Genomic DNA, 72,089 nt, shown 5'->3' on the forward strand with positions numbered 1-72,089 from the left:
ACATCCCACATCCCAACATCGGCTGACAAACTTTAAACGAAAATTTGTTTTGAATTGTGGAATAATTAAGCTAATCTGTCATTCGGTATGTTAAATAACTAATAATATAATTAATTAACGATCGCTCTTCTTGTTCTAATCAATTAATAATGGTAATAGGACTGAGTGGAGTCCAATTCGGTCTGTAATCATACGAGTGATTAACAAAATCGGACGACCGCGAAGCGGGAGTCCGATTTGTTAATCACGAGTATGATTACAGACTGAATTGGACGACGCGATGTCCTGTTACCAATTAATCAAAACTATGACAAAATTCGAGAAACGAACAAACCATCGATTGAGCGCTGAACGATTAAACGTCGTTATGAATGCTGAAAAACACAGCAGTTTACTCAACAAAGTGCACCGCAACAGCGCGCGCAAAATGGCGCGTACTGTCCAATAACAAGCATGACGCGTCCACTGTCCAATTAATGCTCAAATCGGGCTGCTGATAGCCAATCACGTTCGAGAATTTTGTTATAGTTTTGATTAATTAAGTAAGAGAGCACTTTTCCAACAACAACAACAACAACAACAACATCCTCTTTATTACCCTTTTTTCATTAATTAATACAGAAATATATAAAATATTGCGAAGAATCAGGGTTCTGGCAGCCCGAAATAACCACTAAACACGAGGAGGGTTGGGAGAATTTGAGACAGTTATGCAAACCCTCCACTTCGTCTCGGGTTTGCATAACTTTCGAGAATTCTCCCAAGCCTCCGAGTGTTTAGATGATGCTAAATGCGTGTACCTTAGTACCAACCGTTTTCCTACGACATAGGAAAATGAAATTCGAACTTCCAGTTTCGTTTTTCGTTTACCCGCGCCATCGGAAAAGGGAATTCGAACTTTTATTTTCGTTTTTCGTTTTTCGCTTTCTCATGACCTCATTTCCGTTTTTCATCTTCTATTTCCGTAAGACATTGAAAAACGGAATTTGAACTTCGATTTTCGTTTTTCGTTTTCGTGTTCTATTATATTATCTCAAGACAGTAACCTATTTAAGCAGACAAATGCGTGTACCTTAGTGCCAACTGTTTTCCTACGATGTGGGAAAACGGAATTCGGACTTCCAGTTTCGTTTTTCGTTTACCCACCCCATCGAAAAAGGGAATTCGAGATTCCATTTTCTTTTTCCGTTTTCCTACAGCATTGAAAATGGAATTCCAAGTTCTATTTTCGTTTTTCGTATTTCCACAACTTTGGACAACAGAATTCTAATTGTCATTTCCTTTTTTCGCCTTTCGTTTTTGAAAGATATTGATCATGACAAGCCTTTTTGACTTTATAGTGGGACCTAAATAGCCATTTCATTCCGTGATTTGTGATAGTAGAGGGAGGCAATAATACCAACCGAAAGATCGCTAGCGTCTGCTTAATAGGTTACTGTCTTGAGATAATATAATAGACCACGAAAACGAAAAACGAAAATCGAAGTTCAAACTCGATTTTCCAATGTCTTATGGAAATAGTAGTTGTAAAACGGAAATGAGGTCATGAGAAAACGAAAAACGAAAATAAAAGTTCCAATTTCGCTTTCAATGTAGTAGGAAAACGAAAAACGAAAAAAAAAACAAAACAATTATACGCAAGATGACTGATCATCTCGCAGCTGAAGCTTGAGCCTGTGTCCTTTTTAAAGAACAAAAACCTCAATAATCTGCCACTAGGCGCTGTTACACTCGGATTCAGCAGCTTTTTCTTATCGCTACTGTCGGATTGTTTAACCTACATGAGTCCTACACGTACTGACCACAGCATTGGGCCACTGGATCCAAAATAGACATACAGTCGAACCTGTATTAAGCGGCCCTGTATTAAGCAGTCACCCTCTATTAAATGGTCAGTTGTCAAAGTCCCGAAAAGTACTTCCCCTAATTACTGTAATTTTGACCTCTATTAAGCGGTCGCGGTCACCCTTTACTAATTGTAACAGAAATGTTTTCTATTTGGCGGAGCGAAGCGAAATAGAATAGAATAAATAACAATATTTTTTTACCTTTTTTTCTTTTATCAGGTGGTCTGCCTAGTATAGGGACTTTGTCTCTTTTGCTGACCATCCTTATTGCCATTTTATTCTTTTATTGCTTGTACTTTCCCTGTTGTCTTCGCCATTAAATTATAATGAATAAACAACAGACTCATCGAAACCGACCAGTGACTGCTGGCAAACTTTACACGAGTCTTCAGCCAAAAAACTGAGCAATCACTTTCCACGGACCAAACTTATAACACCATCGACTGACAAACAGTATTCACTTGACTCTGAAGATGACTTCCGCTCAGGTTGTGGATACGTCATCAGTCACCAACAACAGTTCTTTTCAGAACTCCCCTCACCCGGACGATCGACGATCACTTAATACGAACTAAAGAAGGTTTTGAAAGCTACACCTGTAAAAAAAATCAAATTCTATTTTTGTTTTTTCGCTCTGTACATCGTAACCAAAGAGACTTGTTGGATTAACCTTATCATAACTGTTTAGAGTCCAGTGAATGCTGCTTCCTCCAGGGGCTTTTCAGACACACACAAAAATAATAATTCAAACACGCCTTGCGTGCCTATGTTTCAGGTACTCAGCCTCGTCCCTGGGGAGAAGAGCCGCCATTTTGAAAATCATCGAGGAGAATGCCCTGGGGACGAGTTAGACACTTTCTAGCACGTGGAAATGAAGAGAAATTTGAATTTCGTTCCGTAGTTTCTGCTGGAAATAAATCGGTTAAACCAAAGATCTTAGCTTCAAAATATCATCTATGTTGCCCAGAATATCTATGTTCATGTACTGTAAGCATTAACCCGCTGATTAACCAGAGTTTTACCACAAGTGGAACTTGACGAACTTTGTGGCTATTATCTGTCGTTGAATGAAGAGTGTATCGCTGGAAGCCTTCTCTGAAGAGGTAATTAACCAACCTGTGATGATTTATTACTTTTATTCGGTTACGTTAATTGCTTTTACATATGGATTGTTTCGTCTGACTAATACTCGGAGCTGTTAACTTTTAAGTTAAACCCGGGGAAAGAAGCTTAATTAAGCTGGCTCGATCCCTAGGGTATTTGCGAACACCCTCCCTATAGAACGCGTGTTAGAAAAGGAAACTTAGTTAATTTCTCTTAAAGTTTTCCCTGTAGAGATTTATCAGTATGGGTACTGTTGAAATATAAAGGCTTATTTTTTGGTTGTCAATTTTTGGATTAAGGCCGTTACCATGGCAACATCTCATCTAATGACAGGCAGATATATTCCTCATTTTAATAATAATAATAATAATAATAATAATAATAATAATAATAATAATAATAATAATAATAATAATAATAAAAGGTTCTTATTGCGCATTTAGAATTTTGGCCTAAACTCCTTAGTATTTATACTTTCCATTGGTGAAATTTTTTCATACTCTGCCACATCATGGAAATGATATTGCCTGACATTTTGAATTGGTAAAAAGTCAAGGTTGTTCAGACGGTTCTTCCAACATTTTGTAATTTGTCATTCTTCTAAATATATTAGATTAGCTCTTACAGATTTTAACAAAAATAGGGTATTTTATAGGAATTGTATGTGGTTACAACTGAGTCAAATTTAAAAAAAGTTCACCCTAGGAAAGGCAAGAAAATTCACTCTCGGTTTTGCTTTTTGTGCTCACGTTGATGTCATAAAAATCGAAAAACACTTATGTTTTCCTTTGAGTGCACGTAGATTACTTGAGCTTTCGTCCTATTCGCACATGCAATCATAAAACTATAGGGAGCCACCTTAAGGTTATTAATTTTATGATGCATCAAAGTTGCTTTGGCTAAATCCCCAAAATCGTGTGTATCATTAAGTTCTCTTCACTGATTTTCCCTTTCTGTAAACTGAGAAGATTTATTTTCTGTTGGCTTCTATGAATGTGGCTACTGGAAACATCCTCAGGTCTAAAACAGGGGTGGGGGTGAGAAGTAGGGGGTGTGGGGCTAGGGGTGTTGTCATTTCTATTATTGAGAGCTGACTGTAAATGGCAACTGGTCTAGAAGGGGGGAGGGGAGGGGGATGAGGTGTGAGGGTTGTCATCACCACCATTGACAACTTATCATGCCTTAAGACAGACTTACCTGTGAGCAATTTATTATACTAACTGGAAGGTTCCTCAGGCTCACCATGTCACTAATCCCTCACCCATGTTTGAGACCTGTGGCAACATTGTATCTGTCTCAAGGACCTTTAAGAGTAAATTAATTATTTTGGGACCAGAAGTTTGGAAACCAGCTGAATCTTACTGTTTTCAGAAGCAATATGAATCTCTGATAAGCTTCTGTAGTGCACAGCTAGAGGAGGCAAGTAAAAGAAGAAAGCAGTCTTTATCATTTCCCAATTCTCCCCAATATTGACTGGTAAATGTATGAATGTGTGTGGAATAAGGACTTACCCTATGAGTGATACCTGTGAGAGCACTGAGTGTTTTTCTTGATCATTTGTTATGTGAATGAGAAAATTACAAATACACGTGCATTCAGTACGTTTCACTGCAGTGTAAATTATCCATTTTATATGCTAAATTTGCCTGCTCTCAGCAAATCACTTGGAAGCAACTTCCTTAGTTCAAAAAATAGAACAAGAGAAATTAATATTACAAAGGTTATACATGTAGTAAAGGAAAAACATATATCGCTGTATATTGTAATCAAATACTGATATAAACCATAGGTAATAGAGGGGAATGGTTTTGAAACCCAACAAAGTTCTTTGTTGTATGCTTTTGTTCACTTTTTTGGCCTCGACCATGCACAAAACACAATAGTTGTTTACTCCATATTGAGGAACTAACCAATAGAAACGTGATGGTTACATAATATTGATGCATAGTGTATGAGCACAAAACAAAAAATTGTGCAAGGTGGTGGACCTTCCAACATAAATCTTGGCATCTTTGTTTGCTCCTTTGATGTTTGCTGGGCTTCATAACCAGTCCCTTCTATTAACTATATATAAACTATGTATCAACCTTATGTCACCATCCCATTGATGTATTTTTTTGTACTTCAGCTAAGCTAAGCGGCTCATTTTACAATGTCAAGTTCTCACGATAAGCATGGACAGACAAACAGACAGACTGACAGGAGGTTAACTGTACTTGTTACTCAGAAGGTTAGTATTAGCTTGTTAACCTGTACTGTTCTCATGAATGTAAATTTGCAAGCTAGTAGATGGCCATGTTACTGTAGCAGTGTGGTGACCAGTCTAATGGATCAAGCAGTTTGGATTTGAACCCAGGCTGTGGTCATTGCATTGTTTTCTTAATAGGAATCACCAACACTTTTCTCTCACAATGCCCCTCTCCTTCCAGAAATTTAACTGAGTACCAATGAACTGTTATCAATGGCAACTTGACTCCTATCTAACTGATCGTCAGCAAAAGTGTCTAGTTAATGGTGAGCTGTCTGTTGCATGTGCTGTCACCTGTGGTGTCCCACAGGGAAGCCTTATTGGTCCCTCGTTTTCCTGATTTATATTAATGACTTGCCAAGCTGCCTGAGTAAAGCTTTGCCACAAATGTATACCAACAATACAAGCATTGGCATCATTGCCAGTAGCTTACCAGAGCTTGAATCAGCACTAAACACTGAAGTAGCTAACCTTCATGAATGGCTTAATGTAAATAAACTTAGCCTGAATATTGTAAAAACTGAACTAATGTTAATATATGTCAGTGACTTGCTAGTACCATTGGCGATTCACTTAATATACAAACTGAAGGTCACAAAATTGATAGAGTGCTCCACACCAACTCCTCAGGAGTCTGTATCGATCAAAATTTGATGTGGTCTTAACAAGGGCCAAGGTTACCTCCTCTGGTATGGGTGTACTTAAAAGGTTGAAGCTGTTTTGTTTAGACATAGCTATATTGCTCTATAGAGCTATTATCAAACCATATTTTGATTATTGCTGTCCTGTGTGGGACAGTCTCAACAACAAGTTGGCCAACAAATGACAAAAACTACAAAATCGTGCTATTAGGGTTATCACTGAGTCTGATTACCATTCTAGCACTACCACCCTAAAGCCAGTATAGGATAATCTGTATATCAGAAGGAACAAGAACATCTGTTAGATCTTATAACTGCACTTTTAAAATTTAACTGTTTTGTTAATACTTTAGTCACAACGCAGTGCACATTCCAAAGCAGTCCTTGATGACTCATTGATTACTGTAAACACATCACTTGATCAATACAAACTGTGTTATAAGTTATTGCACCATCACTCTTAGCCTTTGTGAAATCTATGATGATGTAATGGTCTTAATCTGGAAGTTCACTTGGGATATGCCCATGAATGATCCAAAAGGAAACAAGTGTCACGCTATTAATAACGCTTTTAATAAGCAGCTTTTTTCCTGAAAAGTCAAAATTTAATTTGTTTGTGCTTTGAAGTAGTCAGTGCCGCAAGTCACACAATCAGAGGGTTCACGCTATCCACGGCTAATTATTGTAGAATGGTTGTGTTTTTTCCCCTGGCACTGACCTAAACGATGCAAGTTCTGGCAAGCCCTTGTTTACCTCGGCAAATATTTAATTTTTCTTCAAATCTCTTAAGGTCATTCCCCAGTATTGCATTGCGCATCCCTACTGTGCATAATTTCACGCGTGATTAGCGCGCGCACATTAAAAAAATGGCGGCTTTTTCTTTACAGCTGGACTTCACCATAGAGGTAAATCGTCATTTTCTCGCAAACGAGTAATTGGTGACCTATCATTTTTTTTCTGTTGTTTTGAATTGAGTGATAAATTTCTCTGTGTATAATAAATATGGACCAATTCTCAGTGTCGAACAAAAAGCAATCGCAGGAAACGTGAATTTAGCAAGCAATCGTGACTACAGTCATGGTGCTATTATAAGGATTTATTGGGTATAAACAAGGTGCTGTTGCTCCTATACAAACATGGGGATCCTTCGTTTTTATTTCAAAATTTAAGTTCCTACAATATTAACAATTAATAGGCAAAGTTTCACAAAAATCTCAATGCAGGTTCTATTTCAGTGGAATGACCTTAACTCGCTGCGATGAAACAGCCAAAGAATTCGCGTCATTTGCCGAAACGCACAAGAAATACTCACAAAATTCCAAATAATGACCGTCGCTTCTGGTGAAATAAATAATCATAATAATAACACTTATAATGCACAAATTTCATAAAATGTTCAAATGCGCATGACAAGATTAAAAACAAAATAAAAAGGCTAAAAAGCTAAAATTACAATTAAAAGTAAACTTACAATGATTTTAAAAAGCAAAAATTACAATTAAAAATAAACTTACAATAATAAAAACAACCATGATAAAAATGCATAACGGAAAAGGTGAGTTTTAAGCTTGGCTTTAAAAATACTAACAGTGCTGGCACTTCTTATGTCAAATGGTAGCGCATTCCAAAGTTTTGGTGCAGCACAGGTAAAAGAACGGTCACCTGGTGTAGCTTTTGATTTAAAGGGCGGATAACTAAGTAAAAGTTTATCACTAGAATTCCTTAGATTATATTTGGATGGGAGCCTAAGAGAAATAAGAGATGATAAATAAGTAGACGATAAATAAGTAAGCTAAAAAGCAATTGAAATTAATGTTTAAAACTACAGGCGAACCTCTCCATATGGAACCTCTAATATGGATACCTCTCTAATACGGAGAGTTTAATGTACCAACAAAAATCTCATACATTTCCTCTAAAAAAACCTCTATAATACAGACCTTCTCTAAATGGACCACGGACACTAAATCTCGTAGTAGGCGATAATAAACTTGCAAAGTAAACACGATCTTATTTGTCACGTAGCAAAAATGAAAGCTGCAACGTCAGTGCATTCCGTGGCTGACCTAATGCCCTTTTTTAGTGTTTTTAGCATATTTATTATTTCCCTTTAAATCCAATGCTTCGATAAAACCAAAAGAAAATATATTTTAAACACGAATAAAGAAAACAATAAATTATCTGTAACATTGTCCTTGTATTAATGTTGCGACAGCTTTTGGCGAATAAACATCACAGGTTGCATGATTCAAAATTTGGCCGAGAGGAAGTTTGGGTCTGGTCAGTGACAAAAAACAAAAAACAAAAAGCCACGGGTAGAACATGAATTGTGCTCAGCGCATGGCTGCATGTTTAAAAAGCAAAAATTGAAATTAATGTTTAAAACTACAGGCGAACCTCTCCATACAGAACCTCTAATATGGCAGGGCTCGAAATTAACTTTTTCGTTCGGGAGCCAGCTGGCGACTAACGGAAAAATTTTGGTCGCCAGATCGTAAATTTTGGTCGCCAACTTATTTTATATATAACTTACTCAAGAACACAATTTTATACGTTACTTTGCATGCAAGAAAAGTCACATTATTAGAAACAACATGAGTAACACTTAGTTATAAAGCTACTGTTGTGTGAAGGTGAATTAATCAACATGACATGAGCGTGGGACAAAGTCCCCGACCGGAATCGAACCCATGACCTCCCAAACACCGGGCGGGCACTCTATCCACTGAGCTACGAGAACTCATGGAGAGCGAGGTCATTTAACTGAGTTCATATATGACAGGTGTCCTGCATACTGCTAGGATCAACGCTATCGAAGTCATCGTGAATAGTGATAAATTAATAAAGATGATAAATTTAAGCTCGGTAATGAAATGTGAAGGTGAATTAATCAACATGACACGAGCGGGGGACAAAGAAAAATTCTGAGACCCCGACAGGAATCGAACCCATGACCTCCCAAACACCGGGCGGGCGCTCTATCCACTGAGCTATGAGAACTCATGGAGAGTGAGGTCATTTAACTGAGTTCATATATGACAGGTGTCCTGCATACTACTAGGATCAACGCTATCGAAGTCATCGTGAGTAGTGATAAATTAATAAAGATGGTAGATTTTTTTTACCATGAGTTATGAGTTCTCGTAGCTCAGTGGATAGAGCGCCTGCCCGGTGTTTGGGAGGTCATGGGTTCGATTCCTGTCGGGGACTCAGAATTTTTCTTTGTTCCACGCTCGTGTCATGTTGATTAATTCACCTTCCCATTTCATTACTGAGCTTAAAATTTACCATCTTTATTAATTTATCAAAGCTACTGTTGTTCTCAGGTGATATGTCTCTGGTCCCAAGGTGATGGTTGTCTCCATAGTCGTTTTAAATGAAGTGAAGCATAAGACGTTTTAAGTCCATGGTTTTCATTGTGAGACAAACACGGGTCCTTGCGTATTTTCCCTTTGCTACTTCTTCGAAATGTCGTTCTTTATTTTCGACTTGCTTTCCTTGACGCCTTTCGCTGTCGGCAGTTTGGTGAAATCCACCTTCCCTACATCAACAACTGATGAAGGAGTCAAAGTTTGGATTAACCTTTTGGCTGAATCTTCATTCCCTGCACGTAAAAACTCACATAGTTCCTTCAACTGATTGGTATCTGCCGTCATTTTCGTGGTAAATGAAAAGCACATGGTGTTGAAGTGCACCTGCGATCCCAGTTTCGGAAGAAGCTGCTGATACAATATGGCGTGCTGTGAATGCAGTATCAACGTGTCGAAATACGTTCAATTTTTTTGATTATCTTGTAATATTCAGACATTATTTTACTGGGGACAGAAAGGTGAGTTGTACACTAGCTACCATATCTGACTGATTTCCTAATATAAAGATTTAAAAACAAAAGTTGTGTTGGGGTTTTCTTTAGTTATCGGACAAAACGCGAGTCGCCAGCTGGCGACCAGTTCTGAAAATTAAGTTGCCAGTGCTCAAATTTTGGTCGCATTGGCGACCAGTGAGTCGCAATTTCGAGCCCTGTATGGACAACTTTCTAATACGGATAGTTTCCTATGCACTGACAAAATTCTCATACATTTCCTCTAAAAAAACCTCTATAATACAGACCCTCTCTAAAAGGTTTATCTTGGCCCTTGGGACTGGGAGTAAATTCATACAAATTTAACCTCTTTATTACGGACACTCCATGGACCAGGTGTCGATAATTTGCGGTATAAACAATTTCCTGTCGGCGGTTACAATAACATTGACACTTAATCATTTAGATTCAGAAATTTGCAAGACACTCACTTTTAGGCCTGATTTTAGTTCACTTACTAAACACTCTAAACTGTCAGTGGAGAACTAAAAGTGACATCATCGTATAGTGACCTCTCCAATATGGACGCCTCTTTAATATGGACACTTCACTCTGTCCCTTTGATGTCCGTTTTAGAAAGGTTCGACTTTATGAGTATTGAATGATCAGACTCCAGAGTACCTGGAAGGCTTATTTAAACCCTTCAGCATGGACTATGAACTCGAAAATATTGAAAACAACTTAGCTCTGCCCAAGCCCTGTACCGATTTTTTAAAGCGTAGTTTCTGCTACAGTGGAGCACATTTGTGGAATACATGTAGCCTTCCATCTAACATTAGAGCCATTAGATCTTTTTTAATAATAAAGTGTATTATCATTTGTCTCACGATGTAGTCACTTGAGATGTAGATCGCGACGTTTCGATTGCTTACTACTAGTCTTCTTCAGGTGATAAGGTCGACTGATTGCACAGTATCATTTATATCACAAATGTCGGCTGTGATTGGTGCATTTCGATCCTCCTATTGTTCCATTGTTCCGGCGAGTAGCTGTTCCCTCAGTGGTCCGCTGTTGTACCGTTCTCCTGTTGTTGTGTTTCTTGATCGTGGGTATCCATGCTTCAGGAATTTCAATTCCACTATCCCTGTTGATGTTATTAGGGTGAAGTCTTATGTGAATAGCTTCCTTGACCCTACATGTGTACCAGTGAGGATCTCGATCAATAAACTTGACATCATTCCAGATAGGATAGTGGCCAGTCTCGTGGGTGTGTTCAGAAACGGCGGAGGTCTGGGTACGGGCAAGTCGTATATCCCTGTCGTGTTCTTTGATCCTCTCCTGCATAGATCTCCCTGTTTCCCCGATGTAGACTTTTCCACACTCACAGGGAATCCTGTAGACAACACCATCTTGTTTAGCCGGGTTGACAGTGTCCTTTGGTCGCACTAAGTGTGACCGAAGTGTCGTGTCGGACTTAAAGACGGTGCGAATGCCTTGTTGTTCTAGGCAGCGGTGGACTGAGACTCCGAAACTCCTTGGACATAAGGTAAAACGGCGGTGGATTTAAATTCCGTGACAGGCTCTCTTCTTGGGGTTGTTCGCGTCTTTGTGATCTTCTGTACAAAAGAGGGACTTACTAAACACTCTAAACTGTCAGTGGAGAACTAAAAGTGATGTCAAAAAGAAATCCCTCCTCATTTGTACAGAAGATCACAAAGGCGCAAACAACCCTAAGAAGAGAGCCTGTCGCGGAATTTAAATCCACCGCCGTTTTACCTTATGTCCAAGGAGTTTCGGAGTCTCTCCGCCGCTGCCTAGAACAACAAGGCATTCACACCGTCTTTAAGTCTGACACGACACTTCGGTCACACTTAGTGCGACCAAAGGACACTGTCAACCTGGCTAAACAAGATGGTGTTGTCTACAGGATTCCCTGTGAGTGCGGAAAAGTCTACATCGGGGAAACAGGGAGATCTATGCAGGAGAGGATCAAAGAACACGACAGGGATATACGACTCGCCCGTACCCAGACCTCCGCTGTTTCTGAACACACCCACGAGACCGGCCACTATCCTATCTGGAATGATGTCAAGTTTATTGATCGAGATCCTCACTGGTACACATGTAGGGTCAAGGAAGCTATTCACATAAGACTTCACCCTAATAACATCAACAGGGATAGTGGAATTGAAATTCCTGAAGCATGGATACCCACGATCAAGAAACACAACAACAGGAGAACGGTACAACAGCGGACCGCTGAGGGAACAGCTACTCACCGGAACAATGGAACAATAGGAGGATCGGAATGCACCAATCACAGCCGACCTTTGTGATATAAATGATACCGTGCAATCAGCGACCTTATCGCCTGAAGAAGACTAGCAGTAAGCAGTCAAAACGTCGTGATCTACATCTCCAGTGACTACATCGTGAGACAAACGATAATACACTTTATTATTGCATCTACCACGATGAATAACAACAATCTTTTCCTAGATCTTTTTTACTTAAAAAATGAAATCAGTCATTTGATGTCCTCGTACTCCCACGTGGCAAACATGTAAATCAGTTTTTTTTTATCTCAATCTTTTAACATAACTGATGTTTCTACCATATTTAATAAAGTGTAATTCTATGTATCTATGTAACTATGTATGTAATACTGAGAGAAACAATCAATACAATAGACTAGCACCCCTTTCAGGGGGATGGGGGGAGGCAGTACTCTTGGCTACTCGATGCTACGAAAACTGGAGTTCATTAAGCACCAGGTTTTACTAGGACTAGATGTGAACTTAAAGCATGAGTAGCCTCCTCTACAAGAGGCAATGAAACAGTATTGCAATAAAGCTGTTCTTGGCCATGAGGTCTTACACATGAATGCTTCAATCTCTAGTAGTAATGTTAGGTTTGGGGGGAGGGGCTAATACTTGAACCTCATCCTTTAACACTTGATGAATTTGATATCCTATTCATGACCATTGTGGCTGGTACAGTTGCCCTAAACGTAATTTATGAAGGGCTTTTGTTGATGGTCTTGTTGATGGTCTTGTTGATAGTGATGAAAAAGTAGCTCCTTCTACCCAGTTCAAGACAAGAGTGCAAAAACCATACCCTATTTATGACCAAAATGGCCAAAATCGATACCCTATTTACATGTATGACCAATATAGCTGAAAAAGCATACCCTTTGGGGCCGCACATACCTATATAGCCCATAAAAGGGAGCCCACCACCCCCCATCCCCTCGCGGGGGTATCACGTACTATCTCTGTGTGGCATTTAAGGGTTAATCAATGATTACTAACTTTATTTTTTCTACAATTAAAGGTAAACATTACAAGATCATGATGACATCATTGGTCAAGCTGGAATGCATACCTTGAAAATCATGATGGATGATAGAAAATTGTGTTCTAAAATCACAGGTTAGAGTAAAGTTCTGTTTAATGAACATTCCTACATTTGTTAGGAAACCACAATAATTACATAAGGCAGCCTTGATTTGCACCTGGAAGACCTGACAAAAATCTTCCCAGTTTGCGAGCTTTACAATGAGGATGACATTGGATTGAGCTCTCTGGATATTCCATCCTCTTACCAAAGGAACAAATTCACAAGGTTGGACCTGCACCACCAAATCTCATTTTAATGGTAACTTTTTATTGAATGTGTTACTGAATATAGAAAGAAACAAACATCCAATGGTCTCCACTAGATCCATTTTAATATGTCCTAGGATATTTTCATTGTAAAATAGGTACCCCCACCCCTTTCTCCTGCCTCTCTTGTAAGTCTCTCTTCATTAATCCCTCCAAACCCAGCAAAAGGTATTCCTCTGGGCTGATTCACGCATTTGTTTGATACCATTGTTGTAGCATCAATTCTATCTGGTAGTTTACATTGACAATCTACAATGTAGTTACAAAAGGTTCTTCACTGCAGGATCTTGTGCCCAATTGCATTCTACTCTCCGTTCTGTTGGAGTCCAACTGTGATAGTATTCCAAACTTATGGTGGATCTGACAGACCAGCAGCAAGAACTGCTGTAAGTGCTGCTACGTTAATACTCCTCAATTGAGTGTTGAAGGCTAGTTTTCTGGGATGCTTTGGTTTAACAGTTATGTGCTCTGTGATTGGTTTTAAAAAACTTTCACGGCTTACTCAACCAATCAGAATGCAAAGGAAAACTAATGCAACTTGGTCAGGTGATTTTGCTTTGGTGCCTTGCTCCAGTTTCACTTTTGTTTGTTCTTTTACTTGGCTGAATTGAAAGCACTGTGATTGAAAAGGTTTTTACTTGAATGAAAAGCAATGCTAGCCTTATCGCCCTCTCAGTAATCATGACCTTTCTCTGTTTAATCTATCTTAGTCTCTGAGGGGGGCGGGGGTACTCCCTTATATGGACTATGTAGGTAAGTGCGGCCCCAAGGGGTATGGTTTTTCCACTGTTTTGGTCATAAATAGGGTATCAATTTTGGCCATTTTGGGCTTAAATAGGGTATGGTTTTAGCACTCTAGTCTTGAATTGGGTATGTTTTTGGAAGAAGCTACTTTTTCATCATTATCAATAGCACTGTCAACAAAAGCCCTTCACAACTTATGTTTAGGGCAAGTGTGCCAGCTAAGAATTGCAAATTTTGGTCATAGGGTAAGGGCTTTGGGAAGTGGGCCACATACCCCCACTCAACTTTTCTGGGAGTACCCTCCCCGGGTCTTAGTCAAACGAATTCAGTCATAAGGGACTACAGGAAACTAGACACTCCAAAAGTGTTTACTCACGCTTCGTACAAAAATATCAAATCCTACTTTACAAGTAAGGTTATTGAACACAGTAAGAACAATGTAAAAGAATCAGGATATTTTAACACAGTATTTACGCTTAGACAGCTTAGATATTTACTATTCAAGTTGCTTCATTGCAAGTATCCTCTTTATTCAATTACATGCTGTTTGCCACATCTTTAAAGTTCTGTTTGTGATGATTGTTTTTTTTCAACATCTGAGGTGTTCATCTTTGTACATGGCTCATATGTTATCTCATGAGAACGAGCATGAACTTTGCTTAGTTGGCAGGCTTTCAAGCAATATAATTTGTGTACCGACCCGTTCCAAAAATGACTGACATCTTTGTATGTGAGATGAATGTGTAAGGTGTGATTCTTTCCAAAACACAGCTTTCTGCATATTATGTTGTTCACGAAGAGCGAGCTGTAAAGCAGTCTGTCACATTCTCATCCCCAGTTTTCATGCTCTATGCTAGGAACGTCTATGACCATGTATTTGACCCCTCCTTTTTGCGACCAAGACAAAATGGCTTGCATTAATATTTTTGTGACTCAGGCTTTCCTACAGAAGTCCGAGTGCAAGTAATAACTCCAGAACAAACCAGTTAATAATCAAATCACATGATTCTAATACAGGAAAGCTTTCAACCTGTACAGATGATTTAATTAGGTCATTCACAGGGAAGGCGAAAAAACAGTGAGCAATAATATTATTTTGCTCAACAGTGTCCATAATTTGTCATGGTCAACATGCAAACTCTGTCCTCCTCTGTCTTATAAACAGCCAGCTACCATATAACTGCATTCACGTTGTGAAACTAACAGGAGTGCGTTGTTCTCTTGTTGCAGGTGTACATTGTGTCTCCCTCAACAAGTCAGGAGGCCTTGGGTACAAGATCTTCCATCATCTGTGGAAGGCAGCGCATGTGAAGAACTATACACTGGCTTAGTTATACATGGACAGATGGCATGCGTCCACAGTCAGAACACCTCTGGAGCTTGGAAATCAAGAAAAAGGTAAGGGTTGAATTTGATATTAAAGGATAACTTCATCTTCAAACAAAAGCCTTTTCAATGATTGTACAATTGTTTTGTAATGAAAAGTTGAAAAATATCTTCCACACAAAGTGGTCCATCAATGTCATCAGCTAGCTCATAGTTTACAAGGGCATTTGCAGCAAATTGGAAGCTGTAAAAACTGTAAGTTATCTTTAAATTGAAGTGAAAAGGCTCTCATTTTCAATTACATATCAATGTGTGCATGATATTTATGAGGGTTTCTATGATTGCATGCTCAAAAAGAACGACTGGATTCTGGACTGGAACATCGACTAATGTTTTTTCAATTATGTAACAAAGTTGCTAATTTAAGACTAAGGTGGCTGGCAACAGATTTCAGCACTTTGCATCATTTATTCTTTGAAAGATCAATATTACCACTCTTTATCGAAAAATTTTACAATATCTGTATCACACAATGCACAATCATTGGTGATTACAAGTTGTGCTTATCTTCATGACGTAAAAAGTTACCGTAGGAAGATGAACACCTTTTAAAAAAAAACACTTAGTTTTTAGTGCATGGTTTGGGGGTTGATGTCTGCTAAAGCCCTTTGGCAATAAGGCACTATTGCTTTACAGCAATAATGTGTAAATTTTAATGTTTGGTTAATTAATTAATTTCAATTGATTAATTATGCTCACAGGATGAGGGGTAGGATGGGGTAGCTACTTGTGAGCACTACATTAAATGAGTGGTACATGTACCTACACTACTTCTTTGATCGCTTCAAAAAGCTTTATATTTGTTTCAGAAAACCCTTTGTTCTCCTTGTGGTACTTTTCTCTTTAGAACAAAACTACTACTTGCTCTAAACATATACGCAGGTTAATAGGCGTTAGTCTCAGCTACATACCAGGTGGAAGATACATTTCACACAAGTCACATACTAACGTTGAGCACTTTTCCTTGTGGTACATGTAGAACCCAGACAAGTCATATGGAAGTGTTCTAGTATCATTGGCGCGATACAAGAATGCTACTGAGACTGCGTTTCTTTTGGAATTATGCCTCACTTGGTTCAAGAAATGTCACCTGTTGTTTCATCCTTTAATTGTCTCTATCAAACAGATTAAAATGTTCATACCCGCAACCGAAACTTTCCCAAGTAAGTGGCATTAAAACTTGTCAAATTGTACAAAAAATACCCCCCAAAACAACAGGAAACTGCTCAAATATTGTTTCAGACTCCGTGGCACCTACTGAAAGCATAAATTTTATCAGTCTCTGAGGGGGACTCGTTCACCGATGAAGGATATATTCTCAGTCAAGTAGCTCTGTTTCCTTTCAATTCTTCGCATTGAAATGCTTCTCAATTGTATTAATCAATATCAGTGTGTATTTTAAATTTAAGTGGTTTTATTGTTAATGTTAAAGGTGGCAACAGAACGTTCTGTTCCGTGACAATTTGATTATTAGATTAGTTCTTGTGGTCAAAAGAAAATTTGCGTGTGAAATAAAGCAAATCGTTCCTCTTTGATTTCTTCATCCGACATTTAACTTTCTTCTATTTATCTCCAGCTTTGAAAAGAATACAAGCACAACTTCTGCATTTATAGTTTATAGTTTATAGTGTTCGAAGTCAAAATCAAATCCTGCAGTATCAGTTAGCTGTCTTCCTTGTAAGTCGGAGAACAGCATGAGAATCTGAAAAGCATTATTTACATTCAATTTGGTTACTGTGACGTGGAACACATGTACGAAATCGATCAGGCGTCAAAGGAAATACCATCAAACAGAAAAGAGATGCGATGCTTTAGAGCTCTGTCGACTAACAATTGAAGCTTTCTTTTAAAGTACGTAACTTGCATGCCTGCCTGCCTGGTGGTTGAAAGGCATAATAAAGCCTTGATAAACCCATCAGTCATCAGCACGATTTAACCCATTGACTCCTGTGCTGCTGGTAACCTGCCATGACGAGCCTTGGCGTTTGTTCCACTTCTGACGTCATCACTCTTGACCAAAATTGGCATCATCTATACTCAACTTCTGCCGGAGGAAAAGATCTTTCCAATGATACCCAGATCAGAGTGATCGGCTAAATTTGAGCCTGAAATAATTATGCACAAAAATGCTCAGAAATTTGAGTGAAAAACTCAGAGCAAAATTTCCCCTGACTACATGCGGCTACTCCATGATAAAAATTGCCCGTCTTGGTGATGCTTTCTCAGAATTTTTTGAACTGGAAGCAACCCCAGTAGAAGGTCAATCACTGCAGCAAAAAGAAAAGAAAAGGAGAAAAAGGAAAGGCGAAAAAAATGAAAAAAAAACAAAAAGCCTAAAGACGTAGGTCACTTTCTCTCAAAATAATGATTTCTGCGCATGCCCAAGCAAAAATGTCATAAAACCCTATTCTAGAAAGGCATGCTGTCATGTTTCAAATGGCTTTTTGAGTAGATTGGAGTAATTTGGTCCATATCCAGCCTGAAAATTAAAGTTAAAGAACCAAAATGTGCTCTCTGATGTTCGAACAATCTGATACAATTGAGGTAACAGCATATTGGGGTTTAAAGTCAGATTGATCCAGGCAGCAAAGTGTAAGAGCAGTTCTTGCCTAAGAAAACAATCCTCTCGTGTTCAAAGTGTGGCCCATTTGCCAAGCATTGCCGTCATCAAAGTTTGGATAGCGAGTACTGATTTTAGACTTACAAAATATGTCTTGCATCGACTGCCATGTTTTCCGCACGTGCATTGTGATTAAGCGCAGTGGGCGTTTTGTGGCTTTAGAAGCAATATAAGTAAGAAGAAGTGGATTTTACGTAGTTTTGGACACAGGGAGTACCGCAGACAATGGCTAACAAGTAGCAACCGATTATAACAGCAATTTTATTTCAAATCGGCATGATTTGGTGTTTCGAACTTATGGGATCAGGGGACAGAACTCTTACCTCAGAAGCCTCATAAAATCAACATTTCGCTCTGTCATACGGCAAATGAGCTTCTCTGTGGTCATGCATTCCCTTGAAATCTACATTTGACTGTTTCTTAGGGGTAAAAACTGTCTTTTAGGTTGGCTGTTGACATGAAAACAACATGTATGTTTTTTTTTAAGTGAAATCAACATCTCTGAGCTTTCGTCCGTCTGCATTCAACTGTCTTCTTTAAGTGAAATGAGCATCTCCGTGGTCACGCATTTCATGAAATCAGCATTTAACTGTTTCTTAAGTGGAAAATGTCTTTGAGGTTGCCTTTTGACGTGAAATCAACTTGTATGTGTATTTTTTTAAAGTGAAATTAATGTTTCTGAGCTTTCCCATTGACCTGAAATCAACATATAAATGTTTTTTTTAAGTGAAATGAGCATCTCTACAGTCACGCATTATTGTGAAATCAACATTTTATTGTTTTCTTTAAGTGAAATGAGCATCTCTTTGTGGTCACTCATTCTCTTAAAATCAACATTTAAGTGTTTTTTAAGTGATATCAACATTTTTGAACTTGCATGTTCTCGTGAAAATATCAACATTTTAGTGTTTTTAAGTGAAATCAACACCTTTGAGCTTACGCGTACTCGTGAAATCCACATCTTTGAGGTTACGCATTCTCGTGAAATCAACATCTTTGAGTTTACATGTTCTCATGAAATCAACATTTCGCTGTGTTAAAATGAAATCAACATGATGAATCATCTTTGAGCTTATGCGTTCTTGTGAAATCAACATCTTTGAGTTTACGCGTTCTCGTGAAATCAACATCTTTGAGTTTACTTGTTCTCGTGAAATCAACATTGCACTGTGTTTGAAGGGAAATCGACATCTTTGAGCTCATGCGTTCTCATGAAATCAACATTTCACTGGTTTTGAAGTGAAATCAATATCTGTGCAGTCACAAGTTGACGTGAAATGAACATTTCACTGTTCGCTAAGTGGGAAAAAAATATCTTTGTGGTTGGATGCTGACTTTCTAACATGTGAAGACCTGAAGTCAGGCCACCAGAGAAAATCTAGTATTTTTGCATACATTATATCTTGAAAACGAAGCAAAAACCAGCTGCAAGAATACAGGACCATGTTTATGTTTTTTTACATTGAAGACCATATGCAAAAATTCAGGTACTTTTGAGAAAAAAATAATTTCACTCAAAATCGTCACTTAGCATGGTTTTACATTCACCCCTTCAATTGTTATGATTTTTGCTAGTTTTTTTTCATGATGTTAAACAAAATCCTGCAAACAATTGTTGCTACAAACATATTTCCAGCAAATAGCTCCTGAAAATACGTGCATGTAATCCATATTGATCACCATCAATATTAGAAACATGCCTTTTATTTAGGGACTTCAATATTGAATTATACTATTATACATTGTCAAAGAACCATATGATACAAAGCTAGTAGATTCCATGTTCATACAATTATGTTGAACATAATTATTAGCCATTTGAACAACACATTTGACAGTACCCTTCCTTGGTGAAAATCTTTCGAGGATCTTCTCAAACTCATTAATGATTCATCAAGTTTAAACAAAGGAAGTCATGACCATGACAGTGTTTGATAAATGATCTTAATTAGCATAGATTTTTAGGATTTTATTTCTCCGTTTTCTCCTTAGTTTTGGTTTCGATTGAGAAGATATATCAAACGCTCAAGACAGTTTTTGACCACATTTCCAAACACCTCGAAGTTCGTCAAAAATATTCTGTTGCTCCTTGTGTTTTCAACTCTCTTCTCGGTGATTGGAAATGTGGTCAAACACAGTCTCTCCTGTTTGATATATCACTTCAACGATCCTTGAGGATCTTTGCGAGGATCTTTGCGAGGTTGTTCATCAAAATCTTCAAAGATCCTGGTCAAGATCTTTAAGGATCATCAAGGATCTTCAAGGATCTTCAAAATTCTTGCCAGGATCTTCAGAGATCTTGCCAAGATCGTGAAGGATCTGTAAGGATCTTCAAAGTTCTTGTTAATCCTTGAAAGATTTTCAGTTCTTTTCAAGATCTTTAAAGACTTTTGCAAGATCTTTAAAGATCCTTGCAAGAACTTTGAAGATCCTTGATGATCCTTAAGGATTCTTCAAGATCTTGGCAAGAACTTTAAAGATCCTGGCAAGAATTTTGAAGATCCTTGAAGATCCTTGAAGATCCTTAAAGAACCTTGAATATCTTGACCAGGATCTCTGAGGATTTTGATAAAGAATTGTTCAAGATGCACAGGGACATTGGCAAGGATCTTGCTAAGATTTTCAAGGACCTTGTCAAAATCTTGCAATACCCTCAAAGATCTTTGTCCAAATTATTCAGTTCTTAATTACATGCATGATTTTCTATCAGATTAGGACGTCGCACAACAGGTTTCTCAATATGATCTCCAGATTTTAGGGGACTGGCCCTAACATTAAGTGTTTTAATGAAGGATTACTCCAAATCACACATGAAAAAATTTTACTTGTAAAAATATATTTTATTTGTGTAATAATTCTTACAAACCTTTTAGAAGTTGTGAACCTAAATTCTCTGCATATTATTTGTGTTTTTCATCGAGAACATACATAGCACTAAAACAGAAAAATAGCCTTAAAATAGTAAATAATGTCTATGCTACTTGATGAGAACATACATGTAGAATTAAAATAGCATGAATGAGACAAGTTGAAAATTAAATAGCTCGAAAATAGTCTGAAAATAGCCATAAAGCAGGCATAAAATGAAGGCAAATAGGAAAAAACCTTGTAACATGGGCTTAAAATAGCTTTAGAATAGACATAAAACAGGTATAAATAGCTTTAACATACAGTCAACCTGTATTAAGTGGACCCCATATTAAGCGGGCACCCTCTATTAAGCAGACATCAGTGCAAGTCCCATTTTTTTCTTTTCCCACATTTACTGTAAAAAATACCTGTAATCAACGGACACCTCTATAAAGTGGATGCAGACAGCTCAAACTTGACTTTTATCGTCATTTCTATTGTTAGAAACCTGTATTAGACAGACACTGCAAAAGGACGCAAGTTTTTTTTTCCACATTTTAAAAGATCAGTCATTTAAGTCTGCAGACAAAGAGCTATCACAGAAATGCGATATATTATTATTTGGTTTTGTTTTTACGAAACTTTTGGTATTGTTTGATTTTGTGAACCTTCTCATAATTCGATCAATATAGAAACTGATGCTGCATACTTAAATCACTTTACCTCACATACTTGTCATTGCTTATGGAAATACAGTATTTCAGGGTTATCAGCTGTGCACGAGAATGCTATTTGACCCTTTTCAATATTGATGTATATTAATATGACCCTTTTAAAGCTTTTCAAGACGAATTCTGAAGGAAGCTGTTTTCAACGGACACCCTGTATTAAGTGGACACTAGCATGGGTCCCGAGGGTGTCTGCCTAATACAGGTTTGACTTTAGGTGCCCTTTTTTAAACCTACATGTATTTTACCTAGGCTGTCCAGAAAGATCATGAAAACTATGACAAAAGCAGGTTTAAAATAGCTTTAAATTCTGTGAATTGTGTAGTGGTTGGTAGTTAGTTAACTTGGCTCTGAAGGAAAGTATTAAATCTTTCTTTTCCAGATCAGATGCCATCAGTGACAAAGTGGACCAAGGCATGAAGCAGTTATCTTAAGAAGGGCTGCATGATTTGTTTTGCAATCCAGCTTTTGGGTGAACCAGGTAAAGAAAGCTCTTGAATAAGCCAAGTTCAACATTGATAAATTGAATTCAGTGATGCAATCTATTCTGCCATGGTTGATTTTTGCAATGAATAGACTGAAGAGCTCTCAAATAAAACATTTTTTTAACAATACTGTTTTGAATTAATTGTCCATCAAATCATTGTTAAAATATTCTCTAGCCATATTCAAAAGTCCTACACTGCCATCAGACTAGTTAACTAACTGACTGATCAATTGCCTGATTGATTGACTGACTGATTGACAGACTGATGGATGGTCTAATTGACTGACTGAGTGACGGGCTGATGGACAGAGGAACGGACGGACAGACTGACTAACGGACTGGCAGATGGACGGAAGAACAGATGGATGGACTGATAAACCGACTAACTGACTGACTGACTGATTGACTTGAAAATGGACTGACTGGTCAATTGCCTTATTGATTAACTGACCGATGGATTGTCTAATTTACTGACTGGCTAACTGACCGTCAGACAGGCTGACTGACTGGCCGACTGATGAACTAAACAAACTGACTGACTGGTGGATGGTCTAATTGTCTGTCTGACTGCCTGACTAACTGACTGACAGGCAGATGAACTGACTAAAGGATTGACTGCCAGGGACTGCCAGACTGACTGGCCAACTGTCTGTCGGACTGACAGACAGACAGACAGATCAACTGATTGGATGACAGACTGACAGACGTACTGACGGCCTGCCTGTCTGCCTGGGACTAGTGATCAATTGTCTGATTATTTATTTGATTGACTGCCTGACTGCCACACTGGCTGGTTAATTTTTGGTTGATTGATTGACTGACTGACTGACTGACTGACTGACTGATTGACTGGACTGTCTGACCGATTGACTGACTGACTGACTGACTGATTTGATTCTCCAATTGATTGACTGATTGACTGACTGGCTGACTGACTGATTGATTGGATTGTCTGACTGATTGACTGACTGACTGGGTGATTTGATTCTCCAATTGATCGACTCATTGACTGGCTGGCTGATTGACTGAGATACTGACTGATAGACGGACGGACGGATTGACTGAGTGAGTGACTGATCAAATGCTGAAGGCCAAATGTTGAACATTTCGTTATACTGATTGACTGATGTATTGGCAGAAAGAGCAATGGATAACCTGCTAACAGACAACTTAACAAACGGGCTAACAGACAACCATGTTAGTCAGAAAGAGACAGACAGACAGACACCAATTTAGACAAACAGCCTGATTGGCAAACTAAGTTACGTACTTGATTTTAAGGACGTTCGCGCGAAAATGTTCTACTTGATACATTTTCTTCAAAATTCTACTGCGGACAGATAATGAATTACTTGTTTCAGAAAGGAAAAAAAATTGGGGATGACGGACTTCGTTTCAGAGATAAGCGCGTGGAAAACTAGTGTGATTTTGAAAAATTGGCGCTCGTAAATCAGCTTGATCTCCACGGTTTTTAGCTTAAAATATCAAAGATGAATCAACGGAGACAAACTATTCTAGTAATATTTTGTATAATTGAATCCGTTGCGTTGATAATTCCAAATGTTGCCAACGCTTTCACGAAACTTAACCCTTCAAGAGGCATTTGAAACCGCCGCACTGATAAACGAAGAGCTAAAAAGAACAGAACTCGATGATGCATTTTGCAAAAAGTTCAAGCTTTTAATCGATAGATTTTCTTCATTTTTTTCGCTAAACGTAGAAAAGCGGTAGAGAAAATGATCCATGAAACGAAAACTAGGGGGTCACCGAATGTCCAAGGTTGTTAAATCCAGGCAAAGCTATAGCAATGGCCATCTGCCCTGTCATTGTTCATTTTATTACTTAGTACGCGCTCGATGCATGAGGTGGCGTGTGAATTTGCATGCGCAGAAACAATTAGCGCGAACGTCCTTAAGTTCAGTTTTATAAAGAGCCTCTGTTTATTCATGTGATCTTGGTACAGTACATTGCATGTCTGGGGTATGGAACACAGTCAAACCTCTCTAAGCGACCAGACCACTTTGTGAAAAGTGACCAGCTCGCGAGTCTGATATACAAGTTTCAGAATTGTCTTGCACAGCCAAATTGCTAAACGTTCTTTTGCAGTTCATTGGTTTTGCAAAATTCATAGGAGGTCGCCTGTGGGTGGTTTGACTGTATTTCATTTAACTGTAAACCTTGATGGGTACGTTTTTCAAAACATTTTCCTTGTTTTTCACCACTGTTTGATCGGGTTTCGTTAAATTCGGCAACAGATGCTTGTTCAATCAAAAAGAACAAGGTCATTACATCTCATTTCCTAAAGACGTGACTGATTTAGCTTTTGTTACTAAAAGAAAGTAATGTTATGCAAGGCAAGAAGCACATGTTTCTAACTATTTCGAAACTTCAGCTAAAGCAGATTTCTTTCAGCTACAATTTTTCCAAGCAACAGCAAAGTTAGAAGAAAAACAGTTCTTTCAAATCTATTTTTTTTCCAGCAGATTGAGAATTGTTTTGAAGCCATAGAGAAAATGAAAATTTAAGGAGCAACTGATTGCAGAAATTAAGTTCAAAATATTGTTTTGATCTTTCAAAAATATTGATGTAGATATTTAATATGATGCATGCAAACAGCGTACAGAAATTTGCATATTTTTGTTTTTCGGATTTCGAGCCCAAGTTGTTTTCACAAATTAAAATTGTAACTTTGACAACAACTTTGCTGCAATCTCAAATGAAGTTCTTGATGTTTCCCAGTTTGGAAATTATGGAATTAAAGTTACGCGCAGAAATTTTGGCGTTAAATTGAATGCTGTCGCTAGAGTTGATGTATTTTGGTTGTTCATTTGACATGCTTTCGGAACCTTTTCGCTTTTTGTTGACAGCAAATTTAAGCACGACAAGCACCAAAAATATCCATTTTGTACTCGGTTTCTAATTTTCCTCGAGTTTACCAGCGATTTATTTAGAAATGAGCGCCACAGTGGAATTTTAGTTGAGGGTTTTGAAAAACGTACTCTGACCCAGTCCCAAGAGTAATGGACACATTATTTCTCCTTACAATATTAATACATTTCCAAGCAGACAGGTGACGGGAATAAAGAAAATTAACAGCTTGGGATATTGTCTTGATATAACACCAAATTCTCAAAACTAGAATGAAAACACATTGGGCAATTAGTAAGGAGAATTGATATGTCCAGCTTGGGACTGATACGGTTACGTTTACAGTAATCATGAGGTCTCAATAAAACTAAGCGGTACGATTCCAGACTGGTTTTAGTCAACGGTTTGTTTCTGTTACAATGTGCGCCACAGATACGCTCATAATTTAATAGGAAAACAACCTGGCACATAGGATTGTCACGCAACTGGACGTGACATCTTGTCACGCTTGTCCCTTTGCGTGACGACCCTTACGTGAGGGTTTGCATGCTCGGTAACAAAATATATTTTGTGCAGTTTGAAATGCTGAAAAGACGTATTTGTGGCGTACATTGACATGAAAAACGAGCTGTTTACTAAAACTAAGTGTTAATCGTACTGCAAAGTTTTCTTAAGACTTCTCCAGAACTTGGCTTATTTTAGAGAGTTTATCTGGTTCACTCAAACGGTTGGATTGCAAAATAAAACAACACGGGAGGAAAGATAACAATATTTTATTGAAATAAAAATTGTCTCTCTTGTCCATTACTTTAATGAAAAAAAAAAAATAAAAAAAAAATAATCAAGCCAATCGTGTCCCTGCCTTATGGGTTGCTTCCACTCTGCTTCTCCCAGTCGGTGTTGTTTCTTTAGTCCTCATTTAATATTCCAACTTTGAAATCCTGGTCTGTTTTATCTGATCCTTTCATCCAAGCTGCGGACAGTTGAACACTTGGGAGAGCTGACCGTTTCCTCTCAAGTGGGGTGGACAACGTAAAGGAAAGTGAGAGTTTGCTTCCCATGCCTCCGGGGTCTCAGTCTTTCGTCACAATGCCACACGTGAGTAATTTTGGAATTAATGAGGTGAAAAATAATTAATATGCCAAATTCGTAATTTGGTTCAAGATGCTAATCCGCAAGTCAATGTATCGGAAAAAAATAATTTGCCGATAAGCTCGCCCTCCCGGAATATTTTCGATGAAAACCCATTTAAGTTGGAAATGTCCGCACCCAGGACAAGAAAAACTGAAACGCTAAAGTATGGCGGTCAATTTCAGTGCATCACCGTTGAAATCAAAGAAAGATTTGAAAACAGAATCCGCCAGTCTGACCTCCGACCAAACCTCCGACCGACCGTCATTCCACAAACTTCACCAAAGAGCACAAGCTGCTAAAAGTCTCTCATCTGTGAAGCTACCGATGTCGGGTATCTCTCTTTAATTTGGATGAAAGAAATTAGCCGATTTAATATAGCGAAAAAAGGTTAATTTTTGTTTTAAAAATAAAAATATTGCAAAAGGTTTCAGTTAATTATGCTTAATCAGCTTGTTTGTTTGTTGTCCTATTTCATTTCACGTGACGTTACTCTGGAGAGTTGTTTATTCAAATGCAAATCAAATTCCCGTGCGAATGAATGAATAATTAGAAAGACAATTCTCCAGAGAACATCTGTGATCCGAAATGAGCAATTAACATACGAAGCTGAGCGGGTCTTGTTATATGAAAACTAAAGTAAGCTAGAGGTCCGAATCGCTGCTAAGAGTATTAAAAAATTTGGAGTCAGTATGTGCTAAAGCTATGTTGTGTTTAAATTAAATATTTATTCGCGCGAAGACTTAAAACTACAAAATTATTGTGTAATAAATTTGGTTGCGATAGTTTTTTTTTTTTTTAATTTGGCCGAGTTTGAACTGAAATGGTTTGAAAGTCCAACTTAATTAACTCGATAAGTTACATCGTAGAAGTTTAAAATATTTTTGTTTGTTAATCAAAAATTCCCGTTAAAGAGATTGCAGCCTTCGCACCCGTGACTTCTCTGCTCACGCAATTTCTGCTCACTTTGTGGAGGAGCATTGCGTGACCATCCGTGGAACTCTGAATTTTAGTGGGTATGATTGGAAAAAGGAAAAAACCCATAAATTGTGAACCTACCTAGAAAAGTATCACCCCCTCAATATATATATATGATTATAAATTTATATTATTATTACAAAAAAAGTAAATTTCAGAATATAGAAATACTACATTGATTTTAATTTATATCTTTATAAATTGGCGGTCAAAAGTATTAAATTCCTGTTTGATTACTTAGGTTAGTTAGAAATTGTATTAACTTAAGTACTTAAGATAATGATCAATGTAAGATGTTTCAGAATTACCCTTCATCGACAGACTAATTTACTGTTAAATGGAATGTCGCCGATTTACTTAACAGTTAACCAGTCTACCGGTGAAGAATTATTACTTAAACCCCTATTATATAATTTAGCTTCTAATGAATTTATAGCCAATTGACAAATGAGAATAATAACTATCAAACACTTCAGAATCAATGTAAGATGTTTCAGAGTTACCCTTCATCGACAGACTAATTAACTGTTAAATGGAATGTCACCGATTTACTTAACAGTTAACCAGCCTACCAGTGAAGAATTACTCCTCAAACCCCTATTATATATTTTAGCTTCTAATAAATAGCCAATTGACAAATAGGAATAACTATCAAACACTCCAGAAACCTCAGGAAGACTAGGCACAAGCTGTCAGCACAGGGATTCCTGGGAGTGTTTTGGTAACTAGCATGAGCTATAATTGTTTGATGGTTACCGAGGCAACAGCTGACCCAATCACAGCTCATGTTGGTTTCCAAGGCAGTCCCAGAGACCCAGGTGCCAAAAGTTGGTGCTTAGCCTCCCTAAAGTTTGTGGAGTGTCAAACTAATGAGAGATTTTTGTTAAAATATAAAATTATGTTATATGAAAATGAAAACAGAGAATGAAAATAATTTAGTCATTTGAAATTCCTTAAAAGAGAAAATGAAAATGAATTAAGAAAATGCTTAGTAATAAATTTTTTCAAAATGATGTGTTTTGTTTACAATAAGGCCTATAGGACTTAATTTTAGTATTTTAAAGTTTAAGTTTATTTAATGAAAACCTAGAAAAGAGAGAAAACCTGACCCAGTAGCAACTCAATCAGAGAGACCCCCAGTAACTCAGCTCAATTTAATGTCATTTGTGAAAATCCAATCAGGTCAGACCGATGAAATTCAGTGATCTCCTCTGTCTATGCTTCCTCTAGAGATGCACCTTCCTTGAGCCCCACAATTCAGCACTCCTGTTTTACGTCTTCGGTTGTGGAACATTTCCTGATACATTGACTGCAAACAAGCATCTTGCTGGGCCGAAATTGATGGTGTGGTATTGTGACAAATTAAGTGAAACCCTAAAGACATGAAAAGCAAACTCTCACCTTCCTTCACACTGTCCACCCCACTTGAGAGCAAACGGCCAACTCTTCCAAGTGCCCAACTGTCCCCAGCTTGAATTACAGGATCAGATAAAGTTTCCCAGGATTTCTCAGTTGGAATATTTCAGAGGACATCAGAAACACACACCTTCTCAGAGGCAGAGTTTCCACAACCCAGCAGGGACGTGATTGGCTAGATTTGAATATGAACAATCTTTGGTCTTGATGTGTGTGCCACCTTCTGTCCTGGAATTAAATAAGAACTTACCAACTTAATTAGTAGATACATGCAAGCTCATTAGCATTATCACTAAATTATTAAAGAAAAAAAGGCTGTTTCTTGGTGATACATGTCAAGGAAAAAATAACACCAGATTGAAACCTTAAGCTAGTTTGTGAGCGTGTTGTGTGTGTTTAGGGTGCAAAGCAAAAAAATGCCTACAAGCATAACAAAGAAAACAGTACAAAAAATTCCCTACAACTTGTGAAGGATATAAATTGAAAAAAAGTTTAAAGGAGGCCTAAAGGAGCCTTAAAATATGACGACTTGCAACACCAAGAAAGAACCAAGCAATCTGTGCAAATCAAATGAAAATAAATTGATGTTCATCAACAGTCTGCATTATGAATCAAAGTTGTGTAATTAATGCTGGGATCATTTTTTATGAGGCTTAGCAAAAATGTTTTTTATACTTACATGTACGTGAAAACATCAAGATGCTGTTTGTAAATTACTAAAATTACAGGAAAACATGAGAAAAAGCAATAACTTAAGTTAAAAATGCAGACTGTTGATCTTACTTTGTCTAATCTTAATATTAAATATTACCATTAGCCAGGATAATTGAATCAAAAAATGAGAAATTGAAAATGAAATGAAAGAAAAATTTAAAGACTTTGGAACACAAAAAGTAGCCTAATTCTATAAAAACTCCTAAGTGAAAAAAAATGGTTGATTCTCTTTCAGTGAGATGCCACCAATCCTTTTCTGCAATCGACTAGTGTCGTATTTTTTTGGCTTAAGGCATATAACATTTGCAAATTAATGAACATTTTGGTAAGTCTTGAAAGTAATAAATTCAGTCAAGAAGGTAAATATGATGGAGTGGCAACAATAAGACTCTCATTGCACCTAGTTAGTCGCGACAACCTAATTTGTTCTTCTTGAAAATAAGTGCTAATTCTATGCATGTGTAATTTCATTTTGGGCTAATGAGCTTGCAGATCTACTTATAATATGTACAAAGTAAACTAATATAAACAAAGGAAGCATTTATAATTACCAGTATAACAATAGTGTCATTAAAATAGGAAAATTGCCAATACAAAGCTGCTGAATTTTGTAGCAGCCTAATAATTAATTATCAGATGTCATTTTGCACCCCTCTTCCTGTCCTTATGACAACTGAACATGGAATGCAAAAGACGTCTGTTTACCCAGGCCAAGTTTTGGAGATGAAATCATTCTTATCCAAACTGATATAAATTGAAAAATGAAAAATATTTGTCTGACTATCTTAAGATTATCATATTTATAATATTAAATGCTTCCCTTGTTTATGAATTAAATAACCACCATCAAGTTGCCAAGCACTTAAAATAGAAAAAGCAATTGAAAAAAGGAAATTATTTTTGAATTACTGCCTGCATATTCAAAATCAACAAATCAATGGCTTAAACTAATAAACAAGTTTCGACAAAACATTTCAAAATACAAACATTAGTTTAAGATTTATCAAAGCTACAGTAGGTAATAAGTTTGCATGGCAGCATGATGTTGATTGTTTTTAGAGGTCATCAGTTAAATTAATTGATTCTAAAAAAACACACGTAAATGACAATCAATGAATTAGCAAGTTTCCCTTTGAGCGGTGAAGAATGTGTTAGCTAAATTCTAAGAGTTTTTATCTTAGCCCGTAATGAAGCAAACTTCATGGTAAGCTGAACAGTGGAAAGCTGGGTGTCCTGTACATGTGCTGACTGTGCTGAAACCCTCTAATCTTAAAGTTTAGGCTAAGAATGAAACCTTAGTATGTGCTCAAAAGACAAAAGTTGCTTAGTAGTTACTATAACTGGCTTCCTGTTTGTTTCTTTAACTGAACATCATATGTGTATCTATAGTGTTTTGTAAAGAGTATGCATTTTAAATCAAACAAATAAACTGTACTGAAATTTAGTTGAACATGATCTGTTGTTGTCAATCTTTGTTTAATCCAATTAAGCCCCCAAAATGATCAGCAACTAGTTTCTCCTCACAAAGTGAAGCAGGCACATCGTGAGAATTGAGCAAATGATCATGCATCACAAAACATTTTGTCTTCAAATGTTCTTAAAAATTAATGATCAATCAGTACCTATAAGAAAGGTGTAGAGATGAGATAAGAGAATTTCTAGGTTGATATTATGGTTTAAATTGATATGCGCTATACTGGTTTGTTTCTTCATGATTAATTTTTCAGATTGTGTGACAACTTTTAGTCAACTTTTGTAAACAATTAATTCTTGAGATTTTGTCTCAGAGAAACTCACTACAGTACTTCACACAACTAAGTAAAGGGAAAATAAAAAAAACACTGCTCAAGGGACTCTTATGCTGGAAACTTCAACCCTACCTCAAATGGAACAAACAAGTGCAAAAGTAAAAATTAATTTACTGAGCAATGGATTCAAATCAGCCAAATGGAATGGGTTTCTTGACTAACTGGTTCATTAAATGGAGTCAGAGATCTTTGCTGCTGCATGTAGTTCTCTCAAGAATATGCATCCAAAAAAAAATGTAAAATTTACTGTGAAAGAGATGGTGGCTGGTCAATGTAAAGCGAGTTATTGTCTGTCCCACAATGTATTCCCATAGGATGCAGATGGTGGTGTTTAACTACTTCCTGCTAGCCCTCATTGTCAGGTGAAGATGATGAAGACCAGCAGTAAGCAGTCATAACATTGTAATCTACATCCTAAGGGACTACATCATGAAACAAACAACAACATCTTGAATAATTTATTTCAAATAAAAATAATTTTCTAAAGCATACCAGAGTGAAAACTACATACAGTAACAGAGATCTCTGAGCTCAGTCAATGACCTAGTTAATCGCATGCAGTAGTATACAGCTAGGGTGGTTTGCTCAAAAAAGGCACTTGTTTGAACAATGGTGGCACACACATCTACATATAATAATAACATTATCTGACTCAATGCTGATCCTTGCATTGGTATGCAGCTTGTGCAGTTTCTGTAGTTTTGGTGATCGTGGTACATGGCAGCAGTCAGTAGTAGTCTGCAGTATCAATGACAGTCTCTTCATTTTACAATGAAGTGCTAGAGTCATGCAGGTGCAGTTTTTAGGTTCGTTGAGGTCCTGATAATTAAGTCAGTTGTCACATGTAAGTAGTTGCTGGTCTCAATCTATCTACAGTATTATGTTCATCAAGTAAATGTGTTTGTTCTGTCTGAAGTTAATAAAAGTTTGTTTGGCAGTTTGTGGAGGTTGTAAATAGGTCATCTTTTTTTGTGTGAATAAGTCATCTTCAAGATGTAAGTAATTGTTGGCTTCAGATGTCAGTGTCAATCCATCTGCTGTTAGGGAGAAGGTCAATGTCAATTTTATGTTGGTTCTGTTTGAAGTTAAAGTTTGTTGTTTGGTTTGTTGAGGTCTTCAATAAGTCATCTGTAAGGTGTAAAGTTGTTAGTGTTAGATGTTGTGTAGTTTCACTCTATCTGTTGTTAGTCAAGTTTGTGTTGGTTCTGTTTGAAGTGTAAGTTTGTTGTGTGTTTTGTTGAGGTCTTCAATAAGTCATCTGTAAGGTGTAAAGTTGTCAGTGTTAGATATTGTGAAGTCTCACTCCATCTGTTGTTAGTCAAGTTTGTGATGGTTCTGTCTAAAACTAAAGTTTGGTTAGTCATCTGTAGTGTGTAAAGTTACAGGTCAGATGTTTTGTAGTCTCAATCCATCTGTTGTTAGTCAAGTTTGTGTTGGTTCTGTTTAACATTAAAGTTTGTTGGTTGGTTTGCTCAGGTCTCCAATAAATTATCTGTAAGGTGTAAAGTTGTCAGTGTTAGATGTTGTGTTGTCTCAATCCATCTGCTGTTAGTCAAGTTTGTGTTGGTTCTGTTTGAAGTTAAAGTTTGTTGAGGTCACGAAAAAGCAACTTGTTGGGTGAAAGAAAAGTAGTTGTTGGTATCGGTTGAGAGTTACTTGTTCTTGTGAGTTTGTGATGTCTGAGTTCATCAGATTGACTTGCTCCAACCAATGCAAGCAGTTTGCCAAGAGTCTATTATGAAAATCTAGTTTAAGACTATGTTTGTATCAAGCTAAACAAATAACCAACTAACCTGAACGGGGGTTGTGGAACAACAGCTGGGTGAAAAACCTCCCCGTACGTCCACTTGCCCCTAGGAGGAAAACCCCAGGCCAGCTGTACCCCACGTTCAAAGGCCTCCCGGGCTGGGCCAAAATAGGAAATACTCAATTAAATAGACAAACTACTTTAGTTAATAAACCATCTTGTTGTCTTGTCTTGGTAGCCAATCTTTAAGCATCCTCCTTTGTGTCTGGCCTGTTGCCCATTTTCTTGTCTTTCCAAGTCCATGCCGTCTGGTGATGATCTCTGCTGTCTAGCATCCTGTGACAAAACAAGCAAAAGGATAAGTTATGGTGGAATCCCACATTAAGCATTAATTACCAAAAAAAGATAAATATTTTTACCAGTTGTTTGGATTGTCATGTTGTTTAACAACAACATTGTAATTACAAGTCATTTATTATAAAATAAAAATTACTTATTAATAATTTAATTTCATCCACTAATTACATGTACCTAGTTTTAATGACTGCCTACTGGTAAGACTGTGCATTGCTTAGTTCAACTTATAACTCATTTGTAGACCTTGCTAACCCATGCTACACAAACTCTATCCTGTTTTGGACTCTTGCAAAGCTGTTTGTTTTAAGGGCTCATTATATCGTCTAATCATTAGCCTCCAATGTAGGCATATTATAGCAGAGCTCTGGCACGAGCGGAGCCCTATAAATGTACATGTACCTGCCATGACTAACTATAGCATGTGATTACTAAACTACATCTGAGTGGGTTTTTAAAGCAATAACACTGATAAGAAGTGAACAAAAGTATATTAATTTAGAGACATGCGCTGAACCGTGAAACACTCCCTTTAAAGGCAGTAAAAAGATAAGTCTAGCTAGCCCATATAAAGACTGCGAAGTTCAATATAATTCTAAAATTTACATGCAAATTGATGTAAAATAAATACAAATGAGATTTCAGGTGTTTAAATTTAAGAGACCTAAAAATTTACAAAGTCTTGAGTTCCCAAAATTAAATCCCGAGCAAAGAAGTAAATTAAATCCTTAAAAAGATTTCCCTATCCTTCCCCATCTTTCAACCAGCGTTTGGTAAGGTTTGACAGCAGTGTAATGCAATGGGGCAAAATGACATCATCAATATCTACACTAGTGAGGATATGGAAAATACAGTACGCCACTACAGTCTCGGATGTAAATTTATAATGAATTTTACGAGGGGTGTATTCTCCAGTAAAATACTCATGTCTATATAATAAATATTGTTCTTGATTTTCAGAGCTCCACTTGAATGGAAAGCCTCGAATTCTTGTCAGTTTTTTTACTCAGTTGGTAGTATAACATGATTGTATTTAAGAGTCAGTAGTAAGGTTTTCCAAAGTAATGAGCTATGAGTATTTGACCAGGCTGACATTACTTTGCCTGAAATTTGATCAGGATAACTGGCAAAAAGAGTTACAAGCAATTACCTCAGGCTGGTGAAGGTCTGAATGTTTTTGGTTTGTCCACTGTCCATCCAGGTTTGTCCACTGTCTTTCCAGCCTTCTCCACTGTCCATCCATTGTTGACTGTGTAATAAAACATTCAGAAAAGATTCTTGATTATGACCTGACACATGATCCACAGTAACTGTGTACATTTACAGATGTCGAAAGAACTTAACTTATTTAAGAGTTGATTGATCAATTCAGGGCTCGAAAAAAGTGCTGTTCGGTCGTCAGGACAAGTAGTTTCTCCTTCTGGGTAAGTAACTTTTCACTCTCACTTGCCTAATGGTGAAGGAATCAGACAAGTTGTGCGCCAACTTAATCATTAAAAGAGTAAACTGAGACTTGTCCAGGGCAAGCAAAATTTGAGAGCTGCTTGTCCCAAGGGCAAGCTGGAATTCAAGTTTTTTTCGAGCCCTGATCATTCTTTGGATCAAAGCCCCTCTTAAAACGTTTGTGGGTAAATTTGTCAAAATGTTTCTCTACACACAGTCTATTTAGATGCCACGGATCTCTTAGCCTGCATAGCAGGTACAAAATGGGAGGAGGGAGTGAAGAGATGGGGTGGGGGAAAAAGACAGGAAGTGAGAGGAGAAGGGGTGGGGGGGAGAGGAGGAAGCGGTTGGAGACACTGTTCTGAGGAGTCCGGCCTTAAACCTTAAGAACTTTCTTTTGTTCTCTTCTGCAGCTACTGGTGGCCACAGAATTCTAAGTTGTGACCGTGCACGGAAAAACATACATTAACGCTTATCCGTTAGACAGGCAAAAACATTAAGCATCAGTTAGTCATCCGTTAGAAAGTTTTCTTAAAAATGTTAGAGGCGTTAGCCCAACCGTTAGATGTTAGCATCAGGCCGTTAGAACAGAGAGTGCAACTGTTAGCAAGAGACACATATCCATTAGCTGTTAGCATCAGACTTTTAGACAGGACAGCATAACCATTAGCAAAAACTCTGTATCCATTAGCGAGGGTAGAGAAGCCATTAGGATCCGTTAGACACATTTGCTGCTTTTGAAAACAGAAATGACATGTAAAATCATAACAATGATCATCATTATATGAACTGGTTTATTTATTCGGCAAAGTCCGGTTGTTTTAAGAGCTTGTAATTTGTTACTGTAATTCGTGACCAAACGAAAGTTAAAAATACCTTACAAGTGCCATAAATGGACGAAACAAACATGGAGAAAACTCAACCAAAATGGCCATGCGATGAATAAAGATGTTCTGCAAAGTAAACACTGATCACGTGTCAAGAACTTGTGCTCCTGTGTCAATTCACAAAGTGCGGGTTCAAAAATTTGCATAAAGTTGTTTACATCTTCCAAGATGTGAGAAATGGCCATATTCCGGTGGAAAGTAAGAAGAATATTTTGACAGACTGTTGTCCGACTCTGAATCAGAAGAAACCAATTTCAAACTACATGTATGTGACAAAAACAACTTTATCTAATGAAACCAGTGCCAACAAATTAACAAATTGACGTCAGTTTTTTGTGCATCTATCCTCTTATTGATGATAAATTGCGTCATAACATTGTCAAAGTGGCTGGGAACCACGAGCCGCATGCAAGTGGTTCCACAGTAGACTTTGATGATGTTATGATGCAATTTATCATCAATAAGAGGACAGATGCATAAAAAACTGATGCCAATTTGTTTTTTACAATAACAAGACCCCAAAATGGTCAAATGCCAGGAATAAATGAGGAGAAAGGACACCGTAAACTTGCCATAAACAAAGATAAGTGAATTTTATTCAAAATGACGTGAGCATTGTCAATAGCTTTTCTTGCTTTTTGATTGGCTACTTGAAAAAGTCCATAAAACCTCATTGGTTAAAAAGTTGACAGTTTGACAGCTGAAAGTTGAACTTGAAAGCTTGAATAAATTAAAATTTTATCTGTCTGTACTGTTCGTGGCTAGTCTGACGCGGCGTTTCGTCTCGGCCAAGAGACTCTTCAGAGACCTTTAGAATTCAAAGGCAAACTCGTTGAGCATCACGCCCAAAGTCCCGTTCGCAAATTCTTGATGTTGACAGTCTGGCCCTCTATCGCAGAAGGATTCCCAACCGTACGTTCACGAGTTAAATTTATACAGAAGCAAACAATTGTCAAATACTTGTGAAATGTTCGTGGCTAGTCTGACGCGGCATTTCGTCTCGGCCAAGAGACTCTTCAGAGACCTTTAGACTGTCAACATCAAGAATTTGCGAACGGGACTTTGGGCGTGATGCTCAACGAGTTTGCCTTTGAATTCTAAAGGTCTCTGAAGAGTCTCTTGGCCGAGACGAAACGCCGCGTCAGACTAGCCACGAACATTTCACAAGTATTTGACAATTGTTTGCTTCTGTATAAATCTGTCTGTACTCTTATTGATAATAAAAATGACCCAATCAGTGCGCGAGAAATTAGACAGTTATTGTAAAAATGCCCGTCACTTCGATACTAACTTCGTGACTTCACAAGGTACCACTTTTCGCACGCTCTGTCAAGAAAGTGTAATCTTTTGCGAATCCACAGCCGGATAAAACAGTTACTTTTAAAAAACTCTCGACAAAGTCATTGTGTAAAAATAAGTACAAGCGACAAATCCATTTGAGTAAAACAATACAAAATGTTCACCCTGACTGGCGAGTTAAATTGTTTACACGCGGCTTTAGCAATGCTAGGTTCGCGTCCCACACGATGGGCTCGAATTCTGAGTTTGTCTGTCTCGATGAGGAAGTGATAGTTTATATCACTGAGTTTTGCTTTCAATGCTCACCGTGGAAGTATTTTTTTGAATGTTTGTCTCATCGACGACTGATGAAATTGGCACTTTGTGATTCATTTTTTTAAAAATCATAAGTGTAAGACTAATGATGGTTTGGCAGGATTATGTGCCTATAAGATCGGACTGAAACCTACGCTATTTGTTCATTAAAAGTCCTTAGATGAAAACTGTTAGACAACCCTTAAACGTCCTTAGATGTAAACCATTAGACAATCGTTAAATGTCCTTAGATGTAGACCGTTAGACAACCGTTACAGGGCTCCAGTCATCTGTTAGAACAAATTGCGCAACCGTTAGAACGTTTTCTTCATCCGTTAGGCATAATTAGTTAGCCATCAGAACATTAAGAGAAAGCATTAGAACACTTTGATCAAATTGGCAGCAGACAAAGACTTAATAGCAACTTTGGGCTCTGAGAGAGTTACATGTAAAGCTCACCAGCAATGATGAGCGAATTTACGCAAGAATCAGGCATGATGGTTCTTTCAGTTGGAAAAGATAAACATTCTGGCAATTTTGCCCACAGGATACGGCTTAAGTCTAATTTGTCAGTTGCTTGTCTGTGCCAAGAACAGGAATGTGTTGATTCTCATTATTTCACCTTTAGTTAATGAAAAGTCTCTTAAGAGGACAAGCTGAAGGAGAAATAATCAATTGGCTATCCTACTGATTATTTGGCTATCCTGCAAATTATTTGTTGGCCAGGGTGATATTCACCAATGTGAATTTAAAACTCTGGTTCTTTTCCACACCCTTGCAGTTCATAGTCACAGCAGTTCTGGCATTGCTTGGAGTTACAGCAGGATGACTCTGCAGTCATTTGCAGTATTTACCTGATCAGTCAAGGTAACTGGTTTGGTTTCTTCCAGTTGCACCTGTTGCCATGCATCAGTCCATTGTTTTTCTTTTTTGGTCTGTCTCTTTGCCATTTCAGTCTTTAGCAACCTTCCTTCTTTCCTTATCTTCTCTACGTAATGTCTTGTTAATCTGGTACGTACTGTACATCAATCCAGCTCTTCCTCAAGTAGCCTGACAAAAAAGAAAATAGTACACATTAATGTAACATTTAAGTCAGAGAATTACTGTTAAAAATAGTACTGTCCTCTCATGTTCAGCCATGATTTCACAACAACAAACAATAGCCTTAATGATTCCATAAAATATCCAAAACTTTCATTTGAAACCCCTCACTCTATCTGTGACAGTAAGGGAGAAGGGTTAAAACTGATAAACCTCCCAGTGCTTCAATTTGGAGATCTGAATTCAGAGGAGATAATCAAATCTCTTAGCCACTTCATCATTTTTAGATCCAAATCAAAATGTTATTTTATTTTAAAACAGTCGGAAGTGATCCACTCTAAACTTTTAAATTGAAGGCTTTTGTGCAAAAAGGGCGTATATAGTTTTTGCAGGATCAAGCTATTTTTGGCAGACTGACTTGTTTTGACATGAAAAGCATCATTGTGTAATTGTTTCTGTTGATTTGCACTTTGTTTTAAAAAAATAACGTATGCAAAAGACTTGGTTTTCCAATGGTATCTCTTTTTTTCTCTACTTCTTTCAAAAATCAAAACATCTATTTTAAAAAAACTGTGCTGTCGAAGCTGCTAAAAGGAACCATTTAAGTTTGCGTCGCATCAAAATCCACCTTCGAAGGATTCGCTCCAAAAGATGCTGCTCAGAAAACTGAGGTTTTTTGCATATGTAATTTCTCAAAAACGAAGGGCAAATCAACAAAAACAATTACGCAACGATGCTCTTCATGTCAAAACAAGTCAGTCTGCCAAAAAATAGCTCAACCCTGCAAAAAAATAAAAATCGACCCAAAATGCTATTTTTGCCCTTTTTGCACGCAAGCCTTCAATTATCTGGGGTGAGTAAACCACAAGTGGTATAAGCAAGGCCCTGTTTGGGGGGGGGGGGGAAGGGGGGGTTAAATGCACGTCCCATGTCTAAAGTTGAATTCCTTAGTTTTCATCAAGGCTTGAAAAAAAAGGAATTTCAGCTTGCTTGGTATACCAAGTGGTACCAAATTGATAACATCTATATCCCACACGTGACAATAATTATCATTTCATTCAAAGCATGTGATATCATGTTTGATAAAATTTTTCCCCTTTAAATGCACTTAAATTTGTTGGTATATGATCGAAACATCTACGGAACTTCCTTGGAAGTCTTCAGTAATCTTTGGTTATCTAGCCTGCATAGCAGGCCTCTCTAAAAAAGTAACACAGGGAACAAAACTGCGAGCAAATGCACAAAATAAGGAGCAGGGGGAGGGAGTGAGGTGAGCAAAGGAATCACCTGCAATCAATCCCAGACATTTTACCGAACGCCCCCAAATATGCCACGCTCCCTTGAGGCGGCAACAGTCACATGAGAACCAATGATCATTAACGTCCAGTGAATAATTTTTGACAAGTGCCCAGCATGAGCTTGATAGAGTCTGCTAAAAGCAAATAGTGCACGTAAATATGCTTCCATTCTATAATGATAAGGCTTCACGCCTTTCATTGTTCATTTAAAAACAAAACAAAGTTTGGAAAATGGAGATACATAAGCTGGATCGAATTGATGCAAGAAACATAAGAACTTCTCTATGCAAATGTATAGCTTTCTCAAAGTAAAGAAACGGCAGTCTCTGAAGAAAAACTGGATGAAGATGATACATGTATCTGTGATATCATGATATAATCTACAAGAAACGTACTGTACTTGTGAACAGTTCTACTGAATCGACCTAAGCCAGGCGGCACAACAGATGTGCACAATTACAGGTATGTCAAACTTTTTCTCTCGAAAGCCAATACTTACAGACTTTAACACATATCTTGTAATAGAAATGAGCCAATAGAAAGTGTAAGCACATGGCAAATTTTCAAGAGAGGTGTCAAACTCTGTGAAGCGACATGCAGATAACAGCAGTACCCAAGTAGACATAGGGCCTCTAAAAATGAGCAAAAACACTGTCTGACGGCTCCACTCTACTTAAAATTCCTACTAATAACACAACATAAAGTGCCTTTTATAAACACATGTGAAGCAAAGAAAGGTTGAGAGACAGAAAAGAGAACAGCAAATATACAAAATGTCATGAGCCGTAGGAGTTGTGTAGGCCAGTAAACCCTATTTAACACTGGACAGACCAGAAGCTTCTGAAATTTTCTCCTTCACTCCCACGAGTATTTGATAAATGGATTGCAAGGACATCCTGTCCACCAACTAGACTCTTGCTCTGGTTTTAGATCAATGTGTTTGCCATTTTGTGAAAGATCTTTCAACATTTCTTGAACAGAAAATTTGAACGTTTCCTCACACTTGGCGATATGTATTTTGATCTCGTCCAGTCCCGGATGTCAACATATGCATGAATGTCAAATTTCTGATGCCACTTTTTGATTGACAGGCTACTAACCAATCAAATTGCACTATTACTCCCTGCTCGTGAGCCAACGGAGTTCGGTAAAATGTTTGGGATTGAATGCAGGCGATTCTTTTTCTTCCCATCTGCACCCCTCCCCCTTCTCGCTCACCCCCTCCCCATTTTTTTCTCATCCCAGGCACACTCCTTCGTTCACCCGCTTGCTTGATTGCTTGTTCAATCTCTCTGCATGGAAAAGGAAAGGAAACAGCTGCTATGCAGGCTATCGGTTATCTTGAGTTCAGAAATTCAGAAATCTTCAGAAAATGTTTGGAAACTTTCGTCTGACCTTCAGACAAATTTTTGAAAATCTTCGGAAATCTTTGGAAAGTGGTCGGAAATCGTTAGAAAATTGCCAAAAACGTTGCTATGTAATGTGAGAATTTTATACAATAAAAAGAGATTTGAAATTTCTCTTCTTGTGTTGAAAAATGTATTATCCTCTATATACATAATATTGGAGCAGTCCAGGTTTGAGCCCTGGCCGGGGACATTGTGTTGTGTTCTTGGGCAAGACACTTTACTCTCACAGTGCCTCTCTCCACCCAGATATATAAATGGGTACCGGCAAACTTAAAGCTGGGGGTAAGGTCCCCTGTGATGGACTGGCATCCCATCCAGGGGGGAGTAGAAATACTCCTAGTCACTTCATGCTACAGAAACTGGGATAAGCTCCAGCCTGATGGGCGACTTGGCTCTTATAATAAAATAGAACATAGAACAATAAACCTCTTGGAATAATTAACTGACTCTGGGCTGTCATTAGTAGCCGGCAGCCAGCAATTATCACCAGGTACTCTGATGAAAATCACCGGCTACATGTACTTCAGTCGAAATGACACCAAAAGTTTAGATACCGAACAAGTCTGACCAGCATATTCATTTCCTTGATAGAAATGTGAAAAGTAAAGCATCTTATTTCCGAATTGTCGGCTTTTCTTCCAAGAAAAGTAATGACAAGGTAGGTTTCTCAATATATCACAAAGTCTGCGTTGCGTACTGAGTAGTTACCAGGACTCCTTTCTGCTGTTACATAACATTTCAGTGTGACCTTGCCCGTGACTGAAAAGCCTTATGCGTTTATAATATGGCTGCGAAGAGAAGACAAGCTTCGCTGGATAATTTTTTCACTGTTGTTTCTAAGACCCCAAAAGATAAGTGTTTAACATTTTAAAACTTCAACCACAAGGTTTTTTAAAATTGTCGTATTTTTTTGCAAAAAGTTCAAGTGCTTACTTAGGTAATAGCAACAGAAAAACACCAGTAGAAAAATTATTCAGTAAACAGCAGCTTTTGTTTTTAAACTTACCTTTAGAATAATTTGCCAGGCTGTTGTCAGTGAGCTGGTGAGCGGCATCACACGCGTACGTACGTGGTCTTCATTTGAGTGTTCTGCACCCGTCACAGCCATTTTCCTTGCCCCCAAATCCAACCAAACGAGGAAAATATGCTTCAAAGGAAAATGATACCATAGATGCCATATTAATCGTGGTTTTGGCACCAAAATAAGTTTATAATCCTCTCAAATCTGCAAAACTCCCGTCGCCATGTTTGCTCTTTACCAGTGTCTTCCGCGTCACGGGAAAACGCATAACGTCACGAAAATTTTTCACGGTTTACGCGGGAACCAGGAAATCACGCGGGATCACGTTATTTATTGCTGCACTGGGAAGTTGTGTGCGTCATAACAGGCTTTAATGCCTGCAGGCTGGTTCCAAACTTACTTTAACACCATGCGGCATCCAGACACCAAATATATTCGAAAACAGAAATGTCATACGCTATAATCTAAGAATATTCACAAGATTATTTCATCCTAAAATCGGCAAAAAATATGAATATTCAGCCTCGGCTGGAAAAACAATGTTCCTATATAAATGCTAAATGTTACAGTCAAACCTCTCCACATGGAGAAGCAGGGTTGTAATATGACACCAATTTTATTAGGGAGGGGAGGGTAAAAAGTTTTCAGTTTTGAAAAAATATATATGAAACAGAAACAAAATGTTCAGTTTCTAATTAATAAACCGCAAGCTTTTTTAAATACTACAGACAGTTAATGTTCCCTTTCGTCAAATGGTACCGTACAACCCGACGATGCACGGTACGGAACAGGTTTCGAGAACTTTTATTGCTGTACGCCCAGTCAAAAATGGGGTTTTGTATACTCTGTTTGTCAGTCGTTGTGAAGAGGTCATTTTGGCCGGTTTGAACACGCTTAAATTGTGTCTTAAGTGGCCGTTGTAGAGAGGTCAAAACAAGAGTGAATGTATGGTACAAAAAAAGTTGCCGTTGTGGAGAGGTGGCCGTTACAGGTTCGAATTTACAGACGTCCCTGTTTTCAGCTCGAATCCCAAATATCACCTCAAAGAAAAGCCAAATCCCGCATCCCGCCAAACCTATTAGGGACCCTCTTTACATAGCTACGACTCGCACCTAATATTACGCGGTATCTGAGGTGCCTGGCTAACTCTACTGTAGACCTAAATTCTCTAATTTCAGAACTCTATCCCAGACTGAACTGCTTGACTATGACCGTACCCTAGTGTACATTTACTTTCGGAGTTTGCTCGAATAAGCACCGCAGCCCTTTTGAAATCAGTTTTCGCGTCTCAAAACTCAAAATGCAGCGCTCATGATTTGAGGGTGGTGCTCATTTCTTGACGAGATTTTGCAGGGCGATGAAAAAGAAGACAAAACCCGGTTGTAAGGAAATTTCACCGTAGGGAGGATCATTTGTATCAACAATAATACAATTAACAATAAAACATAAAGTAATCCGCTATCTAACTTGTTTCTAAAGGAGCTCAGTCACGCTATCTTGAGTTATTTTGGCCATATACAAAATTACCTTTAAAGTGAAGGAAACCTGAAAATCGTAGTTTACTAAGATAGAAAAACACCAAAGAGATAATAATAAACCATAAAGAAACAAGGACGGTTAAGGATGGAGAAGATTAACACGGATTACAAACGACAAACTTGAAAAATTTAGGCTAAACTTTTCAAGATGCGTAAACCATGACGTAGCTCCTTTAATACCCATCTAGGATGTGACAAAATAGCCTGTGTACAGCTGCCCATGACAAAACTAGGCGGTGTTGTTGCAAGTCTTAACGTGGGTTGTTGCGAAAGGTAGTTATACGATTTTTTTTATTTCAGCGCGTTTTAAAAGTTTTTCAGGGATAAGTGGTTGCAATTAGAACTGATGAATCAGTGATTCTTGCTGTTATTTGTGTTTCCATGAGCATTTTAATATATTGTAGTCATAAGTATTCTATTAAATAAGGGGAATTTGGAAACATTCGTATTTTGTGGAGTTTTTCTAAAGGTAGTAGTATGAAAATTGTGCAGACATTTCTGAAGACTCCATGGCGGCGGCCGACCTATTGAAAACTTTAACATGGCTCCTCGGGCAACCTCTGGAGCATGGGACATTTTGAAGTAATCATCTCGGCTGCAAAATTAGCCTGTTCTAGGCTCTCAGTTTGTGGGGGTGAGTGGAATGGGACGGAAGCGTGCGCTCTGATGTGTATTACATGTGGTTCTCTACTACCTGAACTTCCGGGAATAGCGAGACCAAAATTGGTGTTGAGATGCTCCAGCTTGGGTTATATTAGGCTATGAAATGTCCCAGTTTATTTACTCTCATCCTACTGAACTAGATTGTATGTTCCCTACAATTATTGCGTTAAAAATATAAACTTACGTCTGACATTTATTTAATGAGAGTTGGGCTGTTTAAAATTAAAGAGAACGTTAAAATGCAGCAAATGCCTCGATTGATTGTTAAGCAATTGCAAAATGCCATATACTGAGCTGAAACAAGGAGAGTCGTTTGTTGCACGCGACCACTTTTTGGAATATCCAAAATGGTCCTTCGACTGAATATGAAACAATTCTTGTTGTAGAGTTCAAGAACGTTTGTTGGATGCGACAAACTTACACTGTCAAAATAGACACAATGTCCTTCGTGGAAATTGTTGGTTGGAAAATGGGATAGTGTGTTTTAAAAACAGATTTCACGATTAACTGAGGTAAATTTTATGTTTCTAATTAAGGTACCCTCTCTCTCTCTCTCTCTCTCTCTCTCTCTCTCTCTCTCTCTCTCTCTCTCTCTCTCTCTCTCTCTCTCTCTCCCTAGATCCCTTTCTAAAAAAGGCTTTCTGGCGTGGACAGAGTTATGTGGCAAAGAAACTTCTCAGACTTTACAGATTTTCTGGCGAGTTACAGAGGTCTAGTTGTTTCCCCTTCACAAGTGTCTTCTCGTTTTGGATGGCTTTTAAAATCAGTGTTAATTTGATGTGGTTTCTCGGAATGTCAAAATCAAAGAAGCTATGATCAATCTGATCAATTCTGGTAACAGAATAAAGCGATGCTATTGCATTAAATTAGTTCTTGTTATAAAATGAGTCCATAAACATTACCCAGCAATCTACTTTTACCGTTAGCCACTATTACAGACTCTATGACGTTTACCTGTCTTGCTGGGAACAGCTCCACTGAAGTTCTTATAAAGAAAGCTACTGATCGAATTGTCAAAATCAAACCTTGATAAAACTAGGCTGGATATTACACTTACTGAGGCGAAGCAAATTCTTTTGCTGTACATCGTAACCAAACAGACCTGAGGGATTAACCTAATCACAAGACGCTGCTACCTCCTGAGGCTTTTAATTTTAAACAAATAATAATAACTCATGCACATCTTGCGTGTCTATGTTTTACATACATATCCCGGATCCCAAACACCCCTAATAAGTCCTCACTAACTTCTTCGATAAAAAATTGTTATTTTGCACAAAGGGACGCGAACACAGAACATATGAGTATAAGGCTCCGCTTGGCGGTCCTTCGGGCCGCCGGAGCTCCGTTAATACTTAACAATTAGACCCGTAGCCCTTGCGGGCTACGGGTCAATAGCCCATTAGGCGAAGCCGAATGGGCTATTGACCCGTGGCCCTTGAGGGCGAAGGGTCTAATTGTTTTAGTATCACCCAACTAGTCGGACAGAAAACGTAATAATAAAGTTAGCAAATACAAGTTGAAGAAATATTTAGTTGGGAACAAAACGAAAGAAAGCGTCACGCTCGATGGCGCCAATTTCGCTACTCGATGACTATTACTAATAGTCCCGTGGTAGCGTAGCCAATCAAAATGCAGGATTTGCATTAGCCCACTAGTTGGGTGATACTAATAATTATTATACATTGAACTCACTATCTCTTTTCTGATTGGCCGAAAGCGTACAGTTCATCTAGCTGCAGATTATACAATAATCATGTCAAGGACATTCAAGGTCAAGGGTAATCATGTCAAGTTCGCGTGCTGTGTTGCTTGCCGTCGATGAAGAAGCAAAACATGACTTCCATTTTTTTTTTTCGAATTCGTGCAATGTATAATAAAACAATTATTAGATTCGGTTTCCGTAAACTCTCAAAACTACAAGTTCCCGTCGCCATGTTGGATTTTTTTTCGTTCCCAGCTTCTTCCACGTCACGGGCTGCGCGGAAAAGATGGTTTACCCGAAGAGTAACACGGGATCACGTTATTCATGTACCGGTGCCCTCTTTCCAGCCTCGGCTGGAAAAACAATGTTCCTATATAAATGCTAAATGTTACAGTCAAACCTCTCCACATGGAGAAGCAGGGTTGTAATATGACACCAATTTTATTAGGGAGGGGAGGGTAAAAAGTTTTCAGTTTTGAAAAAATATATATGAAACAGAAACAAAATGTTCAGTTTCTAATTAATAAACCGCAAGCTTTTTTAAATACTACAGACAGTTAATGTTCCCTTTCGTCAAATGGTACCGTACAACCCGACGATGCACGGTACGGAACAGGTTTCGAGAACTTTTATTGCTGTACGCCCAGTCAAAAATGGGGTTTTGTATACTCTGTTTGTCAGTCGTTGTGAAGAGGTCATTTTGGCCGGTTTGAACACGCTTAAATTGTGTCTTAAGTGGCCGTTGTAGAGAGGTCAAAACAAGAGTGAATGTATGGTACAAAAAAAGTTGCCGTTGTGGAGAGGTGGCCGTTACAGGTTCGAATTTACAGACGTCCCTGTTTTCAGCTCGAATCCCAAATATCACCTCAAAGAAAAGCCAAATCCCGCATCCCGCCAAACCTATTAGGGACCCTCTTTACATAGCTACGACTCGCACCTAATATTACGCGGTATCTGAGGTGCCTGGCTAACTCTACTGTAGACCTAAATTCTCTAATTTCAGAACTCTATCTCAGACTAAACTGCTTGACTATGACCGTACCCTAGTGTACATTTACTTTCGGAGTTTGCTCGAATAAGCACCGCAGCCCTTTTGAAATCAGTTTTCGCGCCTCAAAACTCAAAATGCAGCGCTCGTGATTTGAGGGTGGTGCTTATTTCTTGACGAGATTTTGCAGGGCGATGAAAAAGAAGACAAAACCCGGTTGTAAAGAAATTTCACCGTAGGGAGGATCATTTGTATCAAGAATAATACAATTAACAATAAAACATAAAGTAATCCGCTATCTAACTTGTTTCTAAAGGAGCTCAGTCACGCTATCTTGAGTTATTTTGGCCATATACAAAATTACCTTTAAAGCTAAGGAAACCTGAAAATCGTAGTTTACTAAGATAGAAAAACACCAAAGAGATAATAATAGGCCATAAAGAAACAAGGACGGTTAAGGATGGAGAAGATTAACACGGATTGCAAACGACAAACTTGAAAATTTTAGGCTAAACTTTTCAAGATGCGTAAACCATGACGTAGCTCCTTTAACACCCATCTAGGATGTGACAAAATAGCCTGTGTACAGCCGCCCATTACAAAACTAGGCCGAGTTGTTGCGAGTCTTAACGTGGGCGGGTTGCGAAAGGTAGTTACGATTTTTTATTTCAGCGCGTTTTAAAAGTTTTTCAGGGATAAGTGGTTGCAGTTAGAACTGATGGTCACTGATGAATCAGTGATTCTTGCTGTTATTTGTGTTTCCATGAGCATTTAAGTATATTGTAGTCATGAGTATTCTATTAAATAAAGGGAATTTGAAAACATTCTTATTTTGTGGAGTTGTTCTAAAGGTAGTAGTATGAAAATTGTTCAGACATTTCTGAAGACTCCATGGCGGCGGCCGACCTATTGGAAACTTGTACATGGCTCCTCGGGCAACCTCTGGGGCATGGGACATTTTGAATTAATCATCTCGACTGCAAAATTAGCTCTCTTAAGCAATTGCAAAATGCCATATACTGAGCTGAAACAACGAGAGTCTGTTGTTGTACGCGAGCACTTTTTGGAATGTCCAAAGTGGTCCTTCGACTGGTTATGAAACAATTCTTGTTGTAGAGTTCAAGAAAGTTTGTTGGATGCGACAAACTTACACTGTCAAAATGGACACAATGTCCTTCGTGGAAATTGTTGGTTGGAAAATGAGACAGTGTGTTTTAAAAATAGATTTCACGATTAACAGAGGTAAATTTTATGTTTCTAATTAAGGTACTCTCTCTCTCTCTCTCTCTCTCTCTCTCTCTCTCTCTCTCTCTCTCTCTCTCTCTCTCTCTCTCTCTCTCTCTCTCTCTATTCCCTTTCTAAAAAAGGCTTTCTGGCGTGGACAGAGTTATGTGGCAAAGAAACTGCCCAAACTTTACAGATTTTCTGGCGAGTTACAGAGGTCTAGTTGTTTCACCTTCAAAAGTGTCCTCTCGTTTTGGATGGCTTTTAAAATCAATGTTAATTTGATGTGGTTTCTCGAAATGTCAAAATCAAAGAAACTATGATCAATCTGATCAATTCTGGTAACAGAATAAAACTATGCTATTGCATTAAATTAGTTCTTGTTATAAAATGAGTCCATAAACATTACCCACCAATCTGCTTTTACCGTTAGGCACTATTACAGACTGTATGACGTTTACCTGTCTTGCTGGGAACAGCTCCATTGAAGTTCTTACAAACAAAGCTACTGATCAAATTGTTAAAATCAAACCTTGATAAAACTAGGCTTGATATTACACTGATTGAGGTGAAGCAAATTCTTTTGCTGTACATCGTAACCAAACAGACCTGAGGGATTAACCTAATCACAAGACGCTGCTACCTCCTGAGGCCTTTAATTTAAAAAAATAATAATAACTCATGCACACCTTGTGTGCCTATGTTTTACATACATATCAGGGATCCTAAAAACCCCTGATAAGTCCTCACTAACTTTTTCGATAAAAAATTGTTATTTTGCACGAAGAGATGTGAACACAGAACATAATACTAATTATCATACATTGAACTCACTATCTCTTTTCTGATTGGCCGAAGGCGTACAGTTCATCTAGCTGCAGATTATACAATAATCATGTCAAGGACACGCAAGGTCACGGGTAATCATGTCATGTATGACCACGGTGCATGATTTCTAAGGGTAATCATGTCAAGTTCGCCTGCTGTGTTGCTTGCCGTCGACGAAGAAGCAAAAACATGACTTCCATTTTTTTTTTTCGAATTCGTTCAATGTATAATAAAACAATTATTACATTCGGTTTTCGTGATATCCAGAATAATCAAGGTCTTGGTAAGGGTTTAATGGTCTATTTGCGCCATTTCTTTAGCGCCAAAATACGTCAATAATCCTCTCAAAACTACAAGCTCCCATCGCCATGTTAGATTTTTTCGTTCCCAGCTTCTTCCACGTCACGAGCTGCGCGAAAAAGATGGTTTACCCAGAGAGTAACGCGGGATCACGTTATTCATGTACCGGTGCCCTCTTTAAGGTAAGGTAAAGTCTGCATGCGAGCCAAGTGGCCCATCAGGCCGGAGCTTATCCCGGTTTCTGTAGCATGAAGCGACTAGGAGTATTTCTACTCCCCCCTGGATGGGATGCTAGTCCATCGCAGGATTACCCCCAACATTAAGTTCGCCGGTACCCATTTATACACCTGGGTGGAGAGAGGCACTGTGAGAGTAAAGTGTCTTGCCCAAGAACACAACACAATGTCCCCGGCCAGGGCTCGAACCCGGACCGCTCGATCCCGAGACGAGCGCAGTAACCATGAGGCCACCGCGCCTCCCGGTGCCCTCTTTAACATATCTCAATTCTTTTGAGGGATACATTCCAGTCAGTTGGGATGTCCGTCCTAACACAAAGGCTGGTAATTCAGTTTACCAAGTTAGGTCATTTTTGCGTTTAAAGGCTTGCACGCGCCTTCCAAAACAAAAATGACAATTGTTATTTTCGGATTCTACAGTTTACTATTTGCTTTATATTGAAACCAGGAGTCCCGATGATATATAGCTTATCGAGGTTTTTGTTAAAGCAGTGCGAAAAGAAAGTATTTTTCAAAAGGCACCTGCTATTTGACACTCGCGCATGAATCGAACAAAATGCACGTTTTTATACTAAAAACGCATTATCCGTCTGGAAGAACTTGGACAAACATTTGTAGTTCGTCTGGTTATGCATCTGTAGTATAAAGACGGGCACAAGACGTATTATGCTTCTAGACGAACTATCCCTCCTATTGCGTAGTTCAAGACGGATTTCTAAGGATAGTTCGTCTAGACGTATAATGCGTCTTGTGCCCGTCTTTATTCTAAAGACGCATAAGTAGACGAACGACAAATGTTTGCCCAAGTTCGTCCAGACGGATAATGCGTCTTTAGTATAAAAATGGCGAGACCGCATTATCGTTCTGAATGGATAATGCGTCCTCTAGTATAGAAACGGCCATTTTGTTTATGGATATTTCCTCGTTTTATTTGTTCGGTTTATTCGGTTTGGTTAAATGGCTTATTGTCAAATTTCTTTAAAGGCGTAGTATTTTAATGGAGCTCCACTTTTAGACTTGGCCAAATCCATAATTATATAAACCAGAAAATTTTTTGCACCGCGCAAAAGGCCTAGGTACGAGGCTAGAGCCATAGAGTTTTGCAGCACCTGTGGATAGCGGTTTTCCTTGTAAGTTTGCTTTATAAACTGTTCATTCTTTTCATTCCCTTATTTACTCTCATTCTATTCAACAAGATTGTATACTCCCTGCGGCTTTACCCGATAACATTTGGGTGTTTTAGAAGTATAAAACGAGGAGACATCATGAAAATCGCATTGTTTGTGGGTTTTATGTTCTTCTGTTCAATCTGGGCCCAAGGTAAGTGGGACTATGACAAAATGAAAGTAATTTGCGATCGGAAGCCTATTGTACACACGGATAGCTTTGATAAATTTAAGCAAACATCGGGAACCCACTGGAATGGCCATAGAATAGGTGTTTCTTTAGTATAGGATACTAGAAGACTAAGTTCTACAGTTATTCCATAATCATAAATTAAAATATCGCGTCCTATCGAAGGACGACAGTTATTTTATGATGGCTGGTTGTTGCATGGCCGCCACCCCGAACGGGTATCTGTTGACACACAGTAAAAAATGACCGATTGAATTAAGATCGTTATGGCGAATCGAAATATCACGTGAAATATAAGTGAGAAGGAAAGGTAAAAAGCCGAATGTTTGACAAAACCCTGCTTTTAGTTAACAGTGGCAAGAGATCTGTTGAGCAATTTTTACTGGAAATATAAATGGGCCTGCGAAATCTGTGACTTAAATTTGTTGACATTGAATATCGTTTGCAGTCTAAGGCGAGTCATACGACATTCCTAGAACTCGCCATCGAAAATGAGGGTTTTACATGCGCATGCAGCAACAGATATTACACTACCAGCTATTACACAATTATTGAAAGTTATGGAAAGTTGTTGCTGCATTGCAAGGCAGCTTCCTATTCCAGTTGAGAATGTGGACCTTTCTCTGCTGTTTCTCTGTAGTTCCTAGGCTCTGCCTCGTGGAAAGTATGTTTCCCAGAAACCTCCAACTTTGCTTCAATGTCAATAATGACTCGGCCTTTTCAAGGAAAGTCGAAATGCGGGGAAAGTCGAAGTTGTGACCCTATAACGAGAAGAGAAGAGAAGGCGGAAGTTTAGCAGTAGGTTGCTTACTAGAGTTACAACCTTCTCTTTGTGGAATTAAATGACGGCCGAAGCCAGGAAAATTCAAATACTAGGGTTTCGTACATGCACAAGAAATTAGTACGTGCTTTTTTTTTTTCTAAAACACAATTTTGCACTTAATTAGCTTATTTTATCGATTGATCGAGTGCTTTTCACTAGATCATTGATAACGTCAAAATGTGATGAGGACAAAAAAGTGGCAACGGTTTGTGTGCCACTTTTATGTCCTTACCACATTTCGACATCATCTGTGATTTATTACTGAACAGACCCACGGCAACATGGAATCTACTTGTTTTATATAATGATAAAAAAACGTTGATCATTGACGTCATCTGTACGTCTGTCCTCCAATAGATCATAAGTAAGAACCAATCAAAATGCCAGAATAGTTTGACTTATTATATAACTTAGTAAATCAGTCAAATCATACTGTCTCCACAGGTGTTCAATCTCGACAGTGTTATTTCTGCTCCAGTTCGAAGTCTTACGAAGACTGCCAAGAAACTGCTGAACTGCGAAAGTGCTACGACACCCACCCATGCCTCCAAATGTACGCAGTATTCGACAATGGATCGACGAAAGGCGAATCGTTTTACAAAGGCTGCGCAATTTACCGTGCCTGTGAACAGCTTGAAAAAGGAAACATAACCGAGGTATGCCCAGTTGCTCACATGCCTTCCGCTGAATGCAAAGCAAAGTGCTGTTATGGAGAGGAATGCAACAAAGGAAATATTCTCGATACAGCTGGGTATGACTCCAGCAAGAGCTCAGGTAAAACACTTGTTACCAGCGGCAGTGTTCTGGGTTTGTTTTTTGGTCTGTTGTTGGCAGTTGTTAGTATCAACTACTAATCGGAACATCATATTCTGACGATTCTTATACTTGACTTGTGAACACATTAGTTTGTAATCTGGCTGAGAATATTGATATGTTGACGTTTTGGATGTTGTAGTACGATAGAGATCTTAAGCAAACAACGAAGTAATTTTCCCTGTATCAGTCAAATCGTTTTCTTCTTTGTATGAATTTATATAATCGTTTTGTTTAATTTCAAAATATAGTAAGAATTTCTTCATATTAATTTAAGTCAAGTAGCATAAAACTACTCGCTTAGATTTGCTAAATGCTATTTGCAGTGTAGTCTTAGCGTAAAACATGTAAGCATTTTATTCAATAAAACTGTAAACTGTGTGTCTTTTTAGCGTCTCTCTGCGTGAATCCATCCATTCCTATAGCAAAAAATTCAAGCCTGAACGGGATTCGAACCCATGACCTCTGCAATACCGGCGCAGCAATATAACCAATTGGGAGCTGGTAACGTACACGTGAGTTCGCAATATACCCTTAGATGGTGAAGAATGTAAGTGAAAGACCGTACATTTGAACTGCAGAGAAAGAAATGAAGACATCTTTATCATCATCGCTATGTACACAACTTAACACTCACTCATCCTCATCGGGCCCATGAGGACTCTTGGTACACAACTTAAGCAGCTGTAAAGAAAAAAAAAAAAAAGAAAAAAGAAAAAGAAAAAAAACGCCTGAATTGAAAAAAACAAACAAAACAAAACAAAACAAATAAATAAAAAATCGGGCTTGAAAGGGATTCAGGTTTAAGCTGCGAGACCTATATATAACATCTCGGCTGCTCTCCAACATAGTTTCAGCAAAGCTCGATCAAGTGAGGCAGAGCTAATCATAAAGGGATAAGTTGATATGCTCATAAAGGACCTCAGAAAAGCTTTTGACACTTGTGAAACTAGCTTGAACTTTCCCTTTTGGAAACGGAAAATAGAAACGGAAAGAGAAAACGGAACTCGACGGCGGTAAATGAACACAACGTGGGAAAAATTTACTCTGGACAACTCGCTTGGCTTGCTTGAGGGTAGAAATCTGTCACTAATTTCTGGATACCGGAGATCTGTGACAACTGGAATCAGGGGCACCCAACGGATCGTTTCGGTAAATTATCTGTTCGGAAGGCCTTTAATCCCCTCTGATTTTCTTGAGAGAATTGGCACCTCGAACTTTCGTGATATGAGAAATTTAATGTCTGTTGTTTTCGGACTGTTGAAAATGTCGTTTTGAGTAGCGAAAAAAGGTCAGCTATCATTTTCGGAAAGGCGATAAGACCTAAAGTTTTCGGGAAATGGACAAAAAAGCCCTAATATATTCGAGAATACTCAAGTTCCCCTAGAATATCCGAACAGATAAAATTTTTTTAGTGCAACCTAAAATTAACCTACAGAGCTTTAAAAGTACTCCAGATAGCCTAAAACAGCATCTAACAGCATTAGAGAGAAAACGGTCGTTGGGTGCCCCTGTGGAATTCGGACAGACTAAGAACTCACACAGAATTTCACTTCAACGTAGCTTCATTCCTCTTCTCGACGTATATCCAAGGGTACATTCGAGAATGAATAACAGTGTAAATTGAATTGTAGTTACAATGTCGCTTGATGAATGCATTCTCGTCCCCAGAGATGCTCGTCTTTAAATGTTTCACCGACCACGTGACGAAAAGAAACGGTGATTGTTGCATCAGCTCCAAACTCTAACGCGGGGGTAAGGGGGCGGGGGAACTACTGTAGTCAAATGCCCGAGGGGATGTTGATGTCTCTGTTTGATCGATACATAACAATATAGCAACTTGGTCGAAAAAAATGCCTTTCTGGGATTTTTTTAGACAAATGTCGAGCTACTTGTGGAGCTCCTTAACTACACACTTTATTTTTTATAAGAATATATTTTATAAGAATATCGAGGCTGAAATTTGCGAATTTGTAAGATATTTTAAGAATATACCCGAGGCTGGGATTTTGAAAAGAGTATAATTTTGAGTGTTTAAAATTTGTAAATATAATACAATTATATGTTTTTCACTAAACTGTATGAAATTGTTCCTTTCTTTAAATGGCAGCACTAGCCTTATGTTTGATGCTAATAACATTTCTGAAAGAAGTTATGTGCGATGTGCGTGATATCAGGTTTTAAGGACTTTAATGCCTGCAGGCTGGCTCCAAAATTACTTTAACACCACCCAGACACCAAATACATTCGAAAACAGAAATGGCAAGAATATTCACAAGAATATTTTCAGCCTAAAATCTGCAGAAAAATAAGAATATTCAGCCTCGGCCGGAAAAAAAATTTCTTATAAAAAATTGTGTATTGTAACTTCCGAGAGTTGCGTGACGTATGACGTTTCAAAAAAACCCACTGTTGTATGGGAGAATTAACATTCTTTCATGCAGTTATGTAAATACGATTGTTATATTGCGTTGTTTCTGGCACTTATCATGCTTGACTTAATGGTGTTGTTTTCAAATTAATATCGCGGTGATTCACAGCGACAGTCCCGTGACATTTTCTGCTGCAGCCTTAACCCGGTAGAAACCATTCATTCCGGCAGAATGAACTATTGTGTGACATTTCGATAAACATTTGCAATTTCCTGCAATTTTCGGAACTCTAAGGCTTTTGAATTGTCAAACGTTGTCAAGTTTTATTCAATTTTCCTTTCTGTTACTCTTGGATCAGTTCCACATCCTCATCAGACTGTCATGCGAAGTCGTTTGTCTCGATCGACTTCCGGTGATCTGGGTGTGTTATTCGTCATATCCTGTATCGGAAAAAAAGCTCTCACAGCATTTGGCCGAGCATACCGTATTTAGATCTCTCTGCGTTTGAGGAAATGAGCTGCTTCGAAATCGTGGGACAGAACTAAACGACATGGCTGGAGTGAAGTTCTATTCAGTGGTGTTTCTACTGATGCTGACTTCAAAGATCAGCTTTCAAGGTATGTCAAATTGCGACATAACTTAACATTCACTGCACGATCACGCACACAAATCTTGGTTATGCGATGCGTAATAAAATCGGATGGAAATGAAATCCTACACTGTTCGTTCACCGATTTCGCTAAAACTATAACATAAAAACATCTGTCTGTAATACGTTATCATGCCATTCAATGTGCTGTACATTTGTCGGACTTGAAAGTTCTCGGGCTTGAAAGTTCAACGTTGGCTGCACTCAAGGTTGCTTCACAAAATAGCATAACACATGTGAGCTTAATTGTTACTCCGTTAATTAAGCAGTTATATGAAAACTTCTCGAGCTGACAAATCAGAGCTATTAAAAACTTTATTTGAATGATTAGGAGGAAGACATTTTTTCCTCCACTGCCTTTCATCATGTTTATGTAATGGCATCCCACTATTGTGACTGTCTGCTCTGAGTCTTTGTTCTGAAAATCATTGAAGCATGTCGAAATTATAATCTTACGATAACAACTTTTTAAAATTCGGTTCAATTTGTCAATCGTCACTCCGAAAGAAGGTTGTTGTTAGTTTTAAAAACGTTTCGTGTGGAGGACAATTGCCATAATCCTTGCCTTCTTAAATACCATGTAGTCTATGGTTCTCTTAGTACGTGCTGACTTTTCATCCACATTCAAGCAAAACTAGTTGTAATGCTGAAAGCTGAAGGAAGGCGCTATATAAATAATATGGTCCTCACTGGTATCATTCCTGCGTGCATTTGAAAGTATTTTTCGTCCGGAAGTATTTTTGCTTTGTTTTTGAACAGTTGGTTTTCGTAGTCTTCGGAGAACGTGTGATAACGTTTTTGTAAACCCAGCAAAATTGTGCGCTGGGAAGTATGTAAATTTCCTAATTGAGAAATGTGACAGGATTTCAAGTTATTATTCATGCATGTCAAGCTTCTATTTATGGTCTGGTGATCTTCATTTGCAGTAGTAATAATAAAAGCTTATTCTGTCAACGTAATCGTTTTTTTTTTCCTCACTGCGTCAGTTACGCTATTCATAGTGCCCTCATCACGCCGTGTTTTAGTTTTTGTTCATTTTCAGTTTGCGGCATTGATACGATTCAGGGGAATTGTTATTAATATTTTTTCTTTTGTTCTCAAAAGACTGAGCTTTTCGAAATTTGGCGAAATTTGGGATAGGCTTTGTTGTTAATTTGTTCGTTTGTTTCAATGGTTGTGGAGGAGGTGGAGAGGGGGGAGGAGGAGGAAGGGGGGAGCGGGGGGGGGGGGGAAGAAGGCGGGGGCCTATTATCCGACGGAAGTTTAGAGAAAAAATAAACAGCACGATTGCTTAATTAGGTAATGAGCTGAGTATTAGCCGAACAATTTGAAATGTGGCGCTGAAATCAGCAATGTATTGTTGTCCAATACGAAGATCAAAACTCCATTACAACCGAACTCTTGCCAGTGTCTTCGCTCGGAAGGCGGTGGAATACGGAACGGCTTACCTGAGAGGGCGAGTCATCGGCGTGGAGGGGGGGGGGGGGGATTGGGGGTGGGGGGAGGAAGCCTGTATCCGGGGATAATTTCCAGAAGGGGCTTTAACAAGGCACTTTTTGCCCTCAATAACACAGAACCACATGCAGACTTCGTTGAATGTGTCGCACGAACTTTAGAGAAGATGAATCAGTTTTCGTTCTGTTTCTTTTTCAGACATAGTTGATCACAGAGGAAAAGAGTTTGTGGTTAGTTTCATGCCGCAGCCCGGACGATCACCCATCAACATGGGTGGAACAAATAACCTTTACATCTCCAGCTTTGAGGACGTTCAAGGTCGTGTCCATGTTCCCGCCCTCCTGCAACAGTCCGACACACTGTTTAACTTGAAAGCTGGAGGAATTCAAAAAATTACACTACCCGGAAGTACGCGGACAATTGGGTCCACTGGGATCGAGAAAAAGAAAGGTATACGGATTACTGCGAATAAACCCATGTCAGTGCAAGGACTGTCAATCTTGAGTAGGACGAGCGAAGGGTTTCTTGGGCTGCCTGTGGACACTCTCGGAATGTACTACATTGTTCCGACCTTTTTCGTGGCAATTAACGCTATCGTGCAGGTTGTAGCAACGGAAGATAACACTTTTGTATCTTTTGAGTTACGGCTTCCAAGGAATGGTAGAGTTCGTTATGGTGAGGTGAGGTATGTAAACGGTGGCCTCATCAACGATACTTTGAACGAGTTAGATGTATTTCAAGTGCTGGGCGATTCTGATCTCAGCGGTACTATTGTGAGGTCATCGAAACCAATCGCTGTGTTTTCTGGTAACGATTGTGCCATGGTGCCAAAGAATCGACAGCCATGCAATCACTTAGTGGAACAGATCCCCCCTGTTAGCAACTGGGGGTTAGAATTTATAACTAACCCTACGCCTAACCGTCAGGGGGGAGATGAATTTCATGTCATAGCATCAGAGCAAACTACGCTTGTCCATGTTGACATGCAGTACAAAACCATGCTAAACGAAGGAGATAAATATATCATTGAAGCACCTTGGAATATTTCTTTAGTCATATCAACTTCTCAACCAAGTCTTGTTGTACAATACTCCAAAGGAAGCGACACACTCAAGTTGAGTCCATCCATGAGTTTAGTACCCCCCCAAAAATGGTACTCAAATGATTACACAGTTTATGTTCCTAAAGACGATACTGGCAACGCTTTTGATAGTTACCTAAATGTTGTCATAGACACCAGATTTCGAAGTGGTCTTCGTGTAAAAGGCGCGGATGATCTCGGCATCGACTGGAAAATTATTTCCGGAGGTTTCTCTAGAGCTTCTCTACACCTCGCCAGTGATGGTGTGTACCATGTTTATTACAAGAATCCACTGGCTAATTATACGTTTTCAGCTGTTCTGTACGGTATGGCTTCACAAAAATTATTTTCCTTTCCAGTCGGCATGAAATGGCTACAGCCATTAGATTGGGACTGTTTACCAACGAACACAACAGGCGGTGATAAAATCGATAACGACTGCGATGGCGCCACAGACGAAGAATTAGCCAATGGCGTTGACGATGATGGTGATTCTCGCATCGACGAAGATCTTGCCACGCCAAAGCCTAACTTTAAAGTACCGAGAGATTTCGTGACAACGCCTTTGCTGTCGTGTAGCGGGGCATCAACTGTAGCCAACACGGGAATTACAGGCGTTGCAACCGGCTCGGCACAAGGCGTCTGTAAAATACGTGGGGGACAGACAGTCATCTCCCACAAAGACAGCATCGTAAGTCCGCGGCAACAATGCGAGCATGTGTTTAAGCGCGTGTGGACTATTGAAGACCCTTGTGAAAATGTTCTCTCGCTTAGCCAGTTTATAAAGATAAGCACACCGCAAGATCCCGTAATCGCTTTTCCAGACGACACGGCTTTCACCTGCAGGCGTAAGAAATATCTTGTTCCAGAGTTTACTGGAAACGTTCAGGTGACCGCAAGCAAGTGTCCTAGAAACGTGACAGTCACTCACCGCGATTCATACAGAGGCGACTGCTCGGACGAGGTGGGGAGACTGGATCGAGAGTGGACGGTTGAAGACAAGTGTACACAAAGTAGAAAACAAATACAGGTTATCCAGCTTTTACCAAAAGGTTAGTTCTGTGTTAAAAATGTAACTGAAAAATTAAAGCAAGAAGTTTTACATCATAAGATTACTTGAGATGCACAAGGGTAAGATAGCGCGACTCAAAGAGACGGCTGAAATTCTTGCTATGTGTAAAAAGGCCTCGTTGTAGTTGCCCGGGGGGTCTCCCATCTAAAAAAGACGGGGGTGCTCGTCGGAAATTTTGAAAAGAATCCCTTAGAGGTACCAAGATCTTGTTTTGTGGGCGCGGCTTGAAATGTTTTTCACCCCTAAGAGATACCAATTCTTAAACAACACATTATCTCCTGATGTGAAGTATATATGAAATAATTCACATTATCTCCTGTCATAATTTGTCGGCTCAGTTCCCTAAAAGGTCCCGCAAAAGCTCTCGCTGTGGAACTTTTGAGGCTGAACACTCTAAGAGGCACCAAAACTGCGTTTTTAACCCCTGAAATGTACGACGAGCACCTCCGCCCTTTTCATACGGGAGTCCCCCCCCCCCCCCCCCCCCCCGCCGGGAGTACTTGCTACGTTTACTCAAATTTCTGAATTCAGATTTTACGTCCTTGTAGAGGCTTGCTCTTTGAAGGATGAAGAGAAGCAGGGGCGGGGTGGGTAGGACAGATTAATTACGTGATTAAGATACGACCACAAACTAGATATTGAAACTGGTTTTCTAGTGCGGATTCTGCTGAAAAAGAAATCATCAGAGTGGCGCTTTTCGATATTAAACTACATTAGGACCAGGAGCCATTGAGGCTCCTGATTAGGAAACATTCTGGAATCTTCATGAATTACCAATCCGTAAAAAAACATAAAGCTAGCATTTGTTTGTTTGTTTGTTTTTTTTAAAATCTGTTTTGATTTGTACTTTTTTGTTTAATCTAAACGTTGTCCTTTGCTTTGTTAGACTCCAGAAGGACAACTAACTTCGTAGTGTCATTCAGGGTAACAAGCGAGAGATTTTCGGCAGGACTTAAAGACAAGGAATCCCCGTCCTTCAAATCTTTGTCGGACGGTTTAGAACTCGAGGTACAGATTATTATGCTCCACGTTAACGTGTTTTCTAACTTATATTCCTTCCGTTTTCCCGCCTCTAAACTCCCAACGTTCCCGGAGTCTCTCTCTCCCAGCCCCAGAGGGCGGGAATATGAAAGAAACTGGAAACGAGGTTGCTTAACTCCTTGTCAGCAGGAGAGCATGAAGCTAGGAGAGTGGTCACCTGTTGCACACAGAGACTGACCTCTGAGTTATTTTTAGATCATCATTGTCGTGATAAACTCTTTGGGGATAACTTAGTCCGACAAAGTAATCTAAACGTATTTTGCCATTCTGCTCAGTGGTTAGAGCAGCTGGCTAGATCACGGAGGGTCGTGGGTTCAAATCCCATCTGGAAGTCGGATTTTTTTCCAAGTTGATGCTATTTCTACATTTAATATTTTGGACTGTCTTATATTTAATCCTTTAGGCTCCTCATGGAGCAAAGGGTGTCACAATGCTTCGCCAGCGGACTCTGTTCTCAAATAGAGTCGAAGGCTAAGTTTGTTTTTTCTTCAATAACTATTTCTTTTTCGTAGTTAGAGAAAACATTCACTCAATCAAAGTCAAACTTTGGACGATTCTTTGTAGCAGCTACAACGCTATCTTTCAGGTAAGCTTCTAGGATTTGCTAATGTTTTTTTTTGTTCTAAATCCAACGTTATGTTGTCAGTCTACACTGCAGAGTTGCGAGGGCAACGGATCCCCAAAAGTAGTGACCCCAACGGAAAACAACGTTAAAACTTCGTAAACTTTTAGGATTTCGCCAAAAGTTTTATTATTCCTTTTCTTGCGGTGACTAAAAAAGTTTGCCGTCTTCAGATGTTTTTAATAGCGGCTAATTTTACGTGCTGATTGTATGTGTTTCACAAATGACACGGTTGAAGTTATACGGTAAAAGTCAGGCGAAACGTTCGTTTAATTATTGGCTTTACCTGATTAACCTTTCGCTTTTTTTGTTTCTTCTTGCCAAGCAATGGTAGTGTGGTATCGAGCATGCTCATTAAGATAGACGCGGAGGCTCAATTCGATCAGCGGCAGCTGGTTGCCTTCATAAACACCACCCTGAAAAGTGGCGCTTTGGGAAAATATCAAGTGGACCCCAGCTCAGTTCAATCCACAGGTACACTCTAGCCTTTTGTTTTTGTCTGCTCGTTTCGTTATTTCCAGCTGCTGTATTTATGTGCTCTTCTTGCGCTGTTTTTATTATTTTGAATTTATCTGACTGCGTAGCATTCGTCCAGAATCAAAGTTCTTTAGAGAGAAAAACGAAAAGGTGTTCCTTAGATTCTTTACTTTTGCGCAATTTTTTTGTCCCCTTGTAAAAAAAAAAATATATATAGCAATATACTTTTCTTTTCCAACGGCGCTCAGTGAAATGAAATAATTGCCACGTTTTTTAAAACCTTAATTATATTGGTTTTCTCTGTCCGTTGTTGTTTTTTTTGTAACCTATATTTTTTGTGAGGTAGAGAAGACAAGTACAGACACCATGACGATATATATATCTTGAGTCTCAATTTTCAAGACTCGATGCCTGACTTTTTATAGATAGATTCAAGGACAATTAAATGCTATTTAGTTTTTGGTAAAAAGGATTTATAGAGCACTTTAATTGAGCGAATCGCGCGGCCTACTAAGGTCTACTAATGCAAAATAACAAATTGACGTCAGATTTTTATGCGTCTGTCCCTGATTGATGATAAATTGCGTCATAACATTGTCAAAGTGGCTGTGGAACCACGAGCCGCTGGCGAGTGGTTCCGCAGTAAACTTCAATAAGAGGACAGACGCCTAAATAACTGACGTCAATTTGTTTTGTACAATAACAAGACCCCAAAATGGTCAAATGCCGGGAATAAATGAGGAGAAAAGACGCCGTAAACTTGCCGTTAACATAGATAAGTGAATTTTATTCAGAACGACGCGAACATTGTCAATAACTTTTCTCGCTTTTTGATTGGCTACTTAAAAAAGTCCATAAAATCTCATTGGTTAGAACGTTGAGAGTTTGACAGCTGAAAGTTGAACTTGAAAGCTTGCATAAATCTTATCCGTCTGTACTCTTATTGATGATAAAAATGAGCCAATCAGCGCGCGAGAAATTAGACAGTTACTGTAAAAACTACATTCAAGTGATGATGTTTTTACAAATATACTTCATGTATGTTGCACATATCCTCTCCCTTTTTGATGGGGTGTTGTTTTTTTACACTTGAAACAGACTTTGATGAATGCCAAGCTTCTGATCTCAACGAGTGCCACGAGAAAGCAAAATGCACCAACACCCTTGGCTCGTATAATTGTACCTGTCTTGATGGATATTTTGGTGATGGTGTACTCTGTCAAGGTGTGTTTTGGTATCAGTCAGGAGTTATCACAGTTTTGTGATATAGCAGGGTTAATGTTGTTGAAAAGTTCTCTTCTTTATGAGAAGTCATGATAAAAAAGGGATTGGAAATCAAAGATTTACCGTTGACGATTTGATTATTTATTCAAGAGTGAACAACGTGACCGACTCAACATGACGTGACCGGTCAACATGACCCGCGACAATCTCGTTCCCAGAGTCTTCGTTCCCCTTGACCAGCGGTCGGAAAACGAGAGCTCAGGGAGCAACCATTTTGAAATAACCAGGAGATAACCGAATTCTGGTGATTCTGCCCATCCGGTTTCACTGCGCTGTCTGCATCTATGGCGCATGCCTGAAATGGTTGCTCCCAGAGTTCTCGTTTTCCGACCGCTGGTCAAGGGGAACGAAGACTCTGGGAACGAGATTGAACCCGCGAGTGAAGTATTTGGCCGGTCAAGTCACCATTCTGGCCGGACATTGTCCGTTGACCGGCCGCTATTTTGAACCCTGGAACGCGCTGGTAGATGAATCACTGCGTAAAATATGTCACTATCATCAGAATGTGCCGCAGCATTACTATCTTTTACATACCCTAGTCACAGTTTTGTGATATAGCAGGGTTAATATTGTTGAAAAGTTCTCTTCTTTTTGCGAGGAAATGAGTTGTTTGTTTTAACGCAGATTTGAAAATGCACGATAACCTGAGGGGAAGGGAATGTGTTTTTTTTATAATGCCTTATGCCTTCTCTAGCTTATTATTAACTCTGAAATCCCCACTGCAATCAGCAACCACTCCAGTCGGCATTTCGTCCCGTGTTCATTGTGCCCCGAAACAATCCCATAAGTGCTTGCAAAGACACTTGAGCACTAGACCTTCAATGATTTTAAAAGTGAGCCATGGGCCACGGCAGTATATTAAGACACTTAATCGTTATTCTTTGTGTTCTTTCGCATTCGCACTCCATCACTTTGATTGCTCGTTTTGTTTTAAGAGTGACATTACAAAAGAGTCCAACTAACGTGACAAAGCCCTTTTAACATTTGACCTCTATTTTTAGCCCCACCTTCAATCTACTACGTTGATCCACCAACCGAAACTGGCACTGAAGAAAACGTGACACTCACATGTCACGCTAGTGGTCTTCCACTACCAACATTCAGTTGGATAACACCCGACGGTCACGCTGTAAACGCGACAGCTCCATTTGGTGAAAGTGAAGACCTTGATGATGGTAGTAAAAGTAGAAGAGGGAAAATTCTTCAACAAGACGGTTCACTCTTGATCTTTAACACCCGTGATGTTGACCAAGGTGTTTACAAATGTGTGGCAATCAATGTCATGGGACGGGATGAAAGGAGAGTTAACCTTACCATCAAAGAAGGTAAAAATGGAATACCTCATTTGCCATTTTGAAACAATTTAGACATTGACTAGAGTCACGCGTTCCTCCTGCATGGGGGAGGAAAGATTGCGTGACGATCCCAACGAGAGTCTCCGGAGGAGGCGTGGCGCAAGTTAAAAAGAAACCAGATGGTCAAACCTCTACATTGTTTTACATACCTAAGGGCTCGGACAGAAATACATGAACACAAGCTTGGATGCATTGCAGTCGTTTTTGCTGAGCAGGCGTTATCGCGTATCGTGACCATCTTTGGAGTCACAAATGACTCGTGTTGGAAAGAGAGAGCGAGGACTCGCTCCTACCCCCTAGGGCGGTTTTGTCCTCTCTCCCTAAGCCTCCGCTGTCGTCACACGCTCGATCAAAATGCACTAATTCGCTAAAAATCCGACTGCTAATGACACCCCCAGAAACTACGGGTAAAATGTAGACAATAGTTAAGTTCTCGAATTGTAAACAATTATTTGATTCTCCCTTGTTGAATTATAAATTTAATTAAAGTAACCGATTTATTAAAGGGAGTTATTTTAATAGTTATGTTAACAATTCCATCATTAGACCTGGTAGGAGTTGATGTCGCTATTACCATCGAGGACGAAGTGTTTGACAAAGATTTGGAAAACAAGTCTTCAATAAGATACAAGAAAATAGAAAAGCAACTTGAACAAGAGGTAAGAAAGTAGGAATGAAAATGAATCTTCGAACGAGAAATGTTTTCTTGGGAACAATAAAAGAAATGTTTCAGTTATAAATTGCAAATGTTTATCGCTTCATTACTTACACACGATACAAAAAGACCAGTTTCGTTTTTACCTTAAATAAGTTAATACTTTGTTTGTTTTTCCCCTGCAGTTAACTGCGTTGTTCCAAGACATTGAAGGATTCGAAAAAGTTGTAATTCTTGGATTCTAGTGAGTGTAAACTGTCTTTGGCATTGCTAGCTACAGACCTACTCATATTTTGTTTCATTTGCTTTCTTAAGGAAATTTGTGCCATTTTGGGTTAAACGGTAATTGCCCCATATCCCTTTTAAGGTCGGCACTCACACAATGGGAAAATGGTGTGGGGACGTGAAGTGGAGACAAGCTCCTTTCATGTGTACGCATAGGAAGCGTGTTGCAGGGACAGTATGCAAGCAGGTGAACACGAAGCGGATATTGGCTCATTTCTATGTTGCAACGAGGACAATTTGCGAGAGCAGTGCACGCAATGCGACATTGAAAAATGAGTTCACTTTGTCCCTGCTTCATGACGCACAAATTCAAACCGGCTGAATTCCATGCAACACTTTGCGTGACCAAAATGTTTTTTGCGAAAGAGTTATGCGGGGACAAAAATTTGCGCCCTCGACAGAACTTTTTCACAAAAACAGACATGTTACACGAGGGAAACTGTCGCTGAAACATGTCCCCGCTTTATGTCTTTGCAAAATTTCCCCTAGTGTGTGCGACCTTAATGAACTCCTAAATATACGCTTCTGACTGATATATTGGTTGGTTTCAGTAATGGAAGCGTCAAGGTACGTTTTCGAGTTGTTGTTAAAGTGGATAAAAGTGAAGACAAAGAACCTGCGGTGATCGCCAACAAAGTTGGTAAAACGCTCAGAAATAAAGTGGAAACTGGTCAAATAGGCAACCTTAAAGTCAAGCCAACCGTTGAGTTAAGAGGTTTGTGTTGTGGTATTGATGATGTTTCGCTCGTTCGTTGGTTGATTGAATCGTTCGTTTATTGAATCTTTCGTTGACTGATCGATTCATTGATTGATTCCTTCGTCCGGTTCGTTTGTTCGTTCATTCAGTTCGTTCGTTCGTTCGTTCGTTCGTTCGTTCGTTCGTTCGTTCATTCAGTTCGTTCGTTCGTTCGTTCGTTCGTTCGTTCGTTCGTTCGTTCGTTCGTTCGTTCTTTCGTTCATTCAGTTCGTTCGTTCGTTCGTTCGTTCTTTCGTTAGTTCGTTCATTCAGTTCGTTCGTTCGTTCGTTCGTTCGGTCCTACGTTCGTTCATTAATTAATCCATTCATTCAGTCACTCATTAAGTTTATCATTTCTTGCTCTGACTCATTCTAATTCAGATTTATTCTATCCTTATCAATTCAGCGTTTATTTGTTTGTTTATTTACATATTTCTTGAATGTGTTTGTTCAATTTTGCATTTCAGAGCTTCCCCCACCACCCGTTAATGTCCAGTCAGCCGATGTCAAACAAACTGAAGCAGTTGTCACGTGGTCACATCCTGAATTTTCCGACATGTATGCCATTAGTAGTTACTCACTGCAAGTAAGAAAGTTTGCAACAAAGAAGTGGTCACAGTTCACCACCACGCGAGGCGAGAACCACAGGCTTACCGACCTAGATCCTGATACTGTTTACTTTGTACGACTCAAATCTGAAAACAAGTATGGAAAAGGAAAACCCAGTGATAGTGGAGAGCTGCGAACTGAGAAAGGTATGTTTCAAACTTTGTTTCTATGTGAAGGACATAAACTTATTCACTAAGTCACGTGACATCGAATGTTTCTTTTGATTTTAATTTATTGTTTATTTTCATTTTTGTAGTTGAAAAAAAGTCTGCTTATGCAATCAATGGTTCTTCCCCTAAATTCAACAACACAACTGACCAAATGAATCCGTAATAATTCGACTATTGCATGGGCTATGTCACTCCATATGACATGATACCTGATGTAATTGTTTGCGATGTATAAAACCCTCTTTAAACCACGAAAAACATGAAAATTTGAGGTTGAATTTTTTAGATACGCCGTCCATGTCATTGAAGAATCAAATTTAACGTCTCTTTCGGAAAGCAGCCAGGTTTTTCAATCTGTTTTTGGGACCAACGTGGCTTTGAATGAAGGTTATACATCTGACTAAAATGTAATTTTTCTTGTCAACATAAAATATACCGTTGAGAAATAGAGTGATCTTCGGAAATCTTCGAAAGTCTTAATACATGCCATCTTCGGAATATCTCGAGTGGTGATCGGAAATCTTCGGAAGGCTGCGTTATAACCGGTGAATAAAGTGATATTGTATCAGTTCACTTATTGTATGAAGTTATTCTTACAGAAAGAAGTGCAGCGGAATTGGCCTTAGCTATTGTTCTTCCATTGCTGGTATTGATAATACTGGCAATCGTAGCAGTGATTCTGTACAGAAGATGGAAAAAGAAAGGAAAAAGGACAGGATACCTAGCCACTGACGAGGAAGTACCCATGAATCCAATCACCACAGAACCGGTCAGTCAGTAACAACATTCTGTTCTATCTGCAGTTTTTGCTTCTGTACTCTACTGTCCCAATAGCTCACTGCCGTGTTGCCTTTAGGGCCTTCAAAGACTATTTGTCATCGACAACTAAATGTTATCGTCAACTAATTGTGTCCGATGTGGGCATTCCAACATTAGAGTGTTAGTTGTCGATAACTAAGTCAGGCCAGCCAGAGCTTGGGAACTAACGTTCACTGAGCATGCTCATAATACAATACGCATGCTCAAATGTGTCATGTTTCGTTAGTTGTCGCCCAACCCACACACGGTAAAAACGGTTAAAATATATTTGCTGACAACTAAGCAGTTTCCTTTTTCGAAAAGGGAAACTGCTTAGTTCTCGACAACTAAAAATTTAGCGTTTAGTTCTCGCAACTCATCTCACACATAACGTTTTTTAGTTGTCGATAACATGTAGTTTTCGTCAGCTAAATTACTAGTCTGTGGAGGCCCTTAAGTCTCTCTGTCAAAGCGAGGCCTGGTACACAACCATTCATATCATGTTGAAAATGAGTTTAATTTGCTTGTGAATGAAACCTCATCTTCATATGAAAAGATGGGCACCAAGACTCCCTTTGAGAAAGAGGTTAAAGGTAATTCGGAAATGGCCTATTAGCACAGCAGAGCGAAACACTTTTGATACCAATAAGGCCTTTATTATTTTCTTAAAGTCTTGTCTGAAACTGCGAGGGACACTGTTGCTGCAACTATCACTTGTATAGCTAACACTAAATAAATAATAAGTATTCTTTCTCAATTGAAGCAATATCCTCATTTTAAACCAATATTTTCATTTTAAACACCTTGCTTGGCTTTACACAGACATTAGTAACCATTGCTAACCAATGTGATTCTTTTGAGCTTTAAGATGTACTCTGTCTTGTAAACAAACTATCGCAACCCCTGTTATGTTTGGCACCAGCCTTCAACAGGAAACGTTGTGCCTTAAAACTTATCTTTTGAAATGTTCTCCTTTTTCATTCTAGCAAAATCAAGTAGAAGCCACGAATGATCGATTCGTGACCTTTGGACGAGAACGTTACGCCCCAATCCCCGGTGAAACAGCGGACGGCGCCAGAGCAATGCAAATTCAAGCCTCGTTTGCCTGGCGCGAAATACCACGTGACCGCCTTACTCTTGGGAAGATTCTCGGAGAGGGCGAGTTTGGAATGGTGGTCAAGGGAGAACTGACTGAAGATGACGGTCACGTCACACCATGTGCTGTTAAGAAGCTGAAACGTATGTTCATTGATCTTATGTTAACGTCGGTTGCTGTCGCCTTGTTGTTTCAGTGGTGTGTTATCATATATAGTGTGCCAATAGTGAAAGCAAAGTTAGTGAAAGGCACAGTCATAAGTGTGAATTCTATAAGTGCAAATTTTTTTGACAGAAACCTTGTGGTCCGGTTTAGTTCAAAATTACTATACTAGTGGACAGGAGCGATAAAAGGGCTGCTATATATTAGTTATACAACGCTTTCGAGTGGTATATCATGGAATATTACACGAGCCTTTAGGCGAGTACGTATACCAAGGACAAGTAACAAGCGGGGTATTCCATGGTATACCAAGAGAAAGAGCTGCATAACTATTTTACACCATGCCATAGAAAATACAGTGGCCAACACAATCAATGCGGAAAGGTTTGGAGCAATACCATCGAGTGTACAAACGGCTTTTCTGTATTCTGATTGGCTGTGCAGTATTTTCTATAGTATGGTATAGAGTGAGTTACGCATGCTCAAGGTTTTGATCTGAAATTGAACAAGATGAAAGACTTTTTCAAATTGTGTCGTTGTGTCATGGAAAAAAATCCCTTAAATTGATTTCAATTTGTTTTCCGCAGACGGAAAGAACGTTTTGGTCGATCTAAATTCAAATTTAGTTCGACGTTTGACCCAACGGTCGAGCTTTACCCGTTTGGATCGACTCAACTTGAAATTTAGTTCGTCTCATGTGAAGTTCGACGTTTGACCTGGGCCTAAATGACTGAAATGCAAAACCAAGGGAAATGGTTTTGAGCTCAAAATAACGGGGAATTCGAAATAACCAAGTTCGAATGTGCGGGGTCCAGCTGTAATGTAATCCAAAACTTGTTGTCCTTACTCACATTGCAGGTACTGCTACAGAGAGTGATTTTAAAGATTTGCTGAATGAATTAGAGATAATGACGTCGGTGGGTAATCACCCTAATTTGGTCAACCTTATCGGCGCATGCTCAACTGAAGGTGAGTCAGATATAAAAAAGGACCAATCTCGTTCCTCGAGTCTTCGTTCCTCACTGCGCAATTGCGACGAAACGAACGACTCTCGAGAGTTCCGTTACAGGTTCGATTTTAATTGGTTTTAAACACACCGGAAAGAAGCGGGAGTAGAACACTAGCGTCCCAATCGAGCCACGTGTTTGTCAGTTAGGTATGCGCAATTCAACCGGAAGTCCGATATTTTCGGTCTTCTAACCAGAACTTTTCAGGGTCGCTCGTTTTCCGACCGCTGGTCAAGGTTGAACGAAGATTCTGGTTACGATTTTTGGAAAATAAAACAGAACAGAGTGAACTCTGGTAAAATGTAAAAAAATTCAATAACAAAATCCTTTAAAGGACGTATTTAAACAAAAACGATGAGCTTGTCTCATTAGGTAAAGTCTGCATACAGTCAAGCCAAGTGGCCCATCAAGCCGGCACTTATTTCCGGTTTCAGTAACATTAAGTCATTAGACTAGGAATATTTCTACTCCCCCCTGGATGGGATGATAGTCCATTGCAGGGTTACCCCCAGCATTAAATTCGCCGGTACCCATTTATACACCTGGGTGGAGAGAGGAACTGTGAGAGTAAAGTGTCTTGCCCAAGGACACAACACAACATTATGTCCCCGGCCAGTGCTCGAACCAGGACCGCTCGATCCGAAGGCGAACGCACTAACCATGAGGCCACCGTGCCTTCATAGCTTGTCTCATTGCATGGTTCCAATTACAGCCACAGTCGGTCTGTGGCTACGATTGCCTTAGGGTTTTAACACTTGTCTCAAAATCTTTCAACATTTTTTGTGTCCTAAGCAAGTCGGTAGACTTGATTTACACGAAACAACTCGTGTCGAAGACTTGTCATAAGGTGCAACCAACGTTTTGCCGTGTATATTGCCCCTTTGTGCCGCAATTGGGATTTCAGACCGCTGGGGCAACCAATCAGCACAGTCCTTTTCGTTATGGACGAGCTTGTAGTTAAATACAGTGAACAAAATATTTGCTCTCAAAATGTACTTTTCTCTCTCTTTATAGGACCGTTGATGATCATCGTGGAATTTGCCGAACACGGCAACCTCCTACGTCATCTTCGTGATCGCCGAAAGCAAAATTACGAAGACATGAACGAATACAGCTTAGACATAAGTTCCGCGGAGAGAGTGAGGATAGCTTGCGACGTGGCCGACGGAATGAAACATCTTGCTACGATGAAGGTACGTCAGCGTTGTTGTTTTTGGAAAACAATTATTTTATCACAGCCTAGTCCGTTGTACTTCTTCCTTTCGCATGCAAGCGCGAAGTACATGCGAGAGCCTGGTAACAGGTGTATATCACTCAGTCGTGTTGTGACATTTGGCGCCAAATTGAGTGAGCGGGAAGAGAAGACCTGGGTACTAGTATCCTTTGATTCTGGTCAAACCTCGTGATTAAGGAACTTGAATAACGGAAATTAACTGAGAGCAGGCAAATTTATCATTACTTTGTAATTTGTACTGCAGTGTAAATTAGTGCGCACGCGCTCATAATTTTCTCAGTCATTTAATGAATAAAAATCGTATGAAAGCTCAGTCGGGCAACTAGTCAACTGAGCCTAATGGCTCAAGCAATTTTCTTTATCACTCTTAAAGGGGCTCAGTCACGGTTTGCGGATATCGAAAAGTTTAGCGTCAATTTTTCAAATTCGTCGTTTGTAATCCGTGTCAATCTTCTCCTTGTTCCTTTATGGTTTATCATTTTCTCTTTGGTGTTTTTTTTATCTTATTAAACTGTTATTTTCAGGTTTCCTGCCATTGAAAGGTTATTTTGTATGTGGCCAAAATAACTCAAAATACCGTGACTGAGCTCCTTTTAGTATATTTCCCTGTCGCCATGGTATACAGATGTTTTAATAACTTTTATTTTTGGTTGCAGTGCGCTCATAGAGACTTAGCCGCGAGAAATGTTCTTCTCGGAGAGGGAATGGTAGCCAAAGTCTCGGATTTTGGTCTGTCACGTGATATCTACACCGACAACGTCTACGAAAAGAAAACCGCGGTAAGAAGATCATCTATAAATCGCTCTCATGATTGATGCAATGATTGATTATTAGTTAACTACATGAAATTTAAACAGCTCAGTGTATTAGTCACAAACGTGTACACGTATTGCCCCGGTTTCCTTTATTCCAGCATTTTTGGCGCGAAAGGAATAACGTGACGTTAAACATACGATATAGATAGGTCATAGTTTGCAAAGTGATTGTGTTACACTCGAGGCGAAATAAAGAAGCGAGTTGTTCAGTCGACAAGGAGAACGTTGGTTCACTACGAGTGAGTACTTGATGAGTTTCTGTGTTTTCTTTTACAGGAATCGCTAAGCTTCAGAGACATAATTGTTTGAATCGGATATTATCATTTTATATGTTCAAACATTCCAGTGGAACATGAGGCTGCCTGGCTCCGCTAGCCTCTATGGTTATTCCAGGCAGCCAGTGCTCTAATTTCTAATTTCTTTTTTTCTGTAATTAGTACAAGGCAAGAGAGAGTGCAAATAGAGATTGTTGTTGTAGCGTGAACGATGGTGAAATTTTGACGTAGTACGGTGCAATGAAAATAGCAATGAGCTTATCTCATGTTACCAAGTCGCTTTTTTTCTTTAACACTTTTCCTTTCGTAGTTTTACTGAGCACGAAATTATGATCCTTTTTAGTTGGCTTTCACAAAGTACCGTAAATCCTCGAATTAGCTCCCCCCTCGAAGAAGCGCTCCCTTCGAATAAGCGCTCCTCCTATCGGCCGAGATTTAAAATAAGCGCTCCCCCCCTCGAATAAGCGCTCCCTCTTCCCTCCCCCCTATTTTGTGAACGAGTAATGTGACAACAAAGGATGTATAGTTTTCGTCA

General features: G+C 38.9%; 3 protein-coding genes and 1 long non-coding RNA gene across 5 annotated transcripts in view; 3 read left to right on the forward strand and 1 right to left on the reverse strand.

Annotated features, from left to right (window-relative positions):
• Positions 1-2,445: 2,445 nt before the first annotated feature.
• On the forward strand, positions 2,446-25,799 carry LOC110062336 (uncharacterized). 2 transcript variants are annotated; one of them, XR_016206549.1, is made up of 6 exons: positions 2,446-2,950; positions 5,080-5,181; positions 12,976-13,073; positions 13,591-13,693; positions 15,282-15,449; positions 22,018-25,799. It is a non-coding gene; the product is annotated as an uncharacterized LOC110062336 (long non-coding RNA). The 2 variants fall into 2 exon arrangements; XR_016206550.1 differs by lacking the exon at positions 13,591-13,693 and having other exon boundaries at positions 2,447-2,950.
• LOC110068342 (uncharacterized) lies at positions 25,748-42,280 on the reverse strand. Its single transcript, XM_089287461.1, has 4 exons — positions 41,816-42,280; positions 37,916-38,111; positions 34,289-34,387; positions 25,748-33,120 (listed from the first exon to the last, which is right to left on the reverse strand). Exons 2-4 carry the CDS (start codon positions 38,009-38,011, stop codon positions 32,986-32,988), a joined length of 330 nt encoding a protein of 109 aa, XP_089143587.1. The 5' UTR covers positions 38,012-38,111; positions 41,816-42,280; the 3' UTR covers positions 25,748-32,985.
• Positions 42,281-50,473: 8,193 nt separating this feature from the next.
• LOC110068682 (uncharacterized) lies at positions 50,474-52,989 on the forward strand. Its single transcript, XM_020776091.2, has 2 exons — positions 50,474-50,632; positions 51,936-52,989. Exons 1-2 carry the CDS (start codon positions 50,578-50,580, stop codon positions 52,343-52,345), a joined length of 465 nt encoding a protein of 154 aa, XP_020631750.2. The 5' UTR covers positions 50,474-50,577; the 3' UTR covers positions 52,346-52,989.
• Positions 52,990-55,078: 2,089 nt separating this feature from the next.
• LOC110068516 (uncharacterized) overlaps positions 55,079-72,089 on the forward strand; it is a 24,007-nt gene continuing 6,996 nt past the window's right edge. The window contains exons 1-16 of the mRNA XM_020775894.2: positions 55,079-55,293; positions 56,979-58,913; positions 59,820-59,941; positions 60,487-60,560; positions 60,922-61,070; positions 62,172-62,297; positions 63,359-63,682; positions 64,259-64,371; positions 64,553-64,611; positions 65,204-65,367; positions 65,856-66,143; positions 66,767-66,936; positions 67,952-68,204; positions 69,082-69,192; positions 70,245-70,423; positions 71,121-71,243. Of these exons, the coding sequence (XP_020631553.2) occupies positions 55,227-55,293; positions 56,979-58,913; positions 59,820-59,941; positions 60,487-60,560; positions 60,922-61,070; positions 62,172-62,297; positions 63,359-63,682; positions 64,259-64,371; positions 64,553-64,611; positions 65,204-65,367; positions 65,856-66,143; positions 66,767-66,936; positions 67,952-68,204; positions 69,082-69,192; positions 70,245-70,423; positions 71,121-71,243 (4,257 nt within the window). The 5' untranslated portion in view covers positions 55,079-55,226. The remainder of the gene's footprint in view (positions 55,294-56,978; positions 58,914-59,819; positions 59,942-60,486; positions 60,561-60,921; positions 61,071-62,171; positions 62,298-63,358; positions 63,683-64,258; positions 64,372-64,552; positions 64,612-65,203; positions 65,368-65,855; positions 66,144-66,766; positions 66,937-67,951; positions 68,205-69,081; positions 69,193-70,244; positions 70,424-71,120; positions 71,244-72,089) is intronic.

The sequence above is a fragment of the Orbicella faveolata genome, unplaced genomic scaffold, assembly GCF_042242905.1.
Source record: "Orbicella faveolata isolate gen_17 unplaced genomic scaffold, um_ofav_v1 contig_14, whole genome shotgun sequence".
NCBI lineage: Eukaryota > Metazoa > Cnidaria > Anthozoa > Scleractinia > Merulinidae > Orbicella > Orbicella faveolata.

Excerpts from the sequence above, each read along its gene's own strand:
- LOC110068342 (XM_089287461.1), bottom strand. The coding sequence starts at position 38,011 with ATGGCAAAGAGACAGACCAAAAAAGAAAAACAATGGACTGATGCATGG. Across the intron at positions 34,388-37,915 it reads CAGTTACCTTGACTGATCAG|TCAACAATGGATGGACAGTG; the intron begins GTAAATACTGCA and ends TTTATTACACAG. Across the intron at positions 33,121-34,288 it reads CAGACCTTCACCAGCCTGAG|GATGCTAGACAGCAGAGATC; the intron begins GTAATTGCTTGT and ends GTTTTGTCACAG.
- LOC110068682 (XM_020776091.2), top strand. The coding sequence starts at position 50,578 with ATGAAAATCGCATTGTTTGTGGGTTTTATGTTCTTCTGTTCAATCTGG. Across the intron at positions 50,633-51,935 it reads CTGTTCAATCTGGGCCCAAG|GTGTTCAATCTCGACAGTGT; the intron begins GTAAGTGGGACT and ends CTGTCTCCACAG.